At 44.1% G+C, this 72,089-nt stretch overlaps 1 protein-coding gene across 1 annotated transcript; it reads left to right on the top strand.

Annotated features, from left to right (window-relative positions):
• Positions 1 to 14,997: 14,997 nt before the first annotated feature.
• LOC138795213 (anosmin-1-like) lies at positions 14,998 to 50,678 on the top strand. Its single transcript, XM_069974210.1, has 12 exons — positions 14,998 to 15,002; positions 15,583 to 15,675; positions 22,851 to 22,968; positions 23,024 to 23,173; positions 24,760 to 24,859; positions 26,143 to 26,348; positions 26,434 to 26,569; positions 26,669 to 26,815; positions 36,101 to 36,195; positions 40,085 to 40,253; positions 45,310 to 45,494; positions 50,553 to 50,678. Exons 1-12 carry the CDS (start codon positions 14,998 to 15,000, stop codon positions 50,676 to 50,678), a joined length of 1,530 nt encoding a protein of 509 aa, XP_069830311.1.
• Positions 50,679 to 72,089: the final 21,411 nt, after the last annotated feature.

Raw genomic sequence — 72,089 nt, 5'->3', positions numbered from 1 at the left:
CTACCGGAGGTAGCTGAAGGGTTGGGGCAGTGTGTGGGGTCCGTCCCGGCCCCCCCCCCCCTTACCGACAATCGCCGCTATTAACATTATAGCGGCGGCCGTCGGTAAAGGAGATTACTGGTGCTGCCGCCGCCTTTCATCTCCCCCCGCCGTGAATCTACACCGCTGATCGCTTGTACCATGTGCTCCTGGCACTTTTTATCCCCTGTCACCATGAATGACAGACACGTCGCCTATGACCACCGCACGTCGCCTCTGACCACGCCACGGCGCCTCTGACCACCCCAAATTGCCAATGACCCCCTCCAGATTGCGGTGCCCATGCCAGATTACAGGTATCCACCCCAGATTGCCTATAAGAACTTCAGTTTATCCGTAACCACCCCACATTGCCCGTAACCACCCCAGATTGTCTGTAAGCACTGCAGGTTGCCCGTAAGCACCCCACGTTGCCCGTAACCACCCCAGATTGTCTGTAAGCACTGCAGGTTGCCCGTAACCACCCCACGTTGCCCGTAACCACCCCAGATTGTCTGTAAGCACTGCAGGTTGCCCGTAACCACCCCACGTTGCCCGTAACCACCCCAGATTGTCTGTAAGCACTGCAGGTTGCCCGTAACCACCCCACGTTGCCCGTATCCACCCCAGATTGTCTGTAAGCACTGCAGGTTGCCCGTAACCACCCCACGTTTCCCGTAACCATCCCAGATTGTCTGTAAGCACAGCAGATTGCCCGTAACCAGCCCACGTTGCCTGTAACCAGCCCACGTTGCCTGTAACCACCCCACGTTGCCTGTAACCACCCCACGTTGCCCGTGACCACCACACATTGCCCATAACCACCCCTCGTTGCCCGTAACCACCCCACGTTGCCGTAACCACAGCAGGTTGCCCGTGACCACCCCATGTTGTCCGTAACCACCCCAGATTACCTGTAACCACCTCAGGTTGCCCATAACCACCCCTGGTTGCCCGTAACCACCCCACATTACCTGTAATCTCATTTTATTTATTTTATTTTAGTAACTGCGCTATTCTAATAACCATTACTAGCTGCGGTTTTGCTCCTGTAAATTGGCGCTCCTTCCCTTCTGAGCCCTGCTGTGTGCCCATACAGTGGTTTATACCGACATATGGGGTACCGTTGTACTCAGGAGAACCTGCGTTACAGATTTTGTGGTACGTTTTCTCTCCTGTTCCTCGTCAAATTGAGAAATTTCAAACTAAACCAACATATTATTGGAAAAATTCGAGTTTTTCATTTTTACTGGCCAATTTTGAATACTTTCCTCTAATACCTGTGGGGTAAAAATGGTCACCATACCCCAAGATGAATTCTTTGAGGGGTGCACTTTCCAAAATGGGGTGACTTTTGGGGGGAATCTATTCTGCTGACACTACAGGGGCTCTGCAAACGCACCTAACGCTCAGAAACTTCTTCAGAAAAATCTGCACTGAAAATGCTAATTGGCGCTCCTTCCCTTCTGAGCCCGGCTGTGTGCCCATGCAGTGGTTTATGCCCATATGGTGTAACGTTCTACTCAGGAGAACCTGCTTTACATATATTGGGGTGACATTTCTCTCCTGTTCCTCGAGAAATTGAGAAATTTCAAACTAAAGGAACATATTATTGGAAAAAATCGAGTTTTTCATTTTTACTGTCTACTTTTGAATACTTTCCTCAAATACCTGTGGGGTCAAAATGCTCACCACACCCCAAAATAAATTCTTTGAGGGGTGCACTTTCCAAAATGGGGTGACTTATTGGGAGATTTTACTCTGCGGACACTACAGGAGCTCTGCAAACGCACCTGGCGCTCGGAAACTTCTTCAGCAAAATCTGCATTGAAAAAGCTAATTGGCGCTCCTTTCCTTCTGAGCCCTCCTGTGTGCCCATGCAGTGGTTTATGCCCACATATGAGGTACCTTTTCACTTAGGAGAACCTGCGTTACAAATTTTGGGGTACTTTTTTCCTCTTGTTCCTCATAAAATTGAGAAATTTCAAACTAAAAGAACATAATATTGGAAAAATTTTGAGTTTTTCATTTTTACTGTCTACTTTTGAATACTTTCCTCTAATACCTGTGCGGTCAAAATGGTCACCACACACCAAGATGAATACTTTGAGGGGTGCACTTTCCAAAATGGAGTGACTTATGGCGAGATTTTACTCCGCTGGCACTACAGGGGCACTGCAAACGCACCTGGCTCTTGGAAACTTCTGCAGCAAAATCTGCATTGAAAAAGCTAATTGGCGCTCCTTCCCTTTTGAGCCCTCCTGTGTGCCCATGCAGTGGTTTATGCCCACATATGGGGTACCGTTGTACTCAGGAGAACCTGCGTTACAGATTTTGGGGTACTTTTTTCCTCTTGTTCCTCGTGAAATTGAGAAATTTCAAACTAAACGAACATATTATTGGAAGAATTCGAGTTTTTCATTTTTACTGTCCTCTTTTGAATACTTTCCTGTAATACCTGTGGGGTCAAAATGGTCACCACACACCAAGATGAATTCTTTGAGGGGTGTACTTTCCAAAATGGGGTGACTTATGGGGGGTTTTCTCTCTGCTGACACTACAGGGGCACTGCAAACGCACCTGGCGCTCAGAAACTTCTTCAGCAAAATTTGCATTGGAAAAGCTAATTGGCGCTCCCTTCCTTCTGAGCCCTGCTGTGTGCCCATACAGTGGTTTACGCCCACATATGGGGTACCGTTGTACTCAAGAGAACCTGCATTACAAATTTTGGGGTGCTTTTTGTCTCATATTCCTTTTGAAAATGAGAAACTTTAATCTAAACGTATATATTATTGGAAAATTTACATTTTCCATTTTTTTACTGCCTAATTGTGAATACTTTCCTCCAGCCCCTGTAGGGTTAAAATGCTCATTATACCCCTAGATTAATTCTTTAAGGTGTGTAGTTTCCAAAATGGGGTCACTTATGGGGGTTTTCAGGATACCAGACTTCTAAATCCATTTAAAAAAAGAACTGGTCACGAAAATGTGATAATTTGCTGATAAATTTCTAAGCCCCATAACACCCTAAAAAAGTAAAATATGTTTACCAAATTATGCCAGAATAAAGAAGACATATTGGTAATGTGACTTAGTAACTAATTTATGTGCTACGACTTTCTTTTTTTAGAAGCAGAGAATTTCAAAGTTCATAAAATGCAAATTTTTACAATTTTTCATGATATTTTGATGTTTTTCACAAAAAACACACAAAGTAGTGACCAAATTTTGCCACTAACATAAAGTGCCATATGTCACGAAAAAACAATCTCAGAATCGCTAGCATACGTTAAAGCATCACTGAGCTATAAGAGCATAAAGTGAGACAGGTCAGATTTTGAAAAATTAGCCTGGTCATTAAGGCCCAAACTAGCTGCAGCACGAAGGGGTTAAAGGACAAGTGCCATGAAAAACTTTTTCCCAGTAATTGAAGCACATTACAAAGTTATATAACTCTGTAATGTGCTTCAATCACCTATCTGCCTCCCTTCCCTGTCTTTCCCCCCCCCCACCAGGAAGTGTCCTGACTCACACAGACCTGATTACTGTCGTCACCGTCACCAGGCAGCTCCTTCTTGTGAGGATGAGTCATCAGCAGGAGGGCTGCTCTAGCTCCTGTTACACCAGCCTCCCCCTCCCCTCCTTGTCAGGTGACTCTGCTTGCTCAGCATATCTTCTCTAGTGACATGACTCCATCACTGAGTCCACGGCAGCAGGAGAGAGGGGATGAGGGGAGGGGGAGCTGCCTATGTGCTGAAGTCAGTCAGAGGGAAGATAAGCAAGTGAGATGTGACAAGTGATGGCTTGCAGTGGTTCAGCCAATGGGAGCTGAGAAAGCCTGTCACCTGACAAGGCAGGGGAGGGGGGAGGCTAGTGTAACAGGAGAAGGAGCTGAGAGAAGAGCTTGGTGACGGTGACGACAGTAATCAGGTCTGTGTGAGTCAGGACACTTCCTGGTGGGGGGTGGAGGGGGGAAAAGACAGGGAAGGGAGGCAGATAGGTGATTGAAGCATATTACAGAGTTATATAACTTTGTAATGTGCTTCAATTACTGGGAAAAAGTTTTTCATGGCACTTGTCCTTTAAGGCCTTAAGAGTAACTGTCATTGAAAACGACTTTGCATATTCTGACAGAGGCATCAATATCTAGCATGTTTTTAATTCACTTCATACAAAAAAAATATTTATTTTTCTGTGTAAGGCTATGTTCACACGTTTTTTCTTAGCTCTGTTTAAAAATACAGCAGTCATTTTGAGTCTAAAATAACGGACGTCATTTAGCTGTCTGACCGCCCCTTAGTGCAATGACTGTTGGCACATTATTCTAGTTTGGGGTTATTAATTGGCCTTTGGGTGCGGCTTAGTTGAAAAGTCCATTAAATTTAATAGAAAAAACGGAGAAAGAACAGTGACAAAAGAAAAAATGTGTGTGAACAACTTATAAAAAAACGTCCGCTGTTTGCAAAAGACTTCCGAAAATAATTGTCATTATCATTATTTTGACGTCCGTTATTCAATACATTGTGTGCATTGGACGTCCATCTTTCCATTGACCTCAATCCATTGCATTGCAGTTAGTTAAATGGCAGCAATAACCAACATTTTTTTTAAAAAGCAGCCGCCTTTTCTCTATTGATGTTGTGTGAACATAGCCTAAAAGTCAAAGTTATAACATTGGCCACTAAATGTCACTTTTTTGAGCTCTAATAATTTATGGCAATTTAGACAGTGACTAGGGGAGGGCTGGAGATTCAAAGGACCCATGCTGTTCATCACAGACATCAGAGAGACAGAGGCAAACTTATTCTAGATACTTTGGGGGACATTTATTAAGTCCGGCATTAAGTCCCCGCAGCCTCTACATAAATCCCATGTGCACCAGTGTGTGCACGGAGAAAACCTACGCCAGCTCAGAGCTGGCGTAGGTTTCCTGATAATTTTTCGGCTAAAAAAAATTACAAATTAAGCGGAACCAGAGTCCGCGGCCCCCGTTCCACCCCCTCCACGCCCCCCTGGTGGAAAATGGCCAGATGGGAATATTTATTTGCAAAACGGCCATTTGTGAATAAATTTATTCACATCTGGCCATTTTCCACAAAAAAAAATACACCTTTTTGGCTTGATAAATGTCCCACTTTGTGTATATGATTGTGACATGTATAACTTACTTTTTTAGGCTATGTTCAACCAGTGTAATACAACAGTTGTTGTCTGACATGGATGTTGGCTTGAGTGTCAAACAACGGCCACTGTATTACGCGTTCCTCAGGTCGATAATGCATTATTGGTTGTGGGAACATTATTTTCCACCCATAGAAGTCTGCTGGCCCGCAGGATGGCCACGCAGTATGTGAACAGTTTATTTTTTACCACCTTTGTTCACGAACTGCAGCCATAGAAATTAGACATGTTTATTATTTTATACAGCCACAGTAAACAACAGCCATAGTTGATGCTCTGTGTGCACAACAGCCGTTGTTCTATTAAAATCAATAGAACTTAAAATGTCACTGTTGTTAAAAAAAAAAAAAAACTTTTGACATGTCATAGAGACGTCATAGAGACATGTCAAAAGGATTCAGACCCGTACCAATCGAAAGAACGAGCAGGGAGAAGATGTGCTGCAGCATGTCCACTCCGCTCTAAATTAGAAAAAAAGAGTAAGATTTATAATGGAATTCTAAGGAGCCCGACTCTTTTTTCTAACTCAGAGTCCTGCTTGTTCTCTTGATTGTTCTATGGCTGTCCCTGTGTCTGTGCCTGTGTTTTAGGAGGTCCTCCCAAGCAAGCTGGTGAGGCAAAAAGCGCATCGGGGTCTGAGATGGGATCCCCTCTGTTCCGCTGTATCCATTAAGGGCAGCATATTCATTTAACAGGTGCCCACACACCCCTGCTACTATTTCTTTTCAGTTGTGAGTTTTAGGAAGGGGGAGGAGGAAAAGGACGATATAGTCGATAGCCATTCTAGGATCCTTGATAGCACACCAACCCGCATTTCGGAACCGGAAATTGCTAATAATTATTGACCTTCATTCCTTGACAACAGGTAGTGGAGCTCTAAATAGTGACACCTAATGGCCAATGTTATAACTTTGAATTTCACATAGAAAAATAAATTTTTAAATTAAGTGAATTACAAATATGCTAGATATTGATGCCTCTGTCAGAATATGCATAGTTGTTTTTAATGACAGTGACCATTTAAGGACGGATATTTATTATAGCATTCCAAAAGGCATAACTTTAATTATTATTGTTTTTACATTCTATATGTTTAGCTCTTATCGTATGTATAGCACTTTGGAATAATTAATAACTGATGTTTTTAAGGGAATGTATTGATAAGCTGATGAGACTTTTGACATGTCTAAAGTTTTTTTTATGGTGACAGGTACACTTTAAATATTTTTGCAAATTCATTATTTTAACAAACTTGCCTCCCTTTTTCTGATACGACACTCTTTCCCTTCCCTTGTTGACAGCTCTACTCTAAAAGCATTGGTTTGGCTGGTTTATATATATATAGCTATAGAGATGCACAGATTTATCAAACTGTGTAAAATAAAAACTGGTGTAAACTGCCCTCAGTGCCCTGAGCTGTGATTGGTTGCAGTTTACTCCAGTTTCAGTTTTACACAGTTTGATAAATCTGTGCATATATATCTGAAGTGAATATCTCTCTCACAAGATATTCTGAAGTGAATATCTCTTGAAGTCAATGGAAAGACGGACAATGCGCACAATGCATTGAATAACGGAAGTTTTTACCGCGGATGTCAAAATAATGAACATGATCATTATTTTCAGATGTCTTTTGCAAACAGCAGTTGTTTTTTATTAGTTGTTCTCGCACAGTTTTTCTTTTGTCACTGTTCTTTCTTCGCTTTTAATATTAAAGAGTCACTGTCGTATTTTTTTTTTTTTTTTGCAGAAATCAATAGTCCAGGGGATTTTAAGAAACTTTGTAATTGGATTTATTAGCCAAATCTGCCATTATCTGCATGTAAAAAGCCTTTTCCCAGGTCCCTCCCTCCTTCCTCTTTTTCATCCACTCTGAAAAATCTGAAAATTGTGACTTGTTGCAGGAGACGTACCCTGTCTGCTCTAGGGAGAGGGGAGGGGGGAGGAGGAAGGAGGGAGTTAGCCGGCAGCAGAAAGCAGATAACAGAGGATTACAGGCACGGAGCTGGGTGACAGCTGTAATCTGAGCTCAGACAGGTCACTGCTGATGGTCAGAAGAGATATCCCGTGAGGGATTTGTAGATTAACTCTTTGTTGTCCTGTTTTGGTCTTTTCTTTAGCTCTCTCCATAGGAGAACAATGAAGACAGGGGGGAGAGCTTCAAACTGCTTTTTCATTATAAAAATGCATTTTTCGGATAATAAACCCAATTACAAAGTTTCTTAAAATCGCCTGGGCTATTGATTTCTGCAAAAAAAATTCACGACAGTGACACTTTAAATTCTAATTTTTTCAATTAAGCCACACCCAAAGGCCAATTAGTCCACCTTATGGTGCGTTTCACAGGCAGATTTATCAGACAGATTTTGAAAACCAAAGCCAGGAATGGATTTGAAAAGAGGAGAAATCTCAGTCTTTCCTATGACCCGTTGCCTGTTTATGTTCTGTTCCTGGCTTTGGTTTAAAAAATCTGTCAGATTAATCTGCCTGTGTAAATGCACCATAAAGTAGAATAATGTACAAACACCAGTCATTGCACTAAGGGGAGGCCAGGTTACTAAATGACGTCCATTATTTCAGGCTCAAAATGACGGACGTCATTTTAAACGGAGCTGAAAAAAAACGTTGTGTGAACATAGCCTTTCCCTGCGACATATATTTAGCTATAGTATATATATAGTATAAAGGACAATTTTTTATTCACTGTAAATTTTCTTTCCTGTAGTCCGAAGCAGCAGCACGAATGGGGGAAGATCTTATCTTCCTGCAATGGTAGGACAGATGGTACTAATAAAAGAAGACTGATAAGAAGCCCTATAAGAAGGTCATACAGACCCCTCCTCCTTGTGACATTCTAACGACAATAATAAAAAACACATAAGAAACAATCTAATCAAAAAAAGGCAACAAAACACTAAAGGTATGCTGCATGAATATAGTTTATTTAAATCAGGGTGGAAAGTCTGTGCTGCTGCTTTGGACTACAGGAAAGAAAATTTACGGTTAGTAAAAAATTGTCCTTTCCTTTACGTCCTCAGCAGCAGCACGAATGGGGATATAGCAAGCAATGAACAGAGTAGGGAGGGTCATTAACAGAGGACAAAACAGCTGAACCAAACACTGGCTGATTAGAATTGCGAATATCCAGTCTATAGTGTTTGACATTGGAGGACGACCATGAAGCAGTCCTGCATATTTGTTCCAATGATACGGATCTTTTTTCAGCCCATGTGGATGACATCGCCCTTGTTGAATGTGCCTTTATCCCTTCAGGTACTTGTAATCCAGCTTCTTGGTAACATATAGAGATAACTTCCCTTATCCATCTGGACAAAGAAGCTTTGGATGACTTGCATCCTTTGTTTTTCCCTGCAAATAATAAAGACAAGTGATTAGACTTCCTGAAAGGCCTGGTCCGTTCAATATACATATTTAAAGCCCTTCCAACATCTAAGGAATTAAGTTCCTTTTCTCCCGTATTGGTAGATGTATGTGTAATCACAGGGAGTTCTATTTGTTGGTTAATGTTACTGAACGAAGGGACTTTAGGTATAAAGTGTCCTGAGGACAATCTTGTCCTGTAGCACAATCAGGTATGGCTCATAAGCTCATAAGCCTTGAATATCACGAATACGCTTAGCAGATGTAATAGCAACCAAAAAGCATACCTTCAAAGAGATTAATTTAATATCTGTTGAGGATAAGGGCTCAAAGGGTGGTTTACACATCTGGAAATTGGATCAATCCTGTTAGGGCGAATTCTTTGAATAGCTCTTAAGAAACTCTGAATCAGTGGATCCTGATATAACCTTATTTCGAAGATGGCAGACAAAGCAGAAATATGCACATTCATTGTGGATGGTTTGAGGCCCTTCTGAAAACCATCCTGTAAGAACTGTAAAATGAACTGTATGGAAGGTCTATCACAGTTTAACTTATTTCTGCTACGCCAACTCCCAAAGGCTTTTTTAACCCTGAGATATGTCTTGTTGGTAGATGGAGCTCTAGAATGTAATAGTGTCTCCACCACTGAATCTGAGAGACCTTTATTCCTCAGTATGGACCTGCCAAAATCCAAGCTGTTAACTGTAATTGTTTCAGGTCCTGGCAAAAATTGCACCCTTGGGGCAACAGATGTGGAATCTGAGGGGGGATCCAAAATGTCCCTCTGGATATTGTCATCAACAGAGAGAACCATGCTCTCCTGGGCCAATAAGGCACTATCAGAATAACTGATGCTTGATCCTTCCTTAATTTTTGTATTACCCTTGGTAACATGGGTATGGGAGGAAAGATGTAACCTAGGCTGAAATCCCATTTGATGGACAGAGCCGTCCACCTTCCAAGGTCTGTCTGTCGTGAATAGGGAGCAAAATCTGTGTACTTTCGCGTTCTGCCTGGTGGCCATTAGGCCCACTTCTGCATATCCCCAAGATCGGATGACCTGCAGAAATATGGAGTGGTCTGGAGAGCATTGCCCTGGAAGTGGTGGGAGAGATTCATCTCTGCCCAACAGAAGATCTTTTCCGCCTCTAGTAGGAGTGGAATGGATCTGGTACTTCCCTGTCGATTTATCTATGCGACTAAGGTAGTGTTGTCGGTGTGAACTTTGACAGCTTTGTTCCGAATCTGTTGGGTGAAATGTAGGAGTGCTAGCCTGATGGCCCTCAGCTCTCTCATATTCAAGGAAATGATCCTCTCGTCTGGATACCATACGCCCTTGGTCCATTGACCGGTCATGTGTGCCCCCCATCCTGAACTCGAGGCATCGGTAGTTATCAGTACCCAGTGTGTGGGGCAAACGATCTGCCGATCGTTGGAGATATCAAATCAGAGTTTCCCTTGTTTTCTTGGAAATCACTCTCAGTCTGTCTAAGGACTCTAAGTTCCTGCCACAATATGTGAGAGCTTCCTGCTGTAGATGTCTCATATGCCACCTTGCCAATTCTATAGCATCCGCTGCCGCCGTCATAAACCCCAGCACTCTCATCCTCTGACAGAGTGATATGGGTATGGGCTGTCTAAGGTGCAGGACACCTTCTGTCAAAACCCGAATTCTGTCTGGTGGCCGAGAAATCACTATGGACCTTGTGTCCAATATAAATCCCAGAAACTGCTTCACCTGAGATGGAATTAGATGGGATTTCTCCCAATTCAACAACCACCCTAGGCGTTGGATATGAGTCAAAGTATGATTGATATTCTTCTGGAGTAACTGTTCCGACGCAACTGTCACCAACTAGTCGTCTAGGTAAGGTATCAGGGTAATACCCTCCTCTCTGAGACTGGCAACAGTGGCAGAGACTACTTTGGTGAACACATAAGGTGCAGAGGTGATTCCAAAGGGTAGGGAAACAAACTGGAGGTGGGGCCAGGAGCCTTTGACAAATACTTTCACACGCAGGAACTCCCTGTGTGTCGGGTAAATAGGGACATGAAGATACACATGCCTTAGGTCTAGCGTAGCTAGAAAATCTCCCTTGGCAATCAGGGGAAAGGAAGAATGAATAGTCTCCATTCTGAACTTTCTTTTGGTGAGAAATTTGTTCAGGAAGCGTAAGTCTATAATCATCCTCCAGCCTCCTGAATTTTTGGGGACGAGAAACACTTGGGAGTATATCCCTCGGCCTTTCTCTGAGCGGGGAATGTCCTCCAGCACCCCCTTCTGTTTTAATTGTGGGCTTAATAGGGGTGCTTAAAAATCTGTTTGTGGGTTTTGTGTGCCACTCTAAACAATACCCCTCTCTGGTTATAGACAGTTCCCATGGGTCTTTCACATACCTTTCCCAGGCTTGAAGGAACTTCATCAATCTTCCTCCTATTGGGGCTTTTCTGGCATCAGGAGGAGTTCCTTTTATTTGCTCCTGCAAATCCTCTTCCTCTCTGTCTCTGATTGGAATTTCTTTGTGATGAGCGTCCTCTTCTGTAGTACCAGTCCTCTATCTTTCCTGAACTGGACTTCCTAGAGAAGGAGGAATAAAAGGAAGTATTTGTCCTTTCTAAGAAAGATAGTGGTAAGGATTTTCCCTTTTTATTAGACAGTCCTTCCATTAATATGTCCAATTCTGAGCCAAATACCCTATTGGGCTTAAATTCCATAGAGCATAACATATCTTGGAATATACATCAGCACCCTAAGGTTTGATTCTGCCGGCAGAAGAAAGTGACATTGCTCTAGCCGCCAACCTTACTTGTTGGATAGATGCATAGCATAAATAATCAGAAGCCAAAGCAATGGACTTGAATGTCTTCAATAACTCCTCCATCTATGTCTTCCTCCATGAGGAGCCATGATCTCAAATTTCTAGCTATTACATAAGAAGAAATAGACGATTTAGCTTGGGCTGAGGTGGATAAGTAACCCCTTCTGAATGCATTTTCAATTTTTCGATCCATTGGATCAGAAAAATTAGCTCCGTCCTCACTGGGCACCACTGTACGCTTGAATAGTCTTGACACCGCAATGTCCACCTTAGGGGGATCACCCTAAATTTTATTCTGCTCAGCTTCTATAGAATACATAACATTGAACCTATTATTCAAGAAAGGACATTTTTCTGGAGACTTTCATTCATGTGACATTAATCTTTTATTGATGTCATTTACCTTAAAGGACCTGACCTTCTTGGACCCTCCATCCTTTTTGTCTATTTCATCTGTGACACAATATTCAGGTTCTAGCAATTTAAATAGCTTATGCATTTTATCCAAAGGAAAGAAGTTGATATCGTCATCCGAGTCCATATCTGAAGCAGAAGAGTGAACTTCATCCAAGATTTGAAATTCATCCAAGCAGATGGAATCAGGACTTTGGTCTCTTGATGATCTTTTAGAGGATAATTTCTCCCTTCCTTCCTCCTGAGTAAGTGATTCCTTGAATTGCCCTAAAGCTAAAAGGGAAAAAAGAAAAAAGAGGAATTCTAGAATTCTGAAAAAAAATAAAAGTACTCCACTTCATGCATAAGAATGCATATGTATTTACCGTCTTGCACAAATTGTTTCATCCATGTCATCATCTGACTACTGGAAAGTTGCTCCCGCTCTGGATGTTCCTGGGTTTTGCCGACTGAACATACATTCATCTCACATCCATCAGGAAGCGGTGTATTACAAGATTGGCAAGCAAGATGTTTCCTTTTACAGGTAGATTTCCGTGCTACGGAGGGTCTGTCACTAGAACCTTGTGACATCTTCCAAGAAAATATATATAAATATACTACTGGCTGCCTCTCACAGAGAAGGGACATCAAGAAGATAGCAGTGCGACACCTTCAAAAAAACAACCCCAAGGTGCGCCAGTACCCTGATATTAGCAACAACACTTACTTTGCCAGGTGCTTGTGAGATGCGAACGTCAAGGAATCCATTCCTGAAATGGCGTTACTGGAAATAAATACATCCCTATGTCTGGGTGTGTGCTCCAGCGTGGTATGCCCCCTGCGTGACGCTGTACTACGTCAGCGTGATATCTGGTCACGGTCTACGGAACCGGAACTGCCGATCACATGACCCGACTGATCACAGCGTCATTACCTACGCTGCGCCACATCACAGTGACTTCCGGTCATACGCAGTATCCGGGAGGCGACACGGCAGCGCGATATCCGGTCACGGGTAGTATGTCGGAACCGAAACGGACGATCACATGACCTGACACGGACCACAGCGTTATTACGTACAGCACGTGATGCGGCGCCACATCACAGTGACTTCCGGTCATGCGCAGTAACTCGGAACAGACGCCAGATGAACTCGTGACCTGCCGTGCGTACTAAATTATGTGATCCTAACCAGGAACCTTCAGGAAATAAGGGTATACACCCGCACAGCATAAACATGAGTGTAAGTATTTTTCCCATATGCTGGTAAAGGTGGAAACGTACATACAGCCATATGAATAAGAAATAAGAGCATACACCCGTATCACATAAACATGAGTATAAGTCTGAGACTGAGCAGACGTTACTCAGATAATCTAAAATAGGCTGCTCCCTCAGGACCCCCTGAGGAATAAAAAATGAATAGACGAAAAACAAATTTTTTTCCCCTCCCTGTGCGACCACACAGGGAGAAGAAAAAAAGTAAGAAAGAATAAAAGATACATTACCGCATCATCTATCCCCCTCTCTTTCTAACACTGCCTGTCCCACAGGAGGACAGAAAAAAACACAAGGAGGAGGGGTTTGTATGACCTTCTTATAGGGCTCCTAATCAGTCTTCTTTTAGTAGTACCATCTGTCCTACCATTGCAGGAAGATAAGATCTTCCCCCATTCGTGCTGCTGCTGAGGACATAAGGGAAATATGTATATACTATAGTTAAATATATGGAATTCAGAGAAAAAGGTGCAGAACTCCAAGGACCTTTTTCTCTAAATTCCATGCTGCCTGGTTCCGGGCCTTACTGTGCACCAACAAGGGAGATTAGGACTGGTGAGCTGATTACTTGCTACACTAGCTATATATATGTCGCAGGGAAATTATGAAAATAGGGATTCGATTAAATCCCTAAATTAGATTATCACCTCGCAGAAGATGTTAAAATCAAAACTCTGCGGGTAATTTCCCTAAAGAAAGTAAGTGAGTTGATCAGATCCCTTAATGCTAAGTTTACACGAGGCGATTATTGGCCCGATCGCACGATTAACGATTTCGAAGTAACAATTTTTCTTTTATAACGATCATCGTTTAGACGGTACGATAAATCGCACGGAAAAATCGTTTTACGATCGCGCGCCCGCAGCCCGCCCCCCCGCTCAACCACAGCCCCCTGCGCCTCCCCGATTGCCACCCCCGCTCCGATCGCCACCCCCGCTCCGATCGCCCCCCCCGCTCCGATCGCTGACGCCGCCCCGGCCGCGAGCATACGTTACCTGCTCCCCGTAGCAGGTCTTCAAATCCCTGGCTCCCCTCCTTAGCGCATTGATTGGCTGAAGAGATGAGCCGGGAATTTCAAACGGCTCCTCTTCAGCCAATCAGTGCTCCTCTTCAGCACTGATTGGCTGAAGGGGAGGCGTTTGAAATTCCCGACTCCCCTCTTCAGCCAATCAATGCACGGCAGCACTGATTGGCTGAAGAGGGGCCGTTATCTTCAGCCAATCAGTGCTGCCATGCATTGATTGGCTGAAGAGGGGAGCCGAGAATTTCAAAACGGCTCCCCTTCAGCCAATCAGTGCTGAAGAGGAGCACTTATTGGCTGAAGAGGAGCCGTTTGAAATTCCCGGCTCATCTCTTCAGCCAATCAATGCGCTGAAGAGGGGAGCCGGGGATTTTGAAGACCAGCGATGCGGAGCAGGCAACATATGTTCTTGGCCGCCGCGGCGGGGGCGATCGGAGCGGGGGGGGGCAATTGGAGCAACGGCGGGGGTGGCGATCGAGCCGGCGCAGGGGGCTGCGGATGAGCGGAGGGCCGGGCTGCGAGCGGGGGGCCGGACTTTGGGCAGCGGGACTTTCGTGAGTCGTTTACACGGAACAATCGGCAAATTTTTTGCGAACGACGATTTAAGAACAAGTTAAAAGATCAAAATGAACGATATCTCGCTCGTCGTGCGATCGTTCGCTGCGTTTACACGTACGATTATCGTTCGAATTCGATCGTTATCGTGCAAATTCGCACGATATTCGTTCCATGTAAACCCACCATAAGGGTGCATTTACACCGAAAGATTATCTGACAGATTATCTGCCAAAGATTTGATGCCAAAGCCAGGAACAGACTATAAACAGAGATCAGGTCATAAAGGAAAGCCTAAGAAATCTATCCATTTCAAATCCATCATTTTTTACTGGAACAAGCACCATGACGTATGATATAAAATAGGATGTGAAAACTGCAAAATTTACCCTTTACACCTGTGTAGAGAAGTCATAATGCAAAAAGGGGGTGACAGTGTCACTTTAAGTACCTATTTCTTCTGGTAATTAGTTTTGAATAAATAATTTGTGTTTCAATTTCATCTAATTTTCAGAGATTTGATTAAATAACTTACTTTCTTTAGGGAAATCACCCCACAGAGTTGCTATTTTAACATCTTTTGTGACTTGATCATCTACCTTACAGATTTGATCAAATCCCTATTTTCATCACTTCCCTGCGAGCTCTGCCTTTAGAAAAGATGATTGGTAACCTACACAAAGAGCTGACAACAATAGGAGGAAAAGAACAGGCATATCAGGAGAAGGAGGATAGTTTTTTTTAAACTAAAAGGTGTTTCCAGCCTAAATTAAAAAAGTATGCTTTTGCTGGGGTTGTTGGGGACACAACATTGCAGGATACTAACTTGTCCCACTCTGCCACAGTTGTCAGTTCCCGGGCTGCCCACTGTCCTCTGCTCTCCGCCGCTGAATGCCATAATGTCTAAACATCCATTTCCTGTGGAAACAGCACCTTACGGGAAGTTGTCAGAATGATGACATTGTCCGAGAGTGGAGGACAGTGGGTGGCCCAAGAACTGGTAACTGCAGCGGAGCAGAACAGGTGAGTATATAGCACTGTTGTTTTCCCTCTGCCCAGGCCTACAAGTTTATCTATATTAGTTGAGATATGAATACCCCTTTAACCCCTTTGTATCAAGAGCACAAGATTTGGAAAGTTACTCTCATGTATATTCTCCATCTTTCAGGTGTCCCTTTGAAACCTCATAGTGAATTTATTGTTAATGAGTCCTTAAACAGAAGCATTAAGGTAACATGGATAACTAGATTCAACCAATCTGCTGAGCCAGTCTTATATATCCTGCAAAGACGATGGAATTTTGGAATTCATCCCAGTGAAGATCTGTCCACACCCTGGCAGACAATAACCGTGGTCAGTACACAACACATAAAACATAACTAATATAATGGTGGCTTTGAAATAAAATATTTATATTTTTTTTGACTCATTGATCCTAAGGAGCCACATTTTTATTATTAATAAATTAGATAATAAATTTGCCAGTGGCAATTTTTTTCTTCAGTTCTGCAGGAGAGAACGCAGATGTTTCTAGACCATCTAGATATATCTGTGTGGCATTATGAGAGTACCATGAACAGTCCCCAGGTATTTTTCTTCTCTTGTACCAGTGTACAAGAAGGAAAACACAGACAACAGTGTCTCTCTTAAAGGGACTTCCTGGCAAAATTTCTTAATGACCTGTCCTCAAGATAGGTCATCACTAGTTTGGTGGGGCTCAGACACACTAATTCCCCACTGATCAGATGTTTGCCAGAACCATGGTGCCACCCTATACAGTGAAACAAAAAGGAAACAGCTCTGCACATTGTGTAGTGGTCATTTTTTAAAGTTGATGATAGCTGAGATGCAGTAACCCAGAATACAATGTATGGAGCTATCTGCTGTGTAGGATGGTCCACTAGCTCTGGCAAAAAAAACCTATAGGCTGGGGGTGCCAGGTGTATTAGTTCCATTGGTCTCATACATACAAAGTATCTTGAGGATAGGTCATTAATACATTTTTCCCATAAAACACCTTTGAGTGGATGAGGGGTTGGCCACAGGTTTGGTTAACATTGTCACATGCTCCTCTATCCTCGACCATCTTATGCATAGAATTACAATTCAGCATACAGGCTAGGTCAGCACAGCCTGGAGTAGAGAGAAGAAAAAAGTACCTGGGTAGGTATCCTAGCGCTGCCAAAAGTATAAAACATAAAATGGCTGATTTATTGGATAAAATCAGTAAAAATGTACATAAAATAAGCAATAACGCATTTCGGGAGTTGCATCTCCCTTCATCAGATTGCATGTATGCCATGTGCCAAACAGCTTGTTGTTCACTGTTTACTGTTGCTTATCCCCGCCCCCTAGGCGGGACTGGCGCCTTTTTTCAGCTCATAAACAAGCTGTTTGGCACATGGCATACATGAAATCTGATGAAGGGAGATGCAAATCCCAAAATGCGTAATTGCATACTTTATGTACATTTTTACTGATTTTATCCAATAAATCAGCCATTTTATGTTTTATACTCTACTCGTGAAGGAATTTTTGGCAGCGCCAGGATACCTACCCAGGTACTTTTTTTCTTCTCTCTACTGCATGAAAGCACGGGTCCCGACACTGGGAGAGTCCCGTTTCCTGGATCCTTCGGCCGGCAGCCACCATCCGACGCTACAAGTTACCCCATAGTGGGGTGATACGCACAAAGCCCAACGGGCTAAAAGGTGAGAGTCCACCTACACTTTTAATTCACACACTTTCATGTAACAGGGTTACACAAGGCGCCATCTTCCTGGCTCCTTTTTCCTCTTGTTTTATTTCTAGCACAGCCTGGAGGAAGGGTGTCTGATATCAGTGCTCCAAGGTACATAGGGAGCTATTTTCAGTAAATGTAGTGTATTCACTGAGCAATTTTACTATAACGTGGAAAATCCCTTTAAGGCCTATGTCATCCAAAATGCCATCCAACCCCATCCTTGGTGGGCATGTCCTTGAGGTTCAATGATGACTTGTTGTTGAATCAAGGCTGTTCCTTCCACTAGCCATGACATATAATAACAAAAATATCATTCTCAGGACCAGTACGGGTCTGAACAATCAGATCCGGACAGATAAAAACTTTCGGCATGTCTCTATGACATGTTTAAAGTTATTTTATGACAGGTGCACTTTAAGCTCCATTCACTTCAATCCAACTGAGTTTTAAAGCCCCAGCCAAAGTGGGGACAAGAGCAGTGCTGTCTGTGGAAGAAAGTGGCCATGTTTTTCTAATGCTGGATAACCCCTTTAAAAATAAAATGCTATCCAACAGCATTTATATGAGTTTTATTTATTCAGATACATATTACACTATGGCAACATTTCAGAGCATATACATTTTTGAGCCTCCTCAAATTATGTGTAGAAGTCCAAATGTTGTCATTTTGTGATATGATTTGATGAGAAAAAATTCATACACTGGATAGTGTATGGAAGTGCTGTCAAATAATGTTTTATTCTAGATTTTGGATACAAGTGACACTGAATTTCCTTTTAGTGTTTTGTGTAATTTAAGACAACCATTGTCTTTTTTTCTCCTATCTAGAAACCTAATATGTTGTGACTGTCATATTGTATAGAGTATAGCACTTAAAGGGCCAAAACGGTCCATCACTGACCAGCAGCCCACTGATCAGCTGTTCAGTGCCCAGACTACACATCAACTAGTGTGGGAAGCTGGTGACTCCAGCTCAGTTCCTGTTCAAGTGCACAGAGGCTGTCCATCAATAATCGGGCCTGGTCACTACACAGTGAACAAAGACCACTGCTTACTCTGTGGTGTGGACACTGAACAGTTCATGGGCAGGGGTGTCTGCACAGTGAGTGATGATCTATCTTGTAGATAGACCATCAATCTATTTTGCCAGGAAAACCCCCTTAAAGAGAACCGAGGGATGATTGACAGGCAGAGGACAGTAACGGACCTTTCTGTCTTTCATTCATCCCCTCGGAGTTTGGTGACTAGACACGGGCGGGGAGCCACCCAGATGACTACCTCCCTGCCTCTGCCTGTCACGCGCCCAGGGAATTAAAGTGCTTTTTTTCAGTTATACAGCACCTGCTGCAGCCACGGCCAGTACGTGCTGCGGCTGCTGCAGCAGCTGTATACAGATTGGGCTGATTGGTTCCCTTTAAAGTTTACTAAACTATAATAAAAATAATAAATATGTGTGTGTAACTCCCTTCCTTCTGTGTTTATTAGACAGCAGCTCGCCATTTTATTATGACAGATATAAGGCCAGGAAGATGGTACCAGTTTCGGGTAGCTGCAGTTAACATGCATGGAACACATGGTTTTACAATTCCAAGTAAACATATCCATTGCACCAGAGGTAAGAATTACATATGTGTGTGCAATTGTAAAATTTACCTAATACATCTCTGTTTTCCTTGCTCAGTACATAACCCAGCGTCAGTATAAGTAAATCTGTAACTTGCTCCACAACAGAACAAACTAACCTTTAGATTTTGTGACACTAGTTCCATATTGTTTTCCTAGCACTGAAAACATGCATGTCTACACTGCTGGAAATGAGGGGGGAGAAATCCATCCATTAGAATCATTTTGAACACAGAGTCCTGACTAGTTACAAATACACACTTATGCCTCCATATGATTTAGATCACGAATATTGGATTGTAAAATCAGATTTCACAACAGATGTTCCACAAGTTGCTTTTGAATATGTGCCTATTTCAATCTGCAAACTCTGAATATTTCATTTTATATGATGCCAGCCTACTAATGATGAACAGGAATGCCATTAAAAGCTATGGACACCTTCTTTGGAATGGAAAAACTTATGTTTATCCACTCTGTGTTAGTTTTAGTCTACAATCTCCATTCTTTTATTCATTTTCAAATCCCCATTTAGTTTGCAGCCTGTTTCTAGGTTCAGATTCTAGGTTTAGGGTTCTCGGGCCCAAGGGGTTATGACATTGGGATGAAACACCAGGAGGCAGCTGCAGTTACTGTAGGGAAACTCCTGGTTTTCAGCCTTCTATCTAACTGCCTTCTGTGCTTCAGCCTTTCATATAGACAGATCCATAGGGGGTGGGGCCTATGCGGTGATGACGTCACAGATGGGGGCATGGCTAAGAGGCGCTAGGGGCGGAGCAATGTGGCACATAGGCCCCGCCCACATATATCAATCTACAGGTGATAAAAACTACTTTTTACCACAACAAGCACCATGAGGTATAATATAAAATAAGTAATGAAAGCTGTAACATTTTCCCTTTACACCTGTGGAGAGCAGTCAAAATGCAAATAGGGGGTGACAGTGTCACTTTAAGTGCTGCTCCATTAACACTGCTGCCCTAGGCACAGGCCTTCAGTTGCTCAGCGACATACACGTCCCTAAGCCCATGTAAGTATTAGCTGCAGACTCAGTTCTGTGTGCTTCCCTTCATATCCATGCAGTGTTCCACTGGGATCCCAGTACGATCTGTGGTTGGGTATGACCCAACAAGCACCAAGCTTTGACATTTATACTGTTTTATAATGTCTTTCTGTCTTTTGCACTGTGGCTGCATTTATACCAGGCATGGCTATAAACTGTCCAGATGGAAGGGAGGAGTTGGGTGGGGGGCAAACTGGGCACATGCCAGGGGCCCCCATCCCCCTGGGGCCGCCTAGCTCCTTCATTAGTGGAGCAGGAAGCAGAGCAGCACAAGCCGCTCCCCTGCTCTACTAATGAACGAAGGAGCTGAGCTGTGAGACCGCAGAAGAAGAGGGAGAAGAGGAGGCGGGGGGGGGGGGGTTGGTATGTAGAGGGTCGCGGAGGCTGGGGGCGGGACTTGTGACTAAGGGGTGGGGCTTACGGTGGCAGGTGGGCTGAGCCTCGGGGGTCTTTATAAAACAGTAACCCCCTTCCCATATACTTTTTAGAGCCTAGCAAACAGTATAAAGAAAGGGGGCAGGGGATCTTGTATGATGCGGTCCCCCCTTCCACCATATACTGTTCAGGGCCCTCCTCCCTTTGTATCTATGGGCACCAGGCCCTGAGCAGTACGCAGAACATGAGGGAGGTGGGTGCTGAATCACACAGGATCCCCTCCCCCATTCAGGGCCTAGTGAATAGTATATGGGGAGGGGATTCTGTATGATACAGTACCCCCATATCTCTCCCCTGCTCTACTACTACTCCCAATACTGCTCCTAATACTGCTCTACTACTACCCCCAATACTACCCCAAATACTGCTCTACTACTACCCCAATACTGGTCTACTACCCCTAATACTGCTCTACTACTATCCCCAATACTACTTCTAATACTGCTCTACTACTACTACCCCCAATACTGCTCTACTACTACCCCAATACTGGTCTACTACCCCCAATACTACCCCTAATACTGCTCTACTACTACCCCAATACTGGTCTACTACCCCCAATACTGCTCTACTACTATCCCCAATACTACTTCTAATACTGCTCTACTACTATCCCCAATACTACTTCTAATACTGCTCTACTACTACCCCCAATTCTGCTCTACTACTATCCCCAATACTACTTCTAATACTGCTCTACTACTATCCCCAATACTGCTCTACTACTACCCCAATAGTACTCCTAATACTGCTGTACTACTACCCCAATACTGCTCTACTACTACCCCAATACTACTCTTATACTGCTCTACTACTACCCCCAATACTACTCCTAATACTGCTTTACTACTACCCCAATACTGCTCTACTACTACCCCCAATACTACTTCTAATACTGCTCTACTACTACCCCAATACTGCTCTATTACTACCCACAATACTGCACTACTACTACCCCCAATACTACTCCTACTACTGCTCTACTACTACCCCCAATACTACTCCTACTACTGCTCTACTACTACCCCCAATACTACTCCTACTACTGCTCTACTACTACCCCCAATACGGCTCTCACTACCATTGATACTATTACCCCCACTCCTAATACTACTACTACTCCCAAAACTGCTACTCCCCTTATCTACTACTACACCCCTCATCTTCTGTGCTTCTACTGTTACTACACCCCTTATCCACTATGCCTATACTACACCCATCATAACAAGCAAAAAATTAAAAAAAAATTAAAAAAAAAATTGAGAAAAGAAAAAAACGAGATTTTAATTTTTTGCCCATATCACCCCAGCCCTAGGAGATGCTATGTGCTGGGGGGGTAACTATCAGGGGAGATGCTATGTGCTGGGGGGGGTTAACTATCAGGGGAGCTGCTATCTGCTGAGGGGGTAACTATCAAGGGAGATGTTATGTGCTGGGGGGGGGGGGCTAGCTAAAAGGTGCATAACCTACAGTGAGATGCCTCCTATGTTGGTGGATACTACATACTGGGTGGTGGAGGTAACTACCAGGGGAATTACCTACAGAGGGATACCGACTATATGTACCATGGAGGCATAGAGGGACCTACCTACTATATGGGGCACAAAGGGGTCTTATTTAAGGTCACAAAAGATCACCCCACCTCGAGCAGCGCGCCAACCGCTGACAAAAAAGTAACGTGTGTAGGGACCTTAAATTGCTGCTACAATGTTTTAGCATTTGGGGCCCCACCTTCAACTTTGCCCAGGGCCACATTTTGTCTAAAACCGGCCCTGCCCTGAACAAGCTTCTCTACTGAGTGAAATAGGAAGATAGCATTAGTCTAGAGTACAGTTTGGAGGAAGGAAGAGCACACTAGCATTTCTACCTGTAAGACTTTGTCAAGAATCCAGGATATCTTGTGACATTAGTTACCCTTGCTAAGAAAACAGTGCTGGATTGAAGGAAGGAAGGGAGGAAGGAAGGAAGGACCTTAGTGGGCCCCCATCCATGCCTAGTACCATATGACAGCCAAGCTATATGACTGCCAAGCGACATCAGATCTGCACACCACTGTTGGAAACTGCAGCATCTGTTGGGAGTAAAGACTTTGGCCCAGATTTCTCAAACTGTGTCAAATAGAAACTGGTGTAAACTGCTCAATGCATTGAATCAGCCCAGAGGTTTCATTTGACCACAGTTGAAAGTAAGTTGATTAATTCAATTAGTCTGGGCCTATTGTACAAGCTTTGAGTCAAACAGTGTAATGGCACACGGTCATGTCCGGTATCCCCTACCTGCTGCAGGTCGCTCTGTCCTGTGGACATCTGCTTTTTCTCAATATGCTTCCGGCAGCCTCTCCTGTTCTGAGCTGACCTCCTGGAGGATTGTACTCCCTCTAGTGGCAGGCTGGCACCTGGCACCTGAAGCTCAGCCCATAGGTTTTGAAGAATTCCAGGCTGTTCACCTGAGGGTACATAGCCACAACCTCCACATCTCTGTGCTCAGTTGTTGGTGTATTCCAATAGGCAAAAGAACACTGCAGAGACACTATCACGTGTCTGGACGTCAGTGAACTAGCCAGCCTTTCCTCCGGGAAGGAACAACCAAGGCAAGGAATGTCTCCGATCAAGGAAACCACCCAAGCAAGGTATCCATCCACAGACAGCTGTTTCAGGGTATTTGCCCCTCATCAGTGTGGAGTAGGATTCTGGCTAGTGGGAGCAATTACCTAGTAAGTGCATGCAAAAGGACGCTGGTTGACCTCAGGGAGATCAACCAGAACACTGCAGAGACACCATCACATGTCTCAATGTCAGTATATTCCAGAACATTGCCCCCTGGGAAATCAGATATGAAAAAGAACACCGCAGAGACACCATCACGTGTCTCGACGTCAGTGAACTAGCCAGACTTTCCTCTGGGAAGGAATAAACAAACCAAGGAATGTCTCCAATTAAGGAAACCACCCAAGCAAGGTATCTATTTTTGGTGTATTTCAGTCTGATAACCTGTCTGAGCTCCCGGCTATTTGCCACTTCCTCACTTCCTAGCATCCTTCTAGCTGTTAAGTCTTGCTCCATTTCTAATTATCAGTGTAGCTCCAGTGTGAACAGAATCTTCTCATATATTAAAGTGTGACCGCAGAAGAAGACCATCTAGTTCCGGGCTCCTGTATTTCTTCACTACCATTAGTTAGTGCTCACAGGGGAGCTTCACTGAGGGTAGCAACCTGGAGGTTTCTTATAACGAAGCCCATCCCACCTTGCAGCAGGCTTTGGTGAAAACCGGGGGGCTCCATAGATTCAGCTCCTTGGGGAAGCTATATCAGCACTCCAGGGGATCTACCTCCTCTTGACTGGTCCATCCTTTAGGCTAGGGTCTGCTCCAGAGAGAGAATGACAAATAAATTAGCAACATTTAGAAAAGTAAAAGAGAACAAATTGTTTAACCTGTTATTGACGCAGGATGAGTATACTGGTCCTGCCACCATTATTGGTAAACAGAGAGGGCTCACAGTGCGGGCCCTCTCTGCAGCATGCGGTACCAAGTTGCTAAGTGCAGCTGGAGACCACATGTATTAGGCGGAGCGGCCGGTCGCGGCTGTCGGGTAATTAACTGCTTAAATGCAGCTGTCAAAGTTCGGCAATCTATTGATCTGGTCTGCTGCACACCAGACCAATACAGCTCTGATCTAATGGATCCATGCTGTATTATGAATACTACACTGATCTATATAATAGATCAGTGTAGTTGTATTAGAAGTCCCCCAGGGGCTTTTTATTAATAAAAAATCCCCTCCCCTAAAAAAAGTTTAAAATAAACTGTCAGGACAGGAGAGGTAGGGACAAGACACGACAGTGAGCCCTGATGCTGACCCACCCACTGTCCCTACCTACTTGCCTCATACGGCCCTACCTAGCCGCGGACAACCACGAAGGTAGTCCCGGCGCTAGAATAGGTGTAAACACGGAACAAGACAGACGAACAAACACAAAGGGAAGGTCAACAAGCCAAAGTCCAAACCAAACGGGCAACGCGGTACAAAGTCGGGTAACAATCGGATAGTCAGAGGTCAGGCGGAAGGTCATATAACAGGTCAAATGAGCAGAGGGATCAGGAATGGGGTACGCAGGAGTAGACAGGGGAAGCTGGGATCAGGGTATGAACCTAAATAGAGAGCTGAGAGACTGGCTCAGCTTTCTTTTATGAGGATCAAGAGCCAGGTCTGGATCCCCATTGGACGGGTGCTCTGATCCTCCAGGTTGCGGACAGGCAGAGGAACACGTCAATGAAACAGACTTGCTCAGGGCTAGCAGAGTTCAGTGTAACTCTTGCATTGCCGGAAGCTGAAAAGAAATCGGGTGTGTCACACAAAAGCAAAAACACAGGCCCAGTTCACACCAGGCTACTGCACATTCCTGACATCACCCTTCTTTTCCCATCTTATAAACAAAAATATATAACTAAATAAAAAATTAAACATATTTGGTTTTGCCGCATGTGTAATCGCCCAATCTATTAAATGATCACATTCATGATCTTGCACTGTAAACGGCGTAACAAATAACGGCAAACAATAAAAGCGTTATAAGGATGGTAATAGAGCAATTTTTGTACGATAGGGCAAACGGCATAAACACAAAATCCCTCAAAATAAAAGAAATTGCAATTCTTTTCAATTTCACTGCACAAATAATTTTTTTTTAAACAGAAGGAGGACAAAATGAAAGCACAAAAATGAAAATTGGCTCAGTCCTTAAAGTGTACCCACAATCTGACCCCCCAAACTACTTGTACCTTCAGATAGCTGCTTTTAATCCAAGATATGTCCTGGGGTCCGTTCGGCAGGTGATGCAGTTATTGTCCTAAAAAACTACTTTTAAACTTGCAGCCCTGTGCCAAACAGCCGTGGCCTAAATTGTGTATGCATTAGGCTGGCACACCCTTTTTGTCCCTCCTCCCCCTCTCCTCATCATTAGGAATACCGCAGGCAGATTTTCTCCTATTCATCACCTGTGTCAGCACAGTAGTAGCTGTAGTTTTCACTGCAGTGTAATAGGAAAAATGGTGAAAAGGGCGCGGAGGAGGGACGGAGGGGTGGTACAAAGTTAGGGCAGAGATACTTCAAGCCACGGCTGTTTGGCACAGGGCTGCAAGTTTAAAAGTTGTTTTTTAGGACAATAACTGCATCACCTGCCGAACGGATCCCAGCACAGATCTTGGATTAAAAGCAGCTATCCAAAGGTACAAGTGGTTTGGGGGGGACAGATTGTAGGTACAGAGTCGCTTTAAGAGGTTTAAGAGAAGAAATATAAACATAGCACATGCTATATGTAAATGTGACAACACATATTCTAAGGGATCTCAATCAGGCCTGAAATGGTTTGTTTATTGACCACCCAAGTTTTCCAGTCTCCTAATTTCTTTATAAGCCTTCCATATATTATATAGTAATATTTAATTTATATTATGGTATAGAGTATCTGTAATTCTATTATTGACTTTCCAACTGCAAAGTGTGATATTCATAAAATCTAGATGTTCTTATTGTAATTGTTGTTATTTGTATGAAATTAGTATGTAAAGCTCTTTTTATATACATAAATACTGCTTTACCACTTTATCTTCACTCTTTTTTCTCTAGATCCAATGCCACCAGCTGCTCCAACTGGTCTTAGAAAATATAACCTAAAGGTTACCCATGAGGGCACTGTCAGTGTGAACATTGGCTGGGATGTGCCACCAGAACATGACCTAAAAATTAATTATTACAGGATATGCTGGAAGTTTAAGAATACTGGAAAGCTGCATTCAGAAAGGACGGAAGAGAGTTGTGTTTTAGTAGATGGGGTGTGTAATGCACATTTTTAGTTTCCTATTTACATCAAGTTAATGCTTGTAATTTTACAAGCACTTGTGTTGTCTTTTCATTTAGGCTATAACAGAATTTACACTGCAAGGCCTGCAATCTGACAATGAGTACCTTGTGAGAATACAAGCTGTTTCTTACTGGAGAGAAAGAAGAATGAAGAGTCCAAAGGCACAGTTCATTTTTACTACCGCACGGCAAGGTGACACCATGACAGATCTCACACTTTTGTGCGCTATATAGAATAACTCTAACAAATGTACTTGAGAAACTGCTTCTTTTCAAATTTTTTCTTAAACAGATTTGAAGCCAGCAAGCATGAATCCTGCTATGAATTTGTGCAAGAGACAAAACAAATCCTACAAAAGTAGTAAAAATGCTTTGAAAGTATTTTATTTTTACCACAATAATCAGTTTAAAATACATTTATCCTGGAAGCAAACATCAGGTAAGTTATCTTGTACTACCTTGCATTAAAAGGGTATTTTTTTTTTTTTTTTATAAAACACTGGGACTGCAGAAAAAAAAAAGTTATACTTACCCTGGTTGCCTGTAGACCCAGATGTGGTCTTCCAATTCCTTGCTGCTCCTCTCTCCCTGCTTTTGAGATGACATGTCAGAGCAGACCTGAAAATGGTTGTTTTGACTAATTACCAGCAATGTAGGCTGTTCTAATAAAGCTTTTAGGATACGCAACAAATACGCAGCAGATTTGTTGGTACAGATTTGATGCTGTGTTCAGTTATTTAGATCTAATCTGCTGTGAGTTTGCTGCGTATCGCAGCAGTAAATACGCTGCATATACGGTGTGTGGGTTTATACCCTTAGGAGGTGTTGGGAGCTGTGTGAGTGTGAGGGTAGAAACACAAGAAAAAGAGGCATCAGATGTCCCAGACACACCACCAGGACTGAGATGACTCAATTTCATAGTCCACTAGCCACAGGCAGCACCTTCATTACACACGCTTTCTCTTCATGGACCATTTCCAGGTGCTTTGAAAATTCAGTGTCATGGCACTCATTACATATTCTGCCATTACATTACACAGCCAGCCACCGTTGCCTTTGTTTTCAATGATGTCATGAAAAAGAAACCTGGACTGTTAAAAGCTGGAAGTATATTGACTTAGGGTATAAACCCACACACCGTATATGCAGCAGATATGCAACAAATACGCAGCAGATTTGTTGGTACAGATTTGATGCTGTGTTCAGTTATTTAGATCTAATCTGCTGCGATTTTGCTGCGAGTTTGCTGCGAGTTTGCTGCGTATCGCAGCAGTAAATACGCTGCATATACGGTGTGTGGGTTTATACCCTTAGGGTATAAACCCACACACCGTATATGCAGCGTATTTACTGCTGCGATACGCAGCAAACTCGCAGCAAACTCGCAGCAGATTAGATCTAAATAACTGAACACAGCATCAAATCTGTACCAACAAATCTGCTGCGTATTTGTTGCATATCTGCTGCATATACGGTGTGTGGGTTCATACCCTTAAAGCGTAACTGTCACTTTTTTTTTTTATTGCAGAAATCAGTAGTATAAGCGTATAAGTATACAGAAGGAGTATAAGCCTCCTTCTGTACTCAAGAAGCAATCTCCCAGCCTAGCCCTCCCCCCCCCCCCCCCCGACTTCTTATCTGTGCATTATAAGGCAAACACGTCTTCATTACAGAGAAGCCAGTGAAGACGGGCTCTGCTCTCTCCATTCTATCCTTATGGAGGGGGGAGGGGCCGAGGGAGATGAGGGAGCAGGAAGAGGTGACATGAAGGTCAGCTGTTTGTAGACTCTCTGGGCAGGGCAGCTTTAACCAGAGGGCACATGGTGCACGTGCACTTACCCCTCCATGGCGCCCCCTGCAGGGCCCCCCCGTCCGCCGCTGCCCCCGCCTGCCCGCTGCTGCTGCAGCACTTCAGCAGCAGCGATACTGACAGAGAGAGAGCCATTGGCTCCCTCCCTGTCAGTCACTCTTGTGGCCGCACTTCCTGCGGTCACAAGAAGCCGCACTCTCCCTCTAGCGCCCGACGTCACCAGAGCGTCGGCGCAAGGGTAAGGGGAGTGCAGCCTCTTGTGACCGCAGGAAGTGCAGCCTCAAGAGGGAAGAGAAGAGGAACGCGTGGACCTAGGTGAGTAAAAGTGTTTGTTTTTTTTCAATGTTATATGGGACGGGGAGCGCATATGCTATTGGGGAGCACAGGGGAGCTATATACTATGGGGGAGCACAGGGGGCTATATACTATGGGGGAGCACAGGGGAGCTATATACTATGGGGGAGCACAGGGGAGCTATATACTATGGGGGAGCACAGGGGAGCTATATACTATTGGGGAGCACAGGGGGCTATATACTATGGGGGAGAGCACAGGGGGGCTATATACTATTGGGGAGCACAAGGGGCTATATACTATGGGGGAGCACAGGGGAGCTATATACTATGGGGGAGCACAGGGGAGCTATATACTACTGGGGAGCACAGGGGGGCTATATACTATGGGGGAGCACAGGGGAGCTATATACTATTGGGGAGCACAGAGGAGGTATATACTATTGGGGAGCACAGGGGAGCTATATACTATTGGGGAGCACAGGGGAGCTATATACTATTGGGGAGCACAGGGGGCTATATACTATGGGGGAGAGCACAGGGGGGGCTATATACTATTGGGGAGCACAGGGGAGCTTTATACTATGGGGGAGCACAGGGGGCTATATACTATGGGGGAGCACAGGGGAGCTATATACTATGGGGGAGCACAGGGGAGCCATATACTATGGGGGAGCACAGGGGAACCATATACTACTGGGGAGCACAGGGGAACTATATACTACTGGGGAGCACAGGGGGCTATATATTATGGGGGAGCACAGGGGAGCTATATACTATTGGGGAGCACAGGGGAGCTATATACTATTGGGGAGCACAGGGGAGCTATATACTATTGGGGAGCACAGGGGAGCTATATACTATTGGGGAGCACAGGGGAGCTATATACTATTGGGAAGCACAGGGGAGATATATACTATTGGGGAGCACAGGGGAGCTATATACTATTGGGAAGCACAGGGGGGCTATATACTATTGGGGAGAGCACAGAGTGGCTATATACTATTGTGGGAGAGCACAGGGGGGCTATATACTATTGTGGGAGAGCATAGGTGGGCTATATACTATTGTGGGAGAGCATAGGGGGGCTATATACTATTGGGGGAGAGCACAGGGGGGCTATGTACTATTGTGGGAGAAGGGGGGCTATATACTATTGTGGGAGAAGGGGGGCTATATACTACTGGGGAGAGTGCACAGGGGGGCTATATACTAATGGGGGAGCGCACAGGAGGGCTGTATACAACTGGAGGAGCACATGAGGGTCTATATACTACAGGGACACCTTAAAACTATGGAGGCACAGAGGGGTGTAACTATGTAGGGGTACAGAGGGGTGTTAGTACTGTATAGGGGTACAAGGGACCTAACTACTGTATGTGTTGGAGCCTAAAATATTTGTCTGGCAGATTCTGGAGAGAAGATTCACAGCCAGGAGAAGACTTCAAGGTGGCCCAGGCTGGAAGGAGAGAAAAAGAAAAGGTGACAGACTCTGATTGGAGAAGACACCCCTGGTGAGTCACTGGATGTAACTGCACTCTGTTATAGGGTTGTAGTGTTAGGGGTCATGATGTGGCGGCGTTATGTAATGGTATCATTGGTGATATCTTTCTGTTTTGTTTAGTGCAGTTTTTATGTAATAAGTAATCACTGTATGGTGGAAATAGTGCTATAAGGTAACTACTGTATGTATTGGGGCTCTTGATACAGTGTGGGGGCAAATTCAGTACATTATACAATGTGCCGAAAGGGAAGAGGGGGGCCCACTCTTGAGGGCTGTGCACTGGGCCCACCAATGTATTAAAATGGCCCTGTGTCTGGGCACCTAAAATGCTGGATACTGGGGTCAGAAAGGTCAGTGCTTATCTATGAACTTACTGAGAGAAGATTGCAGATTGTTGTGCTTTGCAAGACCGCTCCGTGCTCAGTCACTCCTAACAGCCCCTCCCCTCTCCATAGCCACATAATGTACAGAGAATCCTGCTTCTTCTGAAGTGAGGGGGGAGGCTGGGAGATTGCTTTTTCAGTACAGAAGGAAAGTCTTTTGGTTTATAAAACCTATTACAGAGTTTCTTAAAATCGCTTGAACTGTTGATATTTAATGTTTTCAAAAAAATGACCCTGAAATGACAGTTACACTTTAAGCAACAAATCCAGGTTTTGTATGAAATCTAATGACAGGTTTGAGTATGGAGGTCTTGTGGTGAGCGCTTTAATCCTGCTCACTCACACACAGCAAGAGTTTCCCACAAATGTCTCCACCAGACTGCAACACTTCTTGGACCTGCTCAGTCACCAGACTCACTGCCACCTGAGCATTTTTGGTGAACCAGCTGTGATGACTGTCAAAGGCCCATAGACAAGGACAGGGTAAAACCTGACTCCTTCATAGGACCAGCTCCAACCTGAAGACTGCAGGCTGCTCTAGATAAGTGCTCACACAAGACAAAAGACAGGACAAACAATACACAACATAATGTTCTCTCCGTGTTTGCGTGGGTTTCCTCCGGGTACTCCGGTTTCCTCCCACACCCAAAAACAAACATTAAATAAATATACAGGTGGTCCTCGGGTTACGACGGTCTCGAGTTACGACGTTTCGTGGTTACGACGCTTTGTTCCGACGCCTTGTTCCGACCTACGCGGTTCCGTCGTAAGTCGAGTACGTGCAGTGGCGGAAGAATACAGTACAGTACTGTACTATACTATACAGTGACAGGTTCCAGACTGAGAAAAACGAGTCTCTTGGCTGCTATAACGCCCTGCATTATGGCTCCCAAACCTAAGCCAGACTCTGCTGATGCCAGTGCATCAAAGAAAAGGAAGGCTATCACCATGGAGGTAAAATTAGATATCATAAAGAGATATGATAAGGGGGAAACAGCGACAGACATTGGTCGGTCATTAGGACTTAGTCGTTCGACTGTTGCTACGATTATCAAGGATAAAGATCGTATTCTTGAACATGTGAAAGGATCTGCTCCTATGAAAGTCACAGTGATAACAAAGCAGCGCAGTGGGCTTATCATTGAGATGGAAAGATTGCTGGTGCTGTGGTTGGAAGACCAAAACCAACGCCGTATCCAGTGGCGTAGCGACCGCAGTCGCAGGGGTCGCCGCCGCGACCGGGCCGCTACCAAGGGGGGGCCCGCGAAGCCCCCCCTTACCACTGCACTGCCCGCCTCCCACTCCCTCTTGTGACCGCAAGCAATGTTTTGCTTGCGATCACAAGAGGCAGGGGCCCCCGGCTGTCTTGCGGCCCCGAGGGAGCTCTGTGTGCGGCGGGGGGGAAGTACTTCCAGCGCAGGGAGCATCGCGTTAAGAAAAAAACAGGCCCCGCGAAGCTCCGCCCCCTCCGCGCTAAGCCCCGCCTCCCGCCGGGGGAAGCCCGCCAGCACGTGTGACCTGGGGGCTACAGAAATCATGCAGGTGAGTATAGATTTTTTTGTTTTTAAGGGGATGATGGGGGTGTAGTGGTATGATGATGGAACAAGAGGATGATGGGGGTGTAGTGGTATGATGATGATGGAACAAGAGAATGATGAGGGGTGTAGTGGTATGATGATGATGAAGGAACAAGAGGATGATGGGGTGTAGTGGTATGATGATGAAGGAACAAGAGGATGATGAGGGGTGTAGTGGTATGATGATGGAACAAGAGGATGATGAGGGGTGTAGTGGTATGATGATGATGGAACAAGGATGATGGGGATGTAGTGGTATGATGATGGAACAAGAGGATGATGAGGGGTGTAGTGGTATGATGATGATGGAACAAGAGGATGATGGGAATGTAGTGGTATGATGATGATGGAACAAGAGGAGGATGAGGGGTGTAGTGGTATGATGATGGAACAAGAGGATGATGGGGGTGTAGTGGTATGATGATGATGGAACAAGAGGATGATGAGGGGTGTAGTGGTATGATGATGGAACAAGAGGATGATGAGGGGTGTAGTGGTATGATGATGGAACAAGAGGATGATGAGGGGTGTAGTGGTATGATGATGATGGAACGAGGATGATGGGGATGTAGTGGTATGATGATGGAACAAGAGGATGATGAGGGGTGTAGTGGTATGATGATGAAGGAACAAGAGGATGATGAGGATGTAGTGGTATGATGATGATGGAACAAGAGGATGATGGGGGTGTAGTGGTATGATGATGAAGGAACAAGAGGATTATGAAGGAACAACAGGATGATGAGGGGTGTAGTGGTATGATGATGGAACAAGAAGATTATGAGGATGTAGTGCTATGATGATGATGATGGAACAAGAGGATGATGGGGGGTGTAGTGGTATGATGATGAAACAAGAGGATGATGAGGGGTGTAGTGGTATGATGATGATGGAACAAGAGGATGATGAGGATGTAGTGGTATGATGATGATGGAACAAGAGGATGATGAGGGGTGAAGTAGTGGTTGTAGTATGATGATGGAGGGGCAGGAGGAGGGGACAACATGGGGGGCATCTGTAAGGGGGATAAAATGGGGGGCATCTATATGGTTGATAACATGGGGGCAATCTATATGGGGGATAACATGGGGGGCATCTATAATAGGGACAACACAGAGGGCCATCTATAAGGGGGAAACATTGGGGGGCCATCTATAAGGTGGACTACACAGGGGGTGTATACAATAGGGGATATGTACTATAAGGGAGTCACATAGAGTCAGGCTACCCACTAAATGAGGGTGTAAAGGGGCCAATACAGATGTGCAGTTTGTAGAGAGATGAGGATGGTGTCAGTGTGTGGAGCCTAATATGTTTGTCTGGCAGATTCTGTGGATTTGTGGCTCCAAAAAGTTCTCATAATGGCCCAGGGCAGATGGAGAAGATGAAAAGGGAAGAACTCCGATCACAGAAGACGTCCCCTGTGAGTCACCTGATATATTTGCACTGTAATGTATATGGTGTATAGAGCCTGTGTAGAGCTGGGGCCACCTCTATATGACTGGATGAGGTGATATTGGTCTATGTACAGAGGATTTTATTCAGTAGCAGCGGTTGTTAGTCAGTATGTGGTAAGGGGGGGGGGCCCAAGTTGACCTCTTGCACCAGGGCCCAAGAGAATTTAGCTACGCCCCTGGCCGTATCCCTGTGAGCCTTATGGTCATTCGGGAGAAGGTTTGGCGATTGTTTGAGGCGCTGAAAAGAGAAAGGGGAGAAGAAAGTGAAAGTGAGGAGTTTGTGGCGAGTAGAGGTTTGTTTATGAGGTTTAAGGAGCGTGCCAATTTCCATAACATTAAAGTGCAAGGTGAAGCTGCTAGTGGTGATGACAAAGCCGCAAGAGAGTTTCCTAAAGCACTGGCTCAGATAATTGCGGAGGGGGATTACTGTGCCCAACAAGTGTTTAATGTGGATGAGACAGGCTTGTTCTGGAAACGCTTGCCTAACCGCACGTACATCTCCAAGGAGGAGAAGACAGCACCAGGTCATAAAGTCAGCAAGGAGAGACTGACTTTGCTTCTTGGAGGCAATGCTGCTGGTGACTACAAACTGAAGCCCATGCTAGTGTATCAGGCTGAGATTCCTAGGGCACTCAAGGGCATTTCTAAGGCTCAACTACCAGTCATCTGGAAGTCTAACAGGAAGGCATGGGTGACACTTGCAGTGTTTGAGGACTGGTTCAACAACTATTTTGTGGGAAGCGTGGAGCGCTACTGTACCTCCAAGGATATCCCCTTTAAAGGTGTTGCTCATTCTGGACAATGCCCCTGGACACCCTGCTGATGTGGATGACTTTCACCCTAATGTAAAGGTGGTTTACCTTCCACCTAATACCACTGCTCTAATACAGCTTATGGACCAAGGAGTCATTGCTACATTCAAGGCCTACTACCTCCGAAGGGTCATTGGCAATGCTTTACAAGCAACTGAAAAAAATAAGGACTTGACTCTAAAGGACTTTTGGAAAAAATACAACATCCTTGATGCTGTGCAGAACATTGCCGATTCCTGGGATGAGGTGAAGCAGACCAGTATGAATGGTGTGTGGAAAAAAACTGTGTCCCCAGTTTGTGACTGATGTCACAGAGGTTCAAGAGTCAGTGACTAGTGTCATACAGAACGTTGTTGCTATGAGTAAGACAATGAATCTGGAGGTGGAGGAGGAGGATGTCACAGAGCTACTGGCATCTCATGGAGAGGAGTTATCTGCTGAGGACCTTATACAGCTGGAGAAGCAAATCATAGAGGAAGAGGAAGACATGCCAACCCCAGAACCCAAGAGATTCACAAGGCAGGGCTTGGCAAGAGGGTTTGCCCTGATTAAAGAAGGGTTGTCTAAGTTTGAGGCTGAGGATCCCAACATGGAGAGGTACAGTAGTGTTGCCAGAGGAGTCATGGATTCCCTTAGATGTTACAAGGAGATCTTAGAGAAGAAGAAGATGGTCTCCTTCCAGACTAACCTGCAGCAGTACTTCAAGACGGCTGAGAGGCCTGCAACAGATCCTGTACCTGTACCCTCTACCTCAGCTGCCCATCTTGACTTACCTGCCCCAGTATCTCCAGCACCTTCTGCAGCTTCCTCCTAATAAGCCTCTTCTCTCTTTAGAATTTTTTTTTCTTACTGTACAGTACTGTACACTGTTTATTACTGTTAAAGTACTTACAGTACTGTTCTCTTTGTTACAGTACGTATGTACTGTTTTTTTCATTACAGTACCGTACACTCTTTAATACTGTTTATCATTATTAAACATACTGCACAACATTTTACTGTACCTATGTGTTTATTGATACTTATGTAGGGTACTGTGTTAGCATACAGTAGGTGTTAGGATAGGCTAAGTGTTTACAGCACAGTACTGTTATTATGGTACAGTACTGTATGAATGTATGATCCGACTTACGTCAAAATTCGGTTTACGACGCCGCGCAAGAACGGATCAACGTCGTAAGTCGAGGACCACCTGTATATAAAAAAGAAGGATAAACTAGCCGGGTCAGTAACAGTCTAAAGTCGCAGTACCAAGACAGAAAGCAAAGGAGAAGTCAGAGGGACAAGGCCAGGGATCAGACAAATCAGATAACAAAACCAGAAAACAACAGCTAGCTAGGCACTTCAGGAGAAAGGCTCTATAGCAGGCAACTTGAACATGATGGGGGTGGTAGTTAAATGGAGGCTGGAATCCCAGCCCCAGGCAAAGTCAGCGCGTCCCTGCACTCCACCACCGCACTACAACGTCAGAAGCCAGGAGCGCTAACCGGTGCTCCTGACATCAGCTTTGGCAAGTCCTATACACAGCTCATGTACTGTTGACACACATCCAGTAGCCCCCTGGTTTATTTTGGCATGAGCTGCTGCACTGTAGTGTGTTGGTCCTCACTTGTGTAAGTCATCCGACGTTAGCCTTTCATATCCATTATGAGCTATGCGCTGCAAACATTGAAAGTGGGAAGTTGTTATAATAATGTGACTCAACTGTATATTCTCATTAAATTCACACAACATTTAATTAAATTTCAACAATTCCTTCTTGGTGCATTACTTTTTTTTTGTCAATGAGTGTAATATAGAATTATAAGCACATTATAGCTGAAATCTTACACAGAAGCAGCATGGTGGATTCTACTGCCATCTAAACCCTATAATTTTTTTTGTCTAGACAATTATGTGGAACCCTATACTTACTTAATAAAATGGAGACCAGTCATATGTGGCAATAATGACACTTTTTCAGGGGGGCAAGCAGCTGTGAAGGTGAGCAATGCTTGTGTTTGTTATTTTTAACTCATAAATGAAGTACACATTTTCCAATAATATGCAAACACTTGCACTCAATATACAGACTGGAAATACTGGAGCAGAAAGAACATCTGCCCAATGTAAAAGTGCGTCACATCTAAAGTACAAACTACAGCTTGATAGCTACTTTACATATGTGCTACCAGTTGTTCTTAGGGCTCGTTCACACAGAGCAAAAGGAGCGGATTACGCAAGGAAATATTTCCGCCTGAAATCAACTGACGCTGAATTCCGAGCAGAATATAAGCAGAATGTAAGCAGAATCCGTGCGTATTCTGCTAGGAAAGTGTTCAGCTCGTAATCAGCTCTTGACAAATTCAGCGCGGAATACTCGAGGAATCCACGCTGAATCCGCATGCATTCAGCGCTGAAATTTAGCGAGTATTTGGTGAGTAAACTAGACTATACCAGAACATATACTAGAATCCTCCTCCCCCCCCTTTTCCCCATTTCCGCGCTGATTCAGCGAGTAATTTCCGCTTGTATTACGCACTGAATACGCGCGTATTCCGCGCTGAAACAGAAAATCAGAGCCCCATTGATTTGTATAGGCTTCCGCTAGCGGAAGAATGAACATGTTCATTCTTCTGGCGGAAAGCGGATTAGTTCAGTGCGGAAATCCCACTGTGTGAACTGCAGAGCAGAATTTCCATTCAACAGAATGGAAATTAGCTCTGCACCTATTTTAACGGCTGAAATTTCAGCGCTGATTCAGCGCAGAAATTCAGCTGCTTTTGCTCAGTGGGAACGAGCCCTTATATGCGAAGGAAGTTATAAGGGGCACAACTATAACTGAAACACTGGTTGCAGTTGCCCCCAGGCCCACCTGCCCTAAGTTAAGTTATAGTTGGTAAGCCTTGTTACTGGGGACAGCAGGGAACACATAGAAAATGTATTTCCTTCTAAACTGTGCCCCTGTAGTAAAGAAAAAAAATAGTAATAAAATGAGAAAATATTAATAATAATAATAAATAATAATAATAATAATATCATCAAAGTGATTAAAAACGTGTTTAAAAAAGCAGCAGTAAGCAGGGATCTTTACAGATAGCTTGCTGCTAACTGTAGAGGAGCAGAACACCTGTCAAAATTACAGATGCTCTGCTCCTCAGCCAAGACTTAGCACTTTCCCCCTATTTGATCCTGGCTGTGTCTTCACCTGCACTGCCACATCTCTCTCACAAGATCATTAGATGCTACAATGCAGAGGAAGATGCCATACAGACAGGTGTAGAGAGGGGTAAGTGTTATGCTGTGTTCACACATTGCATGTATGTTAAAAATGCAATATGGGAACACAGCCTGTCAGTAGTTTGTGAGCATTCTTCCAGCACTTGCGAACTGCAGACAGGACCAGGTCCCACTCATAGGCTTGCAAATGCAATTGCTAACTGCAGCAGCAGTCGAAAGGACACTACTCATCACCATATACTGTAAAGGGTCTGGTATCCACAAAGAACCCCCCCCCCCTCCGGTATGGGCACCAAGCGCTGAACAGTATATAAGGTGGGGCGGTACTACAGGCCCTGAACAATATGTGGGAAGGGGGCAGACTTCTCAACTTTTGCTGCAAGCAAAAAGAGACATTCAATGCAACATGCAATGCCCTAAAACCACCCCCCATAGCTACGCCCCTAAAGCAACATCCCCATAGCCACGCCTAAATACTTTTTTTCTCTGCTGTTCAATCATAAATTAGCGCCACACACTGCTGATTTTTTGTCTCAGAAAATGTGGCAAAATAAGATTGATACCATATACCATACTGCCACACTGTTACTGACCAAATCCAATAAAACCAATAATACCAGTAATACCAGTATATAAGGAACATACATTATCACTGCACCTTCACTACATAGTGACATATACCACTATACCATTACTAAAATCCAGTATACCAAGACCAATAATATCTATATATATATATATATATATATATATATATATATATATAAAAAAAATTTTAAACATACTATGACTGCACTGTGACGACCACCATTACCACCACAAAAAGACTAATACCTCCATACCATTACTAATAACCACTATACAAAGACCAATATCCCCACCACACACTGACACATACAGAGTTAGATACCAATGGTACACAGGGTGTGCACACCATATAAGTGATTACAGTACAGTTACATCCAGTGATTCACAAAGGGTGTCTTCTCTGATTGGAGTCACTCACTTTTACTTTCTTCTCCATTTGGCACGGCCATCATGAACACTTTTCCCAGCGACAACTTGTCTTAGTAGAATCTGCCAGACAAACATTTTAGGCTCTTTGCTTCACCACCATCCTCACCTCTATACAAAGTCCCAATTTGTATTGCCCCACACTGTAACAGTGCCCCACTTTGTGCCCACCTATATATTTAGGCCCAATTTGGCCCCTTAACCCTCAGAGGATCGGGCCAATTTCAATTTTTGCATTTTCGCTTTTTCCTCCTTGGACTTAAAAGGCCATAGCAGTTGCATTTTTTTCACCTAGAAACCCACATGAGCCCTTATTTTTTGCTCCACTAATTGTACTTTGTAATGACGGGCTGAATTTTTTCATAAAGTACACTGCGAAACCAGAAAAAAATTAAATGTGCGGTGAAATTGAAAAAAAAAAGGCATTTTTTTTATTTGGAGAGTTTTTGTTATTACGCCATTCGCCCTGGGGTAAAACTGACTTGTTATGTTCCTCAAGTCGTTATGATTACAACAATATGTAACATGTATAACTTTTATTTAATCTGATGGCTTTTAAAAAATTCAAACCATTGTTAACAAATATATGTATATATGTTCCTTAAAATAGCTCTATTACCATGCTTATAGCGCTTTTATCCTTTGGTCTATGGGGCTGTGTGAAGTGTCATTTTTTGCGCCATGATCTGTAATTTCTATTGGTACCTTGATTGCACATATGCAACTTTTTGATCGCTTTTTTATTACAATTTTTCTGGATTTGATGCGACCAAAAATGCGCAATTTTGCACTTTGGGAATTTTTTTGGCTTATGCTGTTTACCGTGTGAGATCAGGAATGTGATAAATTAATATTTATTTATTTTTATTTATAATATGGGAAAAGGGGGGGTGATTCAAACTTTTATTAGGGGAGGGGGCTTTTTATTACTAATAACACTTTTATTTATTTTTTTTCAGACTTGGGGGACTTCTATTATAAGTACACTGATCTCTCATTGAGATCTATGCAGTATAGTTATACTGCATAGATCAATGAGATCGGCACTCAATTGCTTTCGGCTGCCGCAGCCGAAAGCAATCGAGTGCCTAGCCGGGATCAGCGCCATTACGGGACACACCCCGGCCTGTGCCGGACACGGGGATTGCTCCTCCGCGACACTATACCACCAACAAACAGCTGCAAGAAGTATTCAGATGCATCGGTCAACTTTGACAGCTGCATCTGAATACTAATAGCCGTGGTCCCAGGCTACAACCGGCACCCGGGACCGTCGCAGTGCAGAGCGGAGCCGCCGCGAGGCCCCGCTCTTAAGTCCCCTAGGCGACCCAGGACGTATGGGTACTCCAGGGTCTTTTAGGGGTTAAAACAGTACAAAATGCCACTCTATTTAGTAGAAAGGCAGAGGGGTGAGAGCAGATAAATATCTCATGTTCACATCTGCTCCAACATGTCTGGCTTTCTGTTCAAGCATAGGACATTACATTTAATGCCTAGCTCCCTTACAAGCTGGACACCAATGTCCCCATAGACTTTAATGAGGCCTATGTGTTTTCCATTCTAGCATTTTATTGGATCATTTTCCCTATATTGACTGTATTAAAGTGTCAAATAAGGACTTCTGGATCTTTATTTTCAGGGATCAAGCTACAATATTACTGGCCTCCAGTTTGCCTGCACGTATAAGGTAACAGTACGGCCATTCACCCTTCAGGGACCATTGGTTGAAGAGGTGACATTTGTAAAAACATGCAAGTGCAACAACATGAAAGCTAAAAGCCTGAAAGATGCACACTGTCCAAAACAGGGTGAGTGACCTACAAAGTGCAGTCAGGTTACAATACATGGACTGAAAAATATAGACTTATCATTAAACTTAAAAAGTGTTCCACCTAAAATAAAATCATATAAACACACATAGGCAGAATAAAATTTATAAATCCAATATTTAGTTGATTTAAATAAATCTTACCCAGCTGCAGCATGGTGGTTTCTAAATCTATAATTTTTTGTGTAGACAAGCCTATGTTTAACCCTATGTCCCCCACAGCTCCTGTTCTTTTTCTTGCTTCAGAGATGAGCAATTGGTACAGGACCTGCTTGCTAAGCTGAGCAGCCTTCCTAGATTCAGGTCAACCATCTTTCTTTTGGTTGCCCTTTAGCACTTTAATATACTTTGCATTGTGCAAGCTACAAAGTGTTACGGTGGCCATACACCTTCAATAACTGCCAGCTAAATGATTATTTGGTCATCAGTTATCTCCCCATGCACATAAATGTTCAGTCCAGCATCTATGGGGAGGGGCAGCTCTGGTGACAGCATATCGCTCCCAGAACAAAAGGGTCAGGCAACAGAAATCAAGCACGTAGGAGCTTTCTCTCCACCAATATCTTCTGTTGGTGGAGAATTGGGAGGCTGCTATACACCTTCAATAACTGTCAGCCAACATCTCTCCCGTCGTCCTAATACACATGAACATTTGGCACAGGTGAATATTCCTGTGTTCTTTATGCGAAAGAGTAAGCCGCAACCAGAATGTTAGTGGAGAGTCAGTGGAAGCCCCCATACACTTTAATTGCCCCTGACAATAGTATACAGTGGTTAGGAATCTTTATACTGTCGGACGCGTTTGTGTGACTTTATTATAAGGGGTATTGGCAACTGTAATGCCATGAAAAAATACTTTGACACATCATACAGTTGGGTTTTGGATGTTTAGACCTCCATCAATTGCTAGAATGAGCTAGATAAAAACATAAAGACAGGCTCAATAGACTTACTATACACCTCTAATTATGTCTGATTTTCCTAAATGGTTGATGCAAATAACAGTCTGCATCATAAAAGTCATCACCCGTTAGGGTAGCTTCACACGTACCGTATCACAGTGGATTTTCTGCTGCAGATCCACAGCAGATTTGAGTAAATGAATGAACAGCATCCAATCCGCACTATAAAGTCTGCTGCGGATCCGCAGCAGATTTGATGGTGCAGATTTGATGCTGTGTTCTTTCATTTAGTCAAATCTTAGAATTTAGAAAATACACTGCGCTACGGTACCTGTCAAGCTACCCAGTGTCGGACTGGGGTATCTGGGGCCCACCAGAGAAAATGATCCTGGGGGCCCACCAATAAAGGACCACTGAAAAACAACATGTCATTCAGTGTTTGTGCAGGTTTTAAAGCTGGGGGCCCACCGGAGGATCCTCTGGTGCTCTGGTGGGCCAGTCCGACACTGAAGCTACCCTTAGGGTACGTTCACACTTACCGGATCCACAGCAGATTTCATTTAAATAACTGAACACAGCATCAAATTTGCACCATCAAATCTGCTGCGGATCTGCTGCAGATCCTGTAGGTGTGAACGCACCCTTAGAGTATAAATCAAATTTTATTAAACAAACCTCACAATAATAACAGTATATTATTCAGAATGAAAAAAACTCAAAACTTTCAAAACTTGAATTTGCAGCATTAGGAGGTCACATGCACTTAAATTCAAAAACTATTTCAATCCAAAACATCCTAACTGGCCAAGTTACATGTTAACATAGGAACCCTTTTTTGATATCACCTTCACAATTCTTGCATCCATTGAACTTGTGAGTTTTTGGAAAGTTTCTGCTTACATTTCTTGGCATTATATCACAATAGCCTCCCAGAGCTGCTGTTTTGATGTGAACTGCTTCCCACCCTCATAAATCTTTGCTTGATGACACTCCAAAGGTTCTCTATAGGGTGGAGGTCAGGGGAAGATGGTGGCCACACCATGAGTTTCTCTCCTGTTATGCCCATAGCTAGGGCCGTTTTAATACATTGGTGGGCCCAGTGCACAGCCCTCAAGAGTGGGCCCCGCCCTTCCCTTTCGGCACATTGTATAATGTACTGAATTTGCCCCCACACTGTATCAAGAGCCCCCAATACATACAGTAGTTACTGTAACTTATAACACTATTTCCACCATACAGTGATTACATATTACATGAAAACTGCACTAAACAAAACAGAAAGATATCACCAATGATACCATTACATAATACCGCCACATCATGACCCCTAACACTACAACCCTATAACAGAGTGCAGTTACATCCAGTGACTCACCGGGCAGTCTGTCACCTTTTCTTTTTCTCTCCATCCAGCCAGGGCCACCTTGACGTCTTCTCCTGGCTGTGAATCTTCTCTCCAGAATCTGCCATACAAATATTTTAGGCTCCAACACATACAGTAGTTAGGTCCCTTGTACCCCTATACAGTAGTTACACCCCTCTGTACCCCTACATAGTTACACCCCTCTGTGCCTCCATAGTTTTAAGGTGTCCCTGTAGTATATAGACCCTCATGTGCTCCTCCAGTTATATACAGCCCTTCTGTGCGCTCCTCCATTAGTATATAGCCCCCCTGTGCTCTCCCACAATAGTATATAGCCCCCGTGCTCTCCCCCAATAGTATATAGCCCCCCTGTGCTCTCCCCAATAGTATATAGCCCCCCTGTGCTCTCCCCAATAGTATATAGCCCCCCTGTGCTCTCCCCCATAGTATATAGCCCCCCTGTGCTCTCCCCCATAGTATATAGCCCCCTGTGCTGCCCAATAGTATATAGCCCCCTGTGCTGCCCAATAGTATATAGACCCCTATGCTCCCCCATAGTATATAGCTCCCCTGTGCTCCCCCATAGTATATAGCTCCCCTGTGCTCCCCCATAGTATATAGCCCCCTGTGCTCCCCAATAGTATATGCGCTCCCCCTCCCATATAACATTGAAAAAAACAAACACTTTTACTCACCTAGGTCCACGCGTTCCTCTTCTCTTCCCTCTTGTGGCCGCACTTCCTGCGATCACAAGAGGCTGCACCCCCCTTACCCTCGCGACGACGCTCCAGTGACGTCGGGCGCTAGAGGGAGAGTGCGGCCTCTTGTGACCGCAGGAAGTGTGGCCACAAGAGTGACTGACAGGGAGAGAGCCAATGGCTCTCTCTGTCAGTATCGCTGCTGCTGAAGCGCTGCAGCAGCAGCGGGCGGGGGCAGCGGCGGACGGGGGGGCCCTGCAGGGGGCGCCATGGAGGGGTAAGTAGATTACCCATCCATGGCGCTCCCCCCTGACAGGCTGGTGCGACCGCACTGGTCGCACATAGCAACGGCTGGCCTGCTCGGGGGGGCCCCTTTAACCAGTGGGCCCGGTGCACGTGCACCATGTGCCCTCTGGTTAAAGCGGCCCTGCCCATAGCTGCAATGAGGTAAAAGAGGTATTCTTTGCAGCATGAGATGGTACATTGTCTGCATGAAGATGATTTTGCTCCGGAAGGCATGGTTCTTCTTTTTGTACCATGGAAGAAAGTGGTCAGTCAGAAACTCTATATAATTTGCTGAGGTTATTTTCACAGGAATTCTGAAGGGGCCTACCATCTCTTCTCCAATGATTCCATCCCAAAACATGACTCCACCACCTCCTTGCTGGCATTGCAGCCTTGTTGGGTCATGGTGGCCATCCACCTTCCATCCACTACTCCGCCATCTGGACCATCCAGGGTTGCATGACACTCCAGTACACAAGACTGTTTGAAAATTTGTCTTTATGTATTTCTGGGCCCACTGCAACCGTTTCTGCTTGTGAGCACTGGTTAGGGGTGGCCACATAGTAGGTTTATGTACCACAGCAAGTCTTTGAAGGATCCTACACCTTGAGGTTCGCAGGACTGCAGAGGCACCAGCAGCTTCAAATATCTGTTTGCTGATTTTTAATGGCATTTTAGTAGCTGCTCTCTTAATCTGATGAACTTGCCTGGCAGAAATATTCCTCATTCTGCCTTTATCTGCATGAACCGGTTTGTGCTCTGAATCAGCTACAAATCTCTTCACAGTATGATGATCACACATAAGTTTTTGTGAAATATCTAATGTTTTCATACCTTATCCAAGGCATTGTACTATTTGACTTTTTTTGGCAGCAGAAAGGTCCTTTTTCTTTCCCATGTTACTTAAAACCTGTGGCCTGCCCCCAGTGCAGTTACGGGGCAGGGGTGCTCACAGCTGCAGCCCTGGAACTTCTCTCTTGCTCAGCAGCAGCGCATGTGACATCATCGCGCAGCTGGCGAGCAGGAGAGAAGTCCGCTGCAGGCTGTGTGTGTGGAAGCTCACCCCGGCCAACTCGCCCACCCTGGCCAACTCGCCCACCCTACCAAAAAATAAAAATAAAAAATCTGTTCCCTGCGGGTGCCCTTCCCCCTGCCAAATGGACCCCAGGACAGATCTTGGTATCAAAGCAGCTATCTGACTGTACAAGCAGTATGGGGGTGAAAGATTGTGGGTACAGAGTCGCTTTAAGTAGTTTTGGGCTCATCTGGCAAACTAAGTAACAAAGGTATCTGAGATTGATTTCAGTGATCCAAAGAACCCTGAGACACAATACCATCCATGAGTTTTTATGACACCTAAATCTAAAGTGGTGTAGAACCCCTTTTCTGCAGCGAGACAGGGAAAGCAGCGAAGTATGAACAGAAGCTGAGTACTTCTGGCTTATTTCAGTGCTCAGTGGAGGTCTGAACATCCAGATCTCAATCTGTCAAAATCTTTGACATGTCTCTATGAGGTGCCAAAACTGTTGTTAAATGACAGGATCTGCAAAGAATGTGATTACATTGAAATAAAAGGTAAAGAGTGGACACAAGTATATAGTTTTGAGCTGCCTATAAATATCAAGTAATGGTCATATAATTGTATTGTATAGCTTATAAGAACAGCAAAATATTTTTGAAAACATAGCTGTGAAAGAAAGAAAATAAATACAAAGCTTATGAGGACATATTAACAGCAGAGTATTTCTAAGCTCAGTCATAAAACATGCCATTTATCCGCAACTCTAGGGTGCCACCATCTGTCCAGAAATGTGATGCACAGATCAGAAAAACTAAGAGCAGTCTTCCAGAGTGGGAATGGGAAAATTAAAGGAGAATTTTGCTGGCCATTCTTCTCTACCAAAAGCTGTCTATTCAGCTGGGCAGAGATGTCACAATCTGCTGCATTTTACAATACACTAACACTTCCAGCCGTAAGTATAATGTGATTTTAGAACTGAATAAATGGCTCAAATAACATTGCACTCACATGTATTCTTGTCAATATTTTGCAACAGTATTTAAAAGCAGGACTGGACCCTAGACAATACAAACAGAATATATAGAACAATTTCTACATCTTTCATGTTTTTGACCCACTCATGACCCACCCATTTTTGGTGCAGACCTCAATTAAAGTGGTATTCTCCTCACAGTAACTTACAGTGTAGATAAACATGTAGGATTCGTCAAGTTAATATATTTTTTTGCAAATACATTCCATTAGCAAACTTACCTCCTTCTCCTGATATGCTGCTCTTTCCCTCCCATTGTTGACATCTTTTTGTCCAGGTTACTATTCTCCTCTAAAAACAGTGGTTTGGCTGGAGTGTATATAGTTATAATGTAGATGTATATAGAAGATTTATCAAACATGGTGTAAAGTGAAACTGGCTCAGTTGCCCCTAGCAACCAATCAGATTCCACCTTTCATTTTCCAAAGAGTCTGTGAGGAATGAATGGTGAAATCTGATTGATTGCTAGGGGCAACTGAGCCAGTTTCACTTTACACCATGTTTGATAAATCTCCCCCATAGTGTATATATACTGTACAATATATGTAAACATATAAATTATATCTATATACCAGCCAGACCAGTGATTTTAGAGCAGAGAGGTGGTTGGTATCCTAGACAATGAGCTTTCAGCAATGGTAGTAAAAAGCTGCATATCAGAAGGAGGCAAATTTGCCAAATGAATGTAATTGCAAAAATATATAACTTGACGAGCCCTACAAAATTACTATATTGGTTGAGATGGGAATAGCTCCTTAAAGTATACCTGTCATAAAAAAAGCAACCTTTTGACATGTGACAGGGACATGTGAAAAGTTTTTAATCTTGGGGGTCTCAGGCGAATGAGTGGGGAGATACCCTTGGGTGCCAGCTGCACTTCCATGCTGTCAATTATCTCCATCCAGGCAACCTAAAGGATTTATAATTGAGCTGCCTAAACAGAAATCGCTGTGAGCTACAGAATTAAATGCGCTACTGTGTGCTTCTCCCAACTCTTTCTTCCAATCAAAGGGACTTAAAGGGGTACTCAGGTGCTGATAAAAAAAACAAAAAAAAAAAACACTCAAACAGTTTTTACATTTACCATCCCTCCTGAGTCTGTCTCCGTTTGAATTTCTTGCTGTTTGCAGGTCACTGAACCTCCAGTTGGCGGATTAATTTTTTCTTCACTTCCTGGTTTGGGCTTTCCCATGATGCACTTTGTCTCCTGCGATGTCTGACTCTGTAAAACTGTTAGATGGCTTACATCTTGCTCAGCCAATCAGAGCTGAGCAACCTGAGTCATCTGACAAAGGGAGACTGACTTAACAGGGCTTAGACCCGCCTCCCTCTTGATGATGACATTGGCACAAAATGGCTTCCTGGGGACAACAGTCATTAGGTAAGAATGAGTTTACTTCACTTCCTGGTGGGGGGTTGAAGGGGGAAAAGATAGGGGAGGAGGGCAGATAGGTGATTGAAGCATATTACAAAGTTATATAACTTTGTAATGTGTTTCAATTAATGGGAGAAAGCTTTTCTCTGGAGTACCCCTTTAAGTAGACACCAACCAATCAAAACTTGTTACCCTGTGACGTGAATTTTTTTTATTTTTATTTTTTTTATGACAGTGGCCATTTAATTCCCCTCATTGTGAAATTTACACATAAAGTATGCTGTCAGGCATCCACTAGGTTTAATCACAGTCACCTGATCTGTCCCATTAGTACTGGCAGTAAAATGTCTATAAAGAGAAAGTTCTATGGCTCATTAACCCTTTCCCGCATGAGGACGTAACTGTACGTCCTCGCGCGGGTGCAGGCGTTCAGAGCGGGGCCACGCGGCGACCCCGCTCTGAACCGCGGCGGTCCTGGGTGCCGCTTGTATGCTGCAGAGATCTCTATGAGAGATCAGTGCACTTATACTAGAAGTCCCCCAGGGGGCCTCTAGTATAAGAGTAAAAGTAAAAAAAAAGTGTTGTCAATAAAAAGCCCCCTCCCCTAATAAAAGTTTGAATCCTCCCCCCTTTTCCCAGGTTATAAATAAAAGTAAATAAATAAATAAACATGTTTGCTATCGCCGCGTGCGTAATCGCCCGAACTATTAATTAATCACATTCTTGATCTCGTACGGTAAACGGCGCCAGCGCAAAAAAATCCCAAAGTGCAAAATTGCGCAATTTTGGTCGCATCAAATCCAGAAAAAATGTAATAAAAAGCGATCAAAAAGTTGTATATGTGCAATCAAGGTACCGATAGAAAGACCACATCATGGCGCAAAAAATGACACCTCACACATCCCCATAGACCAAAGGATAAAAGCGCTATAAGCCTGGGAATGGAACGATTTTAAGGAACGTATATTTGTTAACAATGGTTTGAATTTTGTCATAGGCCATCAGATACAATATAAGTTATACATGTTGTATATCGTTTTAATCGTAACTACTTGAGGAACATGCATAACAAGTCAGTTTTACCCCAGGGCGAATGGCGTAAAAACACATTTCCCCCAAATAAAAGAAATGCATTTTTTTTTTCAATTTCACCACACTTTGAATTTTTTTCTGGTTTCATAGTGTACTTTATGCAAAAATTCAGCCTGTCATTGCAAAGTACAATTAGTGATGCAAAAAATAAGGGCTCATGTGGGTCTCTAGGTGGAAAAATGCAAGTGCTATGGCCTTTTAAGCACAAGGAGGAAAAAACGAAAATTAGCCTGGTCCCGAAGGGGTTAAAAAGGGACAAGAATTAAATCCAATATTAAAAAGGCTGCATCTTCACATATACATTCATTTTATAGTTTTTCACTTATTTTTGTGGGAGCCAGATGTTTGCTGAAAACCTAATTTTTTAAAAACATTTTTATAGCAGTTCTGTCATTCTAAATATCTATATTATGTATATAGTATGTGTTAGCAATTGCAGCATGCTGTTGCACTCTTCTGTTTTTGCCTGTACCTTAGCAATTGCAGCGCACACCTGCATAGTGTGAATAGAGGCATTGGTTGTGCTGGCCATTTTTTTGTTTTTGTATAGCACTAAAGTAACAGTGGCAGATCCTTGTTTTTCCACATATGCTCAATCAGATTGTGATCTGAGGACTTTGGGGGCCAAGTCAGCACCTGTACTCTCTTTAGTGTTCCAAAAACCACTTCTAAACCATTTTTACAGTGTAGCAGCTGCTATGGAGACCACTGAGATTACAGAATACTTAAATGGGTCTCCACTCAAACATAACTTTTGATTTGTTGATGCCCATGGTGAGACTAACAGCTCCTTCTATACTTTTTATTATCTATTCAATCTCCTTTCCCAGTTCTCAGCTGTTGCTTTCTGCTGAAGACACAAAAATCTATGTGTTAGCCTTTTTCTCTGTCTCCCCCTCCCTTCTGAGACAGCTGATGTAAACAGGTCCCTGGCAGGCTTTATCTGCAACATTGTAGCTTTTTTGTAATGCGGGGTGTGTTAATCACAGTGAGTTCATCAACAACTTGACCTCAGAATAACCCTCTTAGCAATAAAAAGAAGCTACAATGTTGCAAATAAAGCCAGCCAGGGACTTGTTTACATCAGCTGTCTCAGAAGGGAGGGGAGAGGATGGGGAGACAGAAAGAAAATCTCACACACAGATCTTTGTGCCTTTAGCAGAAAGCAACAGTTCAGAACTGGAGGAAGGAGACTGAATAAATATTAACAGGTATGGAATGAATTGTTAGTCTCACCATGGGCAGCAACATATCAAAATGTTTAAAGTGTCACTGTCGTGAAATTTTTTTTTTGCAGAAATCAATAGTCCAGGCGATTTTAAGAAACTTTGTAATTGGGTTTATTATCCGAAAAATGCATTTTTATCATGAAAAACCAGTTTGAAGCTCTCCCCCCTGTCTTCATTGTTCTCCTATGGAGAGAGCTAAACAAAAGACCAAAACAGGACAACAAAGAGTTAATCTACAAATCCCTCATGGGATATCTCCTGTGACCATCACCAGTGACCTGTCTGAGCCCAGATTACAGCTGTCACCCAGCTCCGTGCCTGTAATCCTCTGTTATCTGCTTTCTGCTGCCGGCTAACTCCCTCCTTCCTTCTCCCCCCTCCCCTCTCCCTAGAACAGACAGGGTACGTCTCCTGCAACAAGTCACAATTTTCAGATTTTTCAGAGTGGATGAAAAAGAGGAAGGAGGGGGGGACCTGGGAAAAGGCTTTTTACATGCAGATAATGGCAGATTTGGCTAATAAACCCAATTACAAAGTTTCTTAAAATCGCCTGGACTATTGATTTCTGCAAAAAAAAAAAAATACGACAGTGACTCTTTAAGTGAAATACTTTAACATGAAGGGGTATTCTTGCTCTGCAACAATGTTTAGGTAGGTAGGATATCAAAGTATCAAACACCCTCATGAATGCCAAGACCCAAGGATTCCCAGCAAAACATGCTCAGGGTATCATATTGCCTCAGCTTCCTTTTTTTCCATGGTGCATCCTGATGCCCTCTCTTCCCCAGGTAAATGAAATGATGTAAAAGAAAACATAAATTATCAGATCAGACCACCTTCCTCCTTTTATTGCATGGTTAAAGAGTATGTACCACCAGGTACATCCTCTTTAATATGACCCACGGATAGAACGGCATCGTCGCGAGGAAGCCGGTTTAGCGGTCCGTTTTTTGAAGTGCGGCGCCATTCTATCCAGAATCAATGGAGCCATGTCATAGAGGGGCAGGGAATTCCTCCCACTGGGGGCAGGCCGGCCCGCCTCCTGTGCTTCAGCCCAGGCCTGGTACCCGTGGATAGAACGACGCCGTACACGGGAACCGGGCTGCGGTTCAAAAAAACGAACCGTGGCACTGGCTTCCTCGTGAATGGGTCAGAATAAAGAGGATGTACCTGATGGTACATCCTCCTTAAGTTCTGATGCTCATGTGTTCAATGTATATGCTCATGGGTTTATGTGTCCTTATGCCTTACAATACAATGTTCATACTATGTGTGTTGTAGACTCATAATTTTGTGATCATTGATGACCTCAAGCCCTCAACGTTTTACCACTTTAAAGTCCAAACAGTCGGCCTCAATATTTCATCAACAGAGCAAATCTTCCTAACTCCTGCATTGGGACTGTAAGGTGAGTGAGGCATTTTGGTTTCATGATGTAGAAATATGTATGGAAAGGATATTCAAAGATGGAGTTCTATTTACATGAGAAAGTGTCATATGACTTATTTTCAGGGCTGGGTCCTCTTGCACTCCCTGTGGCTCAGAGAGAGCTGAACCCATGTGAACATACCCTTGGGGTGTTTTCAGGGATAGGGTTTTGGGGTTACTTTTCAGGGTGGGTGCTCATCAAGGAGGGAGGTGAGAGGTATAGTGTCAGTCTGAGCGACCACATTGACTCCCTCTGTATAGCACCTCCCGGAACACTTCCACCTTGATGACAAACTTTATGTGTGACCTTCTATTCATATAATTAAAATGTCTTAGTGGTGACATTAGTAACTGCAGCATTTAAAGTGTCACTGTCTTTAATTTTTAATTTATTTATTTTTTTTTGCAGAAATCTATAGTACAGGCGCTTATAAGAAACTTTGTGATTGGGTTTATTAGCCGAAAAATGCATTTTGGGGCTCGGTTCACACGTTGTAACTGTGCGGCTGTATTTGCGGCTGTAATTGTGCGGCGGTATTTTTGGTGGTTCATGCGTACGCTGGAAAGTATAGGATATGCGGCTGCACAGTGCACACTATGTCTGAATCTACGGCCCTATCGTAAACGGACCCGTAAAAAATGAACAAGACCATTGTTTGCGGCTGGACATGCGGCCGAGGATTGACAGGCGGTCCGTACGGAGTACTTCAAAAATAGCCGGCAATGATGCCGAATGCCGATGCCTCTAATAGTTAAAGAGGTTTTCCAGGATTTTAATGTTTTTTCAAAAATCATCTAGCATTATTGCCTAAGTCAAGACAAACCTCCCCATATACATTTTTCTTCTCTATCAGCCTCTATTGAGATGAAAAAGCTCTTTTTATATCTTGTATTGTTTGTTTACAAGCTGCTCTGTCTGTTTACATATGCAGCACACCCAGTGGCCAGAGTTGGAATTGCAGTGTATAACAAGCTAATCAAATACCACATGAGCTGCAGCCGCAGGCCAGGTTCACACTATGTAAAAACAACGTCCGTATTTCATAACAATGGCCGTAGTTGTTATGAAATGCGACCGTTGTTTTTACATAGTGTGAACCTGGCCTAGGCATAGAATTAGATCTATTTCTTTTTTTGGACTATTTTCCTCCTGCTTCCACAGCTTCTGCCTATGGTGCAATGGTAAGTGTCAGGATTACTGTGCTCACTGAAGGGTTCGGGTCTGGTGACAGAGTTTTTTATTTTTTTCCCCCGTCTTAGGGCCCATTAACACAGAGTAAGAACGGCAGAATTGTCCTCCGCAGAATGCCGCCAGCCTCTGTGTCATAATGACGCTCTATGGGAGGCGCGCGCGGCTCCTCTCCCTGCGCTGAAGAATGAACATGTTCATTTTTCAGCGCCAAGAAATGCACGGCGCACCTCCCATAGAGTGTCATTATGACACGGAGGCTGGCGGCATTCTGCGGAGGACAATTCTGCCGTTCTTACTCCAATGATGGCTTGTGCTAAGCATTATGGGGATTGTATTTCCTCTGCAAAGAACAAACACTGAGGTATTATACAAACAAGATGAATTTACAAAGAAAATAAAGCTCCACTGACAATACCTATTGACTCTATCTATTTGCCACAATATAATAATAATAATAATAATAATTTTATTATTATTATTATTTTGTGGCAAATAGATTTGGTTTTATTATTTTGGTTAGGTAATACATGTATACAGATATCCAGGGCAGTTTTAGAAGGTATAGAGTCAATAGGTATTGTCAGTAGAGCATTATTTTCTTTGAAAATTCATCTTGTTTGTATAATACCCTGAGTGTTTCTTGTTTGTAGAGGAAATACAATCCCCATAATACTTAGCACAAGCCATCACTGGAAAATAAGATGGAAAAAAAAAATCAAACTCAGGTTCTGAACCCTGATCAGTGAGCTTGGTAATCCTGACACTTACCATTGCTCCACAGGCAGAGGCTAGAGAAGTTGGAGGAAAATAGACCATACCAGTGTTCTGCCACACAGAGATCCTCTCCACCCCTGTCCCGACCTCCTCTCCACACAGACATAGGAGGACACCAGCAGCAGCAGCTCTATCTATAGGTAGGTTCACACTGACATCACATGAGTCCTGTGTGTGGAGGGGGGAGGGGGGGGCTTAGGACGGGGTGGAGATGATTTCTGTGTTGTGACAGAGAGAACTATCAGATCGGCAGCAGCACAGACACACACAGCATCTCCCTCTCAGAGTGACTCTCACTGCTCCTGGTCAGGAAGGGAAGCAGCCTGCTGCAGCATTGTGTGATTCACTCTGGGGACGGAGAGACACTGTAGAAGTCTGTGCTGCTGCCGAGAGCCAATCAGAAAGCATCAACACCTGAGTCCCTCCCCCTCTCCACACACAGGACTCAGCAGCATCCAGCTCTATCAGAGGACACATGCAGACACAGGAGTGAAGTCACCGAACCGGAAACACTGTGTTTCTGGTCCGGGATGTGACAGGAAGTCAGAAGCTCAGGAGCAGGCAACTCACGTGACCAGCTGGGGGATCTCCTAGAGCTGACAAGTAATGTTAGGGAAGTATATTAGAAAAGGGTTAACCTTGGTTAACCCTTTCCTAATACCAAAAATCAATTTTTCCTGGAAAACCCCTTTAATATATTAAATTAATCAAACACATTTTCTTTGTAATCAAGACACTTTCGTTGGTCAATAATTTATTTCTAACGAATCCATCATTTTGCAATTAAATATACTGTTAAAAAAAATAGATATATAAATGAATGTATATTTATTTATTTTTTTACAGTATATTGAATTGCACAATGATGGATTCGTTAGAATTAAATTATTGACCAACAAAACTGAATTTATTTCCACGAAAATGTGTTTTATTCATTAAATATTAATTAGTACAGGAAGTTCCATAAGCCGTTAATTCATATTGCCGGCAATAGAGCATTCTGTACTAATCATCACTTTACTTTAATGAAAACATCAAATGTTTCTTCTAATTATGTTATGACAATAGCATTATTAGAAGAAACATTTAGAATTATATGTGCGCTCAGCTGATTGGCTGTTCGGCTGAGCGCACATATAATGAGCCGGTCCGCAGTACAGTGACTTCATTGTGCTGCGGACCAGCGAAGAGGACACATCGGGGCGAGTATAGAGCTCTCCACACCCCCTCCCCAGCACTGCACCCCTCCCAGCAAGGAAGGGGGGTCACTTAACCCCTTCCTTGCTGGGATGGGTGCAGTCTGACATCAGTCTGGCCCCCAAGGCGTTAAGGGGGATGCAATACATCCTCCCTTAACCCCTTGGGGGTTAGACTGTAAGCAGCGATCTGTAAAGATGCTGCATACTGTAAGGAGCACAACACCGCTCACAATGATGGGTGTTGTGCTCCTGTTTGTGTGTTTTTTGTGTGTTTCTCCCTTTTTGTTTTTCAGATATCGGTATCCTGGGGATTACGTCGGATTCCATGGACTACGTCGATGACCGGCGGTTGTTCTTTGAATTTTTTTAATAAAATGGTCAATGAGGGGTGTGGGGGTGTTTTTATTTGAATAAAAAATATTTTTAACTTGTGTCTTGTCTTTATTTCTTTACTTTATAGACTTAGTAGTGGAAGCCGTCTAATAGACGGAATCCATTACTAAGTTGGGGCCTAGTGTTAGCCGGTATAAAATGGCTAACACTAACCCCCTATTATTACCCCAGTACCCAATGCCACCAGGGGTACTGGGAAGAGCCGGGTGCCAGTGGTCCCGGAGCGTCAATATTGGCGCTCCTGGACCGGGCGGCAGCAGGCTGGTAAGATTTAGGCTGGGGAGGGCCTAAAACAATGGCTCTTCCCACCCTGGTGTTACCAGGCTGCTGTCGTTTGGTTTTTAACCCGGCTGGTTATAAAAATAGGGGGGACCCTATGCGTTTTTTTTTTAAAATAAATAAAAAAAAAAACGCATAGGGTCCCCCCTATTTTTATAACCAGCCGGGTTAAAAACCAAACGACAGCAGCCTGGTAACACCAGGGTGGGAAGAGCCATTGTTTTAGGCCCTCCCCAGCCTAAATCTTACCAGCCTGCTGCCGCCCGGTCCAGGAGCGCCAATTTAGACGCTCCGGGACCACTGGCACCCGGCTCTTCCCAGTACCCCTGGTGGCATTGGGTACTGGGGTAATAATAGGGGGTTAGTGTTAGCCATTTTATACCGGCTAACACTAGGCCCCAACTTAGTAATGGATTCCGTCTATTAGACGGCTTCCACTACTAAGTCTATAAAGTAAAGAAATAAAGACAAGACACAAGTTAAAAATATTTTTTATTCAAATAAAAACACCCCCACACCCCTCATTGACCATTTTATTAAAAAAATTCTAAGAACAACCGCCGGTCATCGACGTAGTCCATGGAATCCGACGTAATCCCCAGGATACCGATATCTGAAAAACAAAAGGGAGAAACACACAAAAAACACACAAACAGGAGCACAACACCCATCATTGTGAGCGGTGTTGTGCTCCTTACAGTATGCAGCATCTTTACAGATCGCTGCTTACAGTCTGACCCCCAAGGGGTTAAGGGAGGATGTATTGCATCCCCCTTAACCCCTTGGGGGCCAGACTGATGTCAGACTGCACCCATCCCAGCAAGGAAGGGGTTAAGTTCCTTGCTGGGAGGGGTGCAGTGCTGGGGAGGGGGTGTGGAGAGCTCTATACTCACCCCGATGTGTCCTCTTCGCTGGTCCGCAGCACAATGAAGTCAGTGTGCTGCGGACCGGCTCATTATATGTGCGCTGAGCCGATCAGCCAATCAGCTGAGCGCACATATAATTCTAAATGTTTCTTCTAATAATGCTATTGTGATAACATAATTAGAAGAAACACTTGATGTTTTCATTAAAGTAAAGTGATGATTAGTACAGAATGCTCTATTGCCGGCATATGAATTAACGGCTTATAGAGCTTCCTGTACTAATTAATATTTAATGAATAAAACACATTTTCGTGGAAATAAATTCAGTTTCGTTGGTCAATAATTTAATTCTAACGAATCCATCATTGTGCAATTAAATATACTGTCAAAAAATAAATATATATATATAAATATACATTTATTTATATATATATTTATTTTAACAGTATATTTAATTGCAAAATGATGGAATCGTTTACATTTAATTATTGAACAATAAAAGGGACTTTATTAGACAGAAAATGTGTTTTATTATTTATTATTTATTATTTATCTATTTATTATTTATCTATATTCATTTTCATTTTGGTTCATGTATTTGGCACGTAGTTTACACCTTTATATATTTGTATTGATCAGCTATGGCGATATACAGACATCTGTTACTAATTGGGGTCTGGTGGTGCCTGCGCATGCGTAATTATCTATATACAGTGGATTAATGAATTCCATTCTTATATGATATTAGTTATGCCTTCCATCTATTCTCATTGGCCTTTTCTTGATTATTCCAATACGTATCTATATTCATTCATGTTCTCTTCGGTCACGTGCCCGCATTCGGTCATGTGACCGAAGTTCATGGATACCACTCTAGGCTGTGTGTGACGCATTCTGCCGCATGACCGGTATTTGGGTCAGGTGTCTCCTTTGGTCACGTGATCGCTTGTTGCGGTCATGTGATCGGGATCTGCCGGCGCCACTTCCGGTTGCGTGTGACGTCTGGTGTCACGTGATCAGCACGTACTTCCGGTTCTCTCCGTTGTCTGAATCTATGGTCATCATCCTGGTGAGTTATTTCACCTGTTCAGAGGCATTTTGATTGGTTATATCTAATATAAAAGAATGTGGTTTGATCCTCATTACTCATATCCCTTGACAAAGCGAGCCACGCGAAACGTGCGTAGGGTGAGTGGGTGTATGGGACTTGTTGCAGTATACACATCCTCCTAGTTTGTATGTTTATTTGATATATACGTGTTGGTGATTTCACTGATATAGTTATTTATTTATTTAATAAATTGCAGCTCTCAATAGGTTGTTTACCATATGCACTTGATTCTTATTGCTGCTAATTTAATATTATTTATACTATTTATTACTCAATGGAGGGTGTTTATACTGCCATGATCACACTAATTTAATTCAACTTTCATGCATGTGCAATATATGATTTCATAAAATATTGCTTTATGTCCCATCACCGTTCTGTGTATTTTGTGTTGTCTCATTCCCCTAGTTTTTGTGTTTTTTACTTTATCAGTATGTATTTTAAATTTAATTATATTCTAATAAAGAAATATAAGTATATTCTGGATTGTCCTGCATTCCTTTGATCCTTTGTTGGATTTGTTTTTGTATAATAATTTAATTCTAACGAATCCATCATTGTGCAATTAAATATACTGTCAAAAAATAAATATATATATATAAATATACATTTATTTATATATATATTTATTTTAACAGTATATTTAATTGCAAAATGATGGAATCGTTTACATTTAATTATTGAACAATAAAAGGGACTTTATTAGACAGAAAATGTGTTTTATTAATTCAATATATTAACCATGAGACACATCGGCTATAGTGCAGAGGATCGCAAACCCCGGTAATAGCGATTCATGTAAACTGTGTTCCCTGCTTTCCCAGATGCATCCAGAGGTGTTTCCATCACTTTCTTAACATTTTATTTGTTATTTTTAGTTGAACCAGATTTCCAAGTAAATGACCGTATGTTTTGAGCCGCATGTCTATTTTTTCCCACGGCCGGAGTTTCACCCGCACATTTACAGCCGCATAAAAAATACAGCCGCACAGTTACAGCGTGTGAACCCAGCCTTATAATGAAAAAGCAGTTTGAAGCTCTTACCCCTGTCTTCATAGTTCTCTTATGGAGAGGGGAGGTGTGGAGGCAGATGAGGCACCAAAACAGGACAACAAAGAGTTAATTTACAGCTACATCACAGGGCTGTCAGCACTGACCTCTCTGACCTCTGAATACCAGCTTCACACAGCTCCCTGTTGTGTAATCCTTTGTTCTCTGCTCTCTGCTGAAGACTAATCTCCCTCCTCCCTCCTACCCCCTCCCCTCTTCATAGAACAGACAGGGTCAGACTGATGTAAACTAGTCGAGATTTCCTGATAATGAGCAGTGGATGACAGAAAGGCGTGCTCCAGCGTGGGGGCACTTTTTTGGGGGAACGGGGAGGAGGTGGCTGAAATAAAAGACGTCCACTTACCTCCCCAGTTCCAGCGGCGGGTCCTGCATCACTGCGCTCCGGTGCCCGGTTCACGGACACTTCCGGGTGTCTGACGCGGGCCCGAGCCGTGACGTCTCAGGTCCGCTCAGCCACTCAGTGAAGGAGGCGGGATCCGTTTGAAGTCCGCTTGGATCCCGCCTCCTTCACTGAGTGGCTGAGCGGCCCTGAGACGTAGCATCTCGGGCGGTGTCAGACACCCGGAAGCGTCCGGGAACCGGGCATCGGAGCGCCGTGATGCGGGACCCGCCGCTGGAACCGGGGAGGTAAGTGGACGTCTTTTATTTCAGCCACCTAATCCCCGGTCCCCAAAAAAAAGTGCCCCCACGCTGGAGCACCCCTTTAAAATCGCCTGGACTATAAATCTTTGCAAAAAAAATTTTAACGACAGTGACACTTTAAGACATATAGAATAAGGGAATTTTCCAATATACAATATGTAATAATATTCCAATACATGCCAAGCATAGTGGTCTAAATAAGCCTTCTTTTCGCTCTGATGCTCCTATTCACCTGTTGCCTCAAACAGTTTGTATAAAAAACCAATACTGCCAATACTGCTTCTACAAGAGTTGCAACTCAGTGACCGAGCCTTCTGCTCAGTTACCCTGGCGTCCATACCCAGCACCTGTTTATGTAGAATTAGGAAGATTTGGCATTATGGGCTCTACGACAAGGCTGGATCCTGTCTTTGGGCCTATTACTTGGAGCAGGTGTCACTACAGCAGACAATAACATGCTGAAATGCCATTTATTTTTAGCATAATGTACAGAGTAGAAATTTTTCAACACTTCCCGTTAAAATTTGTTTGCTATATAAGGGTATGTTCACACTGAGTAATATAGATGGAAATCCCGCCTGCTTCAGTGTCTCTATGGGAAGGCTCGCGTGCCTTCGCTCCCGCCGTTCTCCGCTCAAAGAATTGACATGCAAATTCTTGGAGCAGAGAGCAACAAAAGCGGAGGCGCATGAGCCCTCCCATAGAGACACTGTGTGACGCGGAGGCAGGATTCCACCTGTTTTACTCAATGTGAATGGGCCCTAATGGTTAAATTGTAAGCATGAAATGGAGATATGCTTTAACCTGTATTTATAGATTTTTTTCTTTTTCCAGGTTTATGGCACTTCCAGAAAATATATATTTTTTTTTAAATCAACAATTAGAACTAATCATCTGTTTCATCGTAGCTTAGTTGCATCTATACATTTCATTACTACAGCTGGGTCACGTGACCACCAGAAAATGACATGGCCTAATGTGTCACAGGAAGTGATCTGCCCTGTGCCAGCTGACCACCTGTGAACAAATGGATGAGATCATCACTTACCTGATCCATTCTGGCAGCTCCAGGATACCTCCCCTCTTAGCTGTATCTGTATTTATAGAAAGCTGCTGCTATCTCTGTGGGTAGATATGGGCGAATTTACAGTAATAACAAAGCAAATTGGTTTGTTAGCTCGGCAGCTCGCCTTCTCAGCCGGCTGCCTTTTAACTCAGTGCCGTTCCTCCCCAGGTGCCTGGAAAAGCTGGATCTAGTCCTGGGAATCTTCTCCCAGTTTCTCAGGACAGGATCCAGCTTTTCCCAGGACCCGCATTGAGTTAAAAGGCTAAAAAAGCAATTTGCCCATCTCAATCTATGGGCCCAGGACATACCAATATTCTTCTGGACTGCTTCTATAAATAGAACATAGCAAATATAGACAGTCACTTCAAGAAAACAAGCAAAAAACAAGCAAAAAGACCAACTTTTCTAATAAAGTGATATGTAAAAATTGTGCCTAAACCTCCATCTCCAGCATTTTCCTAATCTAATTGTATACATGAATTCTATATACCAAACTCTAGTACAAACCGTAAACGGCAAATACAGTACATCTCTAAATATATTTAGCACACTACATACACCAATAGGATAACATGTGTACAGATATGTTTTGTAAATAGCGACTGCTTCTTTTTGTTTATTAACTTATACTTTGTTCACATTTCTATTAAACAATCCACTGACCTGTATATGACTCTGCAAACTGCATTCATGGCTACAATGCAAATGCGCACTCAATGGAATGGATGAATTATACCTGTAAAATATTGGCTGTGGAATATTGAAACCATTATTTCCTATCATTTACCCAGTTAACCCCTTAAAGGGGTATTCCCCCCAAAATCTTTTTGCAGTGTTAAATAGCCCACCCATAGCTCAATATATTGCCCAAAGCAAGTAATTACCTGTTCTGAGCCGTTTGAGCTATTTCTGCCTATTCACCCCCTCAGCATTCACAAAATGAGCTAAATGGAGTCCAGGCCGACACGCTCCTTCCTCCTGGCCCCCACCTTTGGAGTCGGGATCACGTGTCCTCCTCTCTCTTCAATGGGATGACACGCCGGCTCCCTCCGCTGCCTCTGTGACAGGGAGGCAGTGTGGGTGAAGAGAATGCAGCAGCCAACAGCCTGCTGAACTGTGTTATCAGGTCATAAATCAATCAGTGTGTGTGTGTGTCAGCTGCCGAGCACAGGCTGTGTGGTGACCTGTGACCTCTGTCTGGCCATGTGTGTCCTCCCTCCTCCTCATCCTCCCCTTGCAGTGTCCAGCCCCTGCTGTAAGCCTGCTGATACATCTACATAGCTCCCAACATTTTGGACGGCCAAAGAGGGACAGTTGTGGTTCATGCTAGGAAAATTTTACAGGCATTTCTTTTTAATTTAAGGATGCATTTACACATACAGGATCTGCTGCAGATTGATGTATTTAGTTACATCGATATCTGCAAATCTGCAGCAGATCCTGTATTTGTGACTGCATCCTTAGGTCCCATTCACACATCAGAAACCCCGTCTGTAATTGCGGACCCAAAACTGCGGACAGGATTACAAATGTGTTTCAGTTCCCGTCCGCATTTGCAGGGACACCTGTCATATAGGTGACACAGACGCACAATGGCTTCATCATCTTGTTGCAGCATGGATCATGTCCCCAAATGGATCAGAAACACCTACAGATGTGTGTGGGGCCATAGAACTCAATGAGTCTGCATGTGTGACAGGGGCCATAATGTCACATGATTCATGGGAACTTTTAGGATCCATCGTGCACCATATGATTAAATAATATGCAAGTTTGGGTCTATTATACAGTAAGAACCCAGACACTTTCTAGAGCAACATTGAAGGTTTATTAATGCAAATCTAATTCCTAGGTGAAAAAGAGGGACATGTAAGGGGCAAAGAGGGACAGAGGGACGTATGTCAAAAGTAAGGACTGTCCCTCCAAAAGAGAGACACTTAGGAGGTATGCATCTACAATCCCCCCCGCTATCCATCCACATCAGAGGCTCTGTGACCTGATATATTGTGACCTGTAGTTCTACACAATATATCAGGTCACATAGTTTCTTATTTGGACTGATAGCAGCTTGCTGGGACCTGTAGTTCTACAGAAGTTCTGTGACCTGATATATTGTGTAGAACTACAGGTCCCAGTAAGCTGCTATCCATCCACATCACAATATACCAGGTCACAGAGCTTCTGTAGAATTACAGGTCCCAGCAAGCAGCAATCAGCAGGAAGCACTGCATGATGGCAAATGTAGTTTCCTGGCCAGCACCATCTTGCATGTATACATCAGCTTTTAGAAAACCTTTTTCTCAGGAATGGCAGCCGCCAGAAAGACGGGGGACGGCTCAAAATACTCAGGGGGACGTGGTGAGTAAGGTTTGGGAGCATTTCATTTTTTTAGCTCTTGGAGGGAAAACCCCTTTAACCCTTTGAGGACCAGGCCCAAAATGACCCAGTGGACCGCGCAAATTTTGATCTTAGTGTTTCCGTTTTTCCCTCCTCCCCTTCTAAGAGCTCCAGCACTTTCAGTTTTTTATCTACAGGCCATGTAAGGGCTTATTTGTTACAGGAATAGTTGTACTTTGTAATGGCGTCATTCATTTTACCATAACATGTATGATGGAATTCCAAATATATTATTTATGAAGATATAAATTGGTGAAATCGCAAAAAAGAATGCAATATGGTAACGTTTGGGGGGTTCCTGCGTCTACGTAATGCACTATATGGTAAAAGCGACATGATACCATTACTCTATAGCAGGGGCGTAGCTAATGTCTCCTGGGCCCTGGTGCGAGAGGCCAACTTGGGCCCCCCCCCCTCCTTTCACGACCAAGTGATGCTATTGTTGTGTGTGTGTGTGTGTGTATATATATATATATATATATATATATATATATATATATATATATATATATATATATATATATATATATACACAGTGGTGCCTTGGATTATGAGCATAATTCGTTCCAGGACCGTGCTTGTAATCCAAATCCACTCTTAAACCAAAGCAAATTTTCCTATAAGAAATCATGTAAATGCAGACAGTTGGTTCCACACCCCAAATATATTTATTATTCTGTACTGTACAGTAATGGAGAGGATGGGAAACACAAGGGCTGACAGAGACTGCAGGGAGCATGAAGGAATGAGCAGGGCAGATGTGGTCACATACATGCAGCACTCTCTGTCCGGGGAGAGAGGGGTTACAGCTATGGAGAGATTACCCCCCCCCCCCTACAGTCCTGTCCCCTGATGTAAGCCCCAGCCTGAAGGGGATCTGCTATGATTTGGAAGGTGTTTAGAGTACAGTGCTGTAGACCCCGCTATGCAGGCCATGCCCCTTCTCCACTCGCGCTCCCACCCAATACAGGAAGTTCTTAAACCAAAGCAATGCTCTTAAACCAAGTCACAATTTTGAAAAACTGTGAGCTCTTAAACCAAAACGCTCTTAAACGAAGTTACTCTTAAACCAAGGTACCACTGTACCATATATACACACACACACACACCAAGACAGATATTACCTATTACCGCCATACTGTTACCGACCAAATCCTGTATACTGAGACCTATATTACCAGTAATACCAGTATATAGGGAGGAAACATTACTGCCACACCACAACCACTACCATCACCACCATATTGTTACTGACCAAATCCAGTACACTAAATCACCTCATCCAGTCATATAGAGGTGGCCCCAGCTCTACACAGGTTCTATACACCATATACATTACTGTGCAGTTATATCAGGTGACTCACAGGAGACGTCTTTTCTGATCGGAGTTCTTTCCTTTTCATCTTCTTCTCCATCCGTCCTAGGCCGTTATGAGAACTTCTCCGAGCCACGAATCCACAGAATCTGCCAGACAGACATATTAGTCTCCTCACTCTGTCACCATCCTCATCTCTCTACACACTGCACATCTGTACTGTCCCCTTTACACCCTCATTTAGTGGGTAGCCTGACTCTATGTGACCTCCTAATATATGCCCCCCTCTGTGTATTCCCTCTCCCCCTATGTTGCCCCCCCAAATAGATGCCCCCCTCTACCCCCTCCCTTATAGATGGCCCCCTCTACCCCCTCCCTTATAGATGGCCCCCTCTACCCCCTCCCTTATAGATGGCCCCCTCTCTCCTCACCCTCCCTTATGGATGGTCCCCTCTCCCCCCACCCTCCCTTATGAATGGCCCCCTCTCCCCCCACCCTCCCTTATAGATGGTTCCCTCTCCCCCCCCCCCTCCCTTATAGATGTTCCCCTTCCCCCCCTCCTCCCTTATAGATGGTCCCCTTTCCCCCCCTCCCTTATAGATGGTCCCCTTTCCCCCCCTCCCTTATAGATGGTCCCCTTTCCCCCCCTTTATAGATGGTCCCCTTCCTCCCTCCCTTATAGATGGTCCCCTTTCCCCCCCTCCCTTATAGATGGTCCCCTTTCCCCCCCTTTATAGATGGTCCCCTTCCTCCCTCTCTTATAGATGGTCCCCTTTCCCCCCCCACCCTCATAGATGCCCCCCTCCTTTCCCCCCACCCTCATAGATGGCCCCTCTTTCCCCCCCACCCTTATAGATGGCCCCCCTCTTTCCCCCCACCCTCATAGATGGCCCCCCTCTTTCCCCCCACCCTCATAAATGCCCCCCTCCTTCCCCCCCACCCTCATAGATGGCCCCCTCTTTCCCCCCACCCTCATAGATGGCCCCCTCTTTCCCCCCACCCTCATAGATGTCCCCCTCCTTCCCCCCACCCTCATAGATGGCCCCCTCCTTTCCCCCCACCCTCATAGATGGCCCCCTCCTTCCCCCCACCCTCATAGATGCCCCCCTTCTTTCCCCCCACCCTCATAGATGCCCCCCTCCTTTCCCCCCACCCTCATAGATGGCCCCCCTCTTTCCCCCCCACCCTCATAGATGGCCCCCCTCTTTCCCCCCACCCTCATAAATGCCCCCCTCCTTCCCCCCCACCCTCATAGATGGCCCCCTCCTTCCCCCCACCCTCATAGATGGCCCCCTCCTTCCCCCCACCCTCATAGATGGCCCCCTCCTTCCCCCCACCCTCATAGATGGCCCCCTCCTTCCCCCCACCCTCATAGATGGCCCCCTCCTTCCCCCCACCCTCATAGATGGCCCCCTCTTTCCCCCCACCCTCATAGATGCCCCCCTCCTTTCCCCCCACCCTCATAGATGGCCCCCCTCTTTCCCCCCACCCTCATAGATGGCCCCCCTCTTTCCCCCCACCCTCATAAATGCCCCCCTCCTTCCCCCCACCCTCATAAATGCCCCCCTCCTTCCCCCCCACCCTCATAGATGGCCCCCTCCTTCCCCCCACCCTCATAGATGGCCCCCTCCTTCCCCCCACCCTCATAGATGGCCCCCTCCTTCCCCCCACCCTCATAGATGGCCCCCTCCTTCCCCCCACCCTCATAGATGGCCCCCTCCTTCCCCCCACCCTCATAGATGGCCCCCTCTTTCCCCCCACCCTCATAGATGCCCCCCTCCTTTCCCCCCACCCGTACAGGCTGATAAAAAAACAAAACTTAACTCACCTGACATCGCGCTCCCACGTTGATCCTCACTCCTCCTGGTCTGTCCCCGGCTGCTGCGCGGCTGCCGGGGGTGTCGCGTCTTATCCCCGGCAGCGCGCGCATCCCAGAACTCCCTGCGCGCCGGAAACAGGAAGTCAGGGCCCAAGGCGCGCAGGGAGTTCTGGGATGCGCGCGCTGCCGGGGGTAAGACGCGACACCCCCGGCAGCCGCGCAGAAGCCGGGGGAAAGACGGAGCCAGTCTCTTGTGACCGCAAGCAAAACAATGCTTGCGGTCACAAGAGTGATTGATCGGGGGGCCCCGCGGGCCCCCCTTGTGGCGGGCCCGGTCGCGGCGGCGACCCCCGCGACCACGGTGGCTACGCCACTGCTCTATAGGTCAGTACGAACACAACCATATGCAGGTTACACAGATTCTCTAATGTTATATATTTTTTTTAAATGAAATCCTTTTTTTTTGGCAATTAATTATAAATAAAACGGGACTATTGTGACGCTTATAACGGTTTTATTTTTTCACCTACGGGGCTGTATGGGGTGTCATTTTTTCCGCCATGATCTCTAGTTTTTATTAATACCATATTTGTGAAGATCAGACGTTTTGATCACTTTTTATTAATTTTTTTATATATATATAATGTAACATAAAATCGGTAATCCGCGCACTTTTTTCCCTCTTTTCGTGTACGCCGTTTACCGTTCGCAATGACGCTTGTTATATTTTAATAGATCGGACAATTACGCACGCTACGGTATATTATATGTTTATCTATTTATTTATTTTTATATGTTTTATTTATATAATGGGAAAGGGGGGTGATTTCAACTTTTATTGGGGGAGGGGCTTTGGGGTAGTGTGTGTGTGTTTTTAACTTTTTTTTTTTTTTACACATTTGAAGTCCCTTTGGGGGACTTGTACATACATTACTTTGATTTTTACACTGATGAATGCTATGCCATAGGCATAGCATTCATCAGTGTCATCGGCGATCTGCTCATTGAGCCTGCTGTGCAGGCTCAGTGACCAGAGCGCCGATCGGACCACACGGAGGCAGGTGAGAGACCTCCGGCGGCCCGTTTTACCGATCGGGACCCCCGCAGTCACACTGCGGGGGTCCCGATCGGTAAGTGACAGGGGACTCCCCCTATCACTTACACGCCGCGGTCGCGCCGCGATCGCGGCGTTTAAGGAGTTAATGACACGCGGCAGCGCGATCGCTGCAGCGTGTCATTACCGGTGAGGTCCCGGCTGCTGATTGCAGCCGGCCCCCACCTGCTATGAAGCGCGCTCCGCTCCGGAGCACGCTTCATAGCGGGAGAAACACCCAGGGCGTACAGTTACGCCCTAGGTCGTCTGGGGACAGACTTCCATGGCGTAACTATACGCCCTGGGTCGTCTAAGGGTTAAGGATCGGGCCTGAAATTACCTTAAGCCAAGTGTCACTTTTGCATTCTCGTTTTTTCCACCTCGCCTTCTAAGACCCATAACACTTAAATTTTTCTACCTACAGGGCCATGTGAAGGCTTGTTTTTTTTCAGGAGCAGGTGTACTTTGTAATGGCATCTTTAAATCTGCCATATAATTAATGACGGAACCCCCAAAATATTATTTATGGGGTGAATTTGGGTCAAAAAATGCGATTCTGCACATTTTGGGGGGATTCCGCAGTAGCGGATTAACTTCACTATAGGCCCTGGGCTGACCAAGCTTGGGCCCCCCAACCCCACTAACTATGGCGGCACTAGCGTGGTGTTCATAGTACAGGATAGATAATATCATGATGTATAAAAAAGCAGCGATTTTTGCAATTCATGGCAGAACTGCAGCCAGGAGACAGCATACCACCTCAAGTATCCAGGAGCTCAGGGCCGTATACGGCCGTATCATTTTTTGTGCCATGATCTCTAGTTTTTATTAGTAACATTTTTTTTCTAGATCAGACATATTGATCGCTTTTTATATATATATATATATATATATATATATATATATATATATATATATATAAAACGTAATAAAAAAAAGCAATCTCTGAATTTTTTTTGGACGAATACGCACGATACGGTGTATTATATGTTAATTAAATTTATGATTTTTATGTGTTTTATGTATAAAATGGGAAGGGGGGGTTATTGGGGGAGGGACTTTGGGACATTTTTTAAAACTTTTAATATTATTATTTTTTTACACTTTTATAGTCCCCTTATGGGACTATTACATTACTACATTAGATTGCACACACTGCTCACTGCTATGCTATAGCATAGCATGGATCAGTGTTATCTGCGACCTTCTGATTGAAAGAGTGAGGATCAGACTGCATGGAGGTAAGGAGCATACCTCCGGTAGTCGGGCAGTGCAATCGGGACCCCCGCAGACATGCTGCGGGGGTCTCGATCGGTAAAGCAATCCCGGCGTTCAAGGGGTTAATGGCTAGCGTCCGCACAATTGCGGCGGCCCGCCATTAAGGGTTACATAGTTACATAGTTAATACGGTTGAAAAAAGACACATGTCCATCAAGTTCAACCAAGGAGGGGATGGATACAGGGAAGGGGGAGGGATAATAGGTTCTATACATATGCATTTATATTATTTTGGTCTAAGAACTTGTCTAGCCCTGTTTTGAAGCCCTCTACTGTTGTTGCTGTGACCAGATCCTGTGTTAGACTGTTCCACAGATTCACAGTTCTCTTGGTAAAGAAGGCTTGTCGCCTCCAGAGGTTGAACCTTTTTTTCTCCAGGCGGAGGCAATGCCCCCTTGTCCTTTGAGGGGGTTTTACCTGGAACATCTTTTCCCCATATTTCTTGTAGGGGCCATTTATATATTTAAATAAGTTAATCATATCTCCCCTTAAACGTCTCTTCTCCAGATTAAACAAATGTAATTCTTTTAATCTCTCCTCATAACTAAGATGCTCCATTCCCCTTATTAGTTTAGTTGCCCGTCTTTGTACCCTCTCCAGCTCTAGAACGTCCTTTTTATGAATCGGGTTCCAAAGCTGGACAGCATACTCCAGATGAGGCCGCACCAAAGCTTTATAAAGCGGTAATATTATATCCCTGTCCCATGAGTCCATGCCTGTTTTAATGCATGACAATATCCTGCTGGCTTTAGAAGCAGCTGACAGACTACAGAACAGTAGACAATGTCAATTATCTACAAGTACACCCAGATCCTTCTCCATCAGCGACTCTCCCAGAGTAACTCACCCCAGGACATATGATGCATGCGGGTTGTTAGTACCCAGGTGCATAACTTTACATTTATCCACATTGAACCTCATTTGCCAAGTGGACGCCCAAACACTCAGTGTGTCTAAGTCACCCTGTAACATCTGCACATCCTCCATAGACTGTACTGTACTACAAAGCTTGGTGTCATCTGCAAAGATAGAAACATTGCTGTTAATTCCATTCTCAATATCATTAATAAACAAGTTAAACAGAAGAGGGCCCAGTACTGACCCTTGGGGTACACCACTTATTACCGGGGACCATTCGGAGTAGGAAACATTGACCACCACTCTCTGGGTACGATTTTTAAGCCAGTTTTCAATCCAGTTACACATTAAATTTGCAAAATCCAGGTACACGATATCCACAGCCATGCCGCCATCCAGGCTTCTACTTACCTCTTCATAGAAACATATTAGGTTGGTTAGACAGCTTCTGTCCTTAGTAAAACCATGCTGGTTATCACTTCTAATACTATTAGCCACTACATATTCCTGGATGTAGTCCCTTATAAGCCCCTCAAATAGTTTCCCCACAATTGACGTTAAGCTTACAGGTCTATAGTTACCTGGGGAAGTTCGAGAGCCCTTTTTGAAGATCGGCACTACATTTGCCTTACGCCAGTCCCTCGGCACAATACCAGTAAGCAAAGAATGACTGAATATTTCATACAAGGGTAGAGAAATTAAAGAACTGAGTTCCCTAAGAACTCTGGGGTGCAATCCATCAGGCCCTGGAGCTTTGGTTACATTGAGTTTATTTAATTTATCTTGGACCATATCTTAACCAGTAAACCAGTTCAGTAAATTACATGTATTAGCAGCACTGGCCCCACCCACCTTAGTACTGGCCCCACCCACAACAGCTCCATCCTTTTTTTTTTGTATATACAGAACTGAAGAAGCCATTAAGTAACTCAGCTTTCTCCTGATCCCCAGTTATTAATTCCCCGTCGCCATTATTTAGGGGTCCTACATGCTCTGACCTTGGTTTTTTTGCATTAATATAATATAATTTTTGCTGCTTTTATTACATTTTTACAGGTTTTGTTGACTTCTTTGTAATGTTTAAAGGCTACAGCTGACCCCTCTGATTTGTATTTTTTGAATGCCCCTTTTTTCTCATTTATAGCCCTTCTAACCTCAGTTGTAAGCCATGTGGGATTGGATTTTAACCGTTTATATTTGTTACCCATAGGAATATATTTGGCAGTACAGTTATTTAATGTGGATTTGAAGATTTCCCATTTATTAGCTGTATCAGTATGCGACAGCAGCCGCTCCCAGTCTATGCCCTGAAGTTCAGCCCTTAACCCAGGAAAATTGGCCCTTTTAAAATTAAGAGTTTTTGCCCTCCCAACATGTTTTTCTTTTCTACACTTTAAGCTAAAAGTCACTATATTGTGGTAACTATTACCCAGGTGTTCACGGACAGTGACATCCCCAACCAGCTCAGAGTTGTTAGAAATAACCAGATCCAACAAGGCATCACTTCTAGTTGGCTCCTCCACAAACTGGCCCAGAAAATTATCCTGCAGGAGGTTAAGAAATTCCCTCCCCTTTGTGGTTTTAGCTAAACCGTGACCCCAATCTATATCTGGGTAGTTGAGGTCCCCCATTACCACTACTGTCACCTCCCGGGCAGCCCGCTCTATTTGTCTATTCAACTGGCCATCTACCTCCTCAGTAATGTTGGGGGGGGTCTATAGATTACACCAAGAATAATTTTTTCACTCTTTACCTCCTTCTGTAGTTCTACCCATAATGCTTCCACATCATCACAGTCATCGCCCACTATTGCATCTTTTACACTCACTTTAATATAATTTCTGACATACAGACATACTCCTCCTCCCCTTCTGCCCACCCAGTCCCTTCTGAACAACGCAAATCCCTGAATATTGACAGCCTAGTCATGTGAGGAGTCCAGCCATGTCTCAGTCACACCAACCACATCAATGGACTCCTCCAGAACCAAGGCCTCCAGCTCCCCCATCTTGCTGGCTAGACTTCTGGCATTAGTAACCATACACTTTATATTACCATCGAGTTTAACCGCTTCATTATAAGAAATGGGATTTATTACTTGCTGTGGCTACAATCATCCCCACTGTTCATCCGCAACAGATGGATCTCCCAATCCACTGCTCTTATCCTCCCCCCCACAGGACCCTTCTCCTCCCTCCTCAATGTTCTGTCCCCTCTCTAACCTATCTGCCACTACATTACATACTACATTGTCCTCCCTCCCCATCCCTAGTTTAAAAATCTCTCCACCCCTTCTAGAATTCTCTCTCCCAGCACAGCGGACCCCCTTCCATTAAGGTGCAAATTATCTGCGGAAAACAGTTTGTACCCCAATGAAAAGTCAGCCCAGTGCTCTAAAAACCCAAACCCTTCTTCTCTACACCACGACTTGAGACATGCATTTAACTCCCTAAGCTCCCGCTGTCTTTCCTGCGATGCGCATGGCACAGGCAGTATTCCAGAGAATACCACCTTGGAGGTCCTTCCCTTCAACTTAGCACCTAGTTCTCTAAAATTATTTTTAATAGACCTCTACCTACCTTGTATCCTGTCATTGGTTCCCACATGGACCACGACAGCTGGGTCATCCCCAGCCCCCCCCCCCCCCCCCCAAGTAATTTATCCACCCTTTCCACCACATGCCGAACTCTGGCACCAGGGAGACAGCAAACCATTCAGTTGAGGCGGTCTTGGCGACAAATTATTCTATCCGTCTTCCTGATTATAGAATCCCCTACAACCACTAACTGTCTAGGCCTACCTACAATACCATCCCGCCCACTACTAGTTGGACTGTTCCCCCGGCTGTTAGGGAGAACAGGTTCCACTAGAGCTGCCATTTCTGACACGGATGCCCTTGCATCATCACCTAACTTGGCAATTTTGCTTGGGTATACAGTAGGAGAAGTGGCCTTCCTTTTCTTGGATCCCTTACTGGTCCCTCTAACTACATTAACCCAGCTACTTACTTGGGCCTCCTGATCACCACCCTCCATCTCTACCCCACTAACTTAGAAACATAGAAGATTGTCGGCAGAAAAAGACCACTGGGTCCATCTAGTCCGCCCTTTTAGTATTTTCTTCCTTATTATCTTAGGATAGATATATGTCTATCCCAGGCGTGTTTAAATTCTGTTATTGTAGATTTACTAACCACCTCTGCTGGAAGTTTGTTCCAGGTATCTACCACTCTTTCAGTAAAATAATATTTTCTTACATTGCTTCTGATCTTTCCCCCAACTAACCTCTCACTATGTCCTCTTGTTCTTGAGCTCAGTTTTTAACTAAAAACACTCCCCTCTTGAACCTTATTTAGTCCCTTAACATACTTAAAGGTTTCAATCATGTCCCCCCTTTCCCGTCTTTCCTCCAGACTATACAGATTCAAATCCTTAAGTCTTTCCTGATATGGTTTATGCTTCACACCTTCCACCATTTTTGTAGCTCGTCTTTGGACCCGTTCTATTTTATCAATGTCCTTTTTTAGGTGAGGTCTCCAGAACTGGACACAGTATTCCAGATGTGGCCTCACCAGAGCTCTATACAGCGGGATCACAATCTCCCTCTTCCTACTGGTTATACCTCTAGCTATACACCCCAGCATACGATTTGCTTTCCCCACCGCCTGGTTGCACTGGTGACTCATTTTAAGGCTTTCAGAAATCATTACCCCTAAATCCTTCTCTTCTGAAGTCTTTTCCAACACAGTACTGCCGATGTGATACTCGGATAGAGGATTCCTCCTCCCCAAGTGCATTAGTTTACATTTGGAAACGTTGAACTTCAATTTCCACTGTTTGGACCACGTATCTAGCAAAGCTAAATCATTTTCCATATTACTGACACCTCCAGGAATATCCACCCTATTGCACACTTTTGTGTCATTAGCAAACAGACAAACTTTACCTATCAACCCTTCTCCTATGTCACTTACAAACATATTAAAAAGAATAGGACCCAGAACAGACCCTTGTGGCACACCACTTGTAACCAGTCTC

The sequence above is a fragment of the Dendropsophus ebraccatus genome, chromosome 6 (genome assembly GCF_027789765.1).
Source record: "Dendropsophus ebraccatus isolate aDenEbr1 chromosome 6, aDenEbr1.pat, whole genome shotgun sequence".
NCBI classification, from domain to species: Eukaryota; Metazoa; Chordata; class Amphibia; order Anura; family Hylidae; genus Dendropsophus; species Dendropsophus ebraccatus.
Note: the sequence above shows the minus strand (reverse complement) of the source record. Positions and strands in the feature narration are given on the sequence as shown.

Coding starts and splice junctions, on each gene's coding strand:
- LOC138795213 (XM_069974210.1), top strand. Junction 24,860..26,142: donor GGAAGCTGAAAAGAAATCGG/GTGTGTCACACA, acceptor TTTTTTCTCTAG/ATCCAATGCCACCAGCTGCT. Junction 26,816..36,100: donor ATCCTGGAAGCAAACATCAG/GTAAGTTATCTT, acceptor TTTTTTGTCTAG/ACAATTATGTGGAACCCTAT.